Raw genomic sequence first — 62,424 nt, 5'->3', positions numbered from 1 at the left:
TCCCAAAGTGCTGGGATTACAGGCTTGAGCCACCGCGCCCGGCCAACTTTCCTTCTTTTCCTATTTCTCTTCTCTTTATTCCTCAACCTGTTCCCTCGGATCACATTCACAAATAACCTGTCGCCAAAAAGCCCTTGTTCTAGGCTCCATTTGAGGGGGAAGAAGCTAAGCTAAGCTATACTCATTTACAATAGTAACCTCTGTTCAGCACTCCTAGCCTCTCTTAAATGGCTGTTTCTTTTTATCCATATAATCTATTTATTGTGTCTATTGTTTATTATGTTTCTCTCCCACTAAAATGTAAGCTCTGTAAAAACAGGGATATTTGCCTGTTTTGGTCCGCATAGTGTCTCCAGCACCTAGAACACATGATAAAGTTGTGTTGAATGAGTGACTAAGTGATTAGAGTTAATGTATGTACCTTTAGATGCTAAATATTTGGAACATGCTAGAAAATCCTGGGCCTCAGGAAACACAAGGTTTGGCTGAAGCTGGTTTGGAAACTGTGGTCAGGACTGAGAAATTTCAGGATTCAAGAGACTAAGGAGTGGGTTTGGCTTGGCCCAGGAGCAGGGCCGGTCCAAAATTTAGAGTCTGATAGAACCAGAGCCTTTCCTGCCCGTGGTACCATGTTTCAGCCAAAGCCTTTATGTTTGTACCACAATCCACCCCTGTGGTTAAGAGCCCAGGGTCTTCATCCAAACAGACCTGAGTTCAGAGCCTAGCCCTACTACTTCTTAGTTGTGGGATCTTGAGCAAACTACCTCCGTAACTTCAGTGTCATTATCTGCAAGGCTGTGCTAAGGACACAATGTACTTGGCTGAGTTGTAGTGAGAACTGAGGGTTAAGATTCCATGTAAAGTGTCTGGCACAATAGGAAGTGCTCACTAAGTACCCGTCAGCGTTAAACTTTCCCCTGTGCCACATGGTGGGGGTGGCGGCCTTTCAGTTCTAGTTCCTCTCTTCCTTCTGGTGGGAAAGTCGGGCTTCCCTCAATAATGTTGCTTATTCCAATTTGCTGGGCCAAGGTCAGGAGAGAGATACAGTCTGGATGAAAAACTCCTGAGCTCTCCACAGGATGCAGAGCCACTGGGTGTCCCTTGCAAATTGAGTTCACAAGGTCCTGCTCCAAGAGTTCTAAATAAAAATGAGCTCATTGATTTGCACACCCAGCTGGGTGCACTTTTCAGCTTCATTTTTGAAGCTTCAAGTCTGTGAAACATGGGCGGCTTGGGGTGTATCATGTCAATCCAGCCCCAGCAACACCCACATTATGCTGTCTTGCCTCTACTTACCCTGTGCCCTGCCAGGAGCACCCTTCCTTCCACCCTACACCTGAGCTACCTGCCGAAACCTACTAACCCTTCAGTTTATCCTATTCTCCCTTTCGTTTCTTTCTTTTCCTTTCCTGCCCTCTTTGGCTTTATAGCAGGCTTCTCTCCCCAACAGTTTCCATTTTATTGTTCAGCTAGTTTAACATGCATGTTTAATTGAAAAAGCTCAAACGCTAGTCAATATTTTGCCCTCCCACCAAATAATAGACCTTTCCCACTGTGATCACTCCTCACCAATTTGTTATTGTTTTATGGTTCTTTAGTTTTATCTCATTTTTTTCTTTTTTCTTTTTCTCTTTCTTTTTTTTGGGGGGGGCGGGGGGGACAGAGTCTTGCTCTGTCACTCAGACTGGAGTGCAGTGGCACCGTCTCAGCTCGCTGCAACCACCACCTCCCAGATTCAAGCGATTCTCTTGCCTCAGCCTCCTGAGTAGCTGGGACTACAGGCACGAGCCACCATGCTTGGCTAATTTTTGTATTTTTAGTAGAGACAGGGTTTAGCCATGTTGGCCAAGCTGTTCTCAAACTCATGAGCTCAAGTGATCCAACCACTTCAGCCTCCCAAAGTGCTGGGATTACAGGCATGAGCCACCGAGTTCAGCCGATTTAATTTTTTCTCTAACTCCACAAATTGGACATTTTTGTAATTATTTTATGCAATCAGTGCTTATTTAATCCACTTCTGTGTTTACATATTTCTTTGCTCACCATTCTTACTTGAATCCAAGACCTTTTCTTCTGAGATTATTTTTCTTGTTTTTGAAGAACGTCCTTTAGAATTCCCTTAGGTGAGAGTCTGTTAGCTATAAATGTCTCCAGTTTTCATCTGAAAATGTGTCTTTTAAACCTTATACCTGAAAGATAGTCAGGGTTGACAGTTATTTTTTATTAGTACTTTGAGATGTTGTTCCATTGCCTTCTGGCTTTAATTGTTGGTATTGAGATATTAGCTGCCCATCTACTTCATAGTTCATCCATCTTCTGTCTAGTGATCAGCAGTTTTGCTACCAAAAGTGTTTGGTGTAGATTTCTTTTTATTTATCATGCTTGGGTTGGGGGAGCTTCCAGAATCTGAGGACTGTGTCTTTCATCAATTCTAGAAATTTTCCATTTTCTTCTAGATCTCTAATTAGATATTTAAATCCTTGTTCCTTGTCTATATCTCTTAGCCCTTTCATATTTTCCGTCACTTTGTTCTCCTGTGCTTCATCCTGGGTAAATTCTTCAAATCTATTGTTCACCCCAGTAGTTGTCTCTTCAGCCATATTAATCTGCTGTTTATTTTTATGTATGTATTTATTTATTTATTTGAGACAGAGTCTCACTCCCTCACCCAGGCTGGAGTGCAGTCACACATTCTCGGCTCACTGCAATCTCTGCCTTCTAGATTCAAGCAATTCTTGTGCCACAGCCTCCCGAGTAGCTGGGATTACAGGCATGTGCCACCCCGCCTGCCTAATTTTTGTATTTTTAGTAGAGATGGGGTTTCACTGTGTTGGCCAGGCTTGTCTTGAACTCCTGGCCTCAAGTCATCAGCCTGCCTCGGCCTCCCAAAGTGCTGGGCCTTAATTTACTGTTTACTCTGTATACTGGGCTTCTATTTTCAAAAATTATGTTCTCACATAACTGCTTGCTTTTTTTCCCTCAATCTTCCTAGTCACTTTTAATAGTCTCTTGTTCCTTATCTATACTTTCGATTACCAACTTTTAATTCTTGAAGCATATGAAACATCCTGATTCTACATTATATATACCATAATTCCAACATCTAAGATGTGTTTGAAGGTCTGCATTTTTAGTTAATTGCTTGGTGCCCCTATCACCTAAAGCACCTTGTGTACTGTGTTTTACGATTTTTCTGTTTTACAAACATGTGAACTCATGTTCCATGGAAGTTTCTCTGTGGGACTTCTTTGAGTCATGAATATAGGATGAGTTACTCCAGACAGGATTTTCACCATTTGTTTCTGCCAAGTGTCTAAGAAGCTATTGTTTACTTCACTTTAAATTCTTATGTAATCTTTTGTTTACTTTTTCTGTGGTTGTTTTTGCCACACAGGCACCATGAGTTTCACCTCCAGGTCTATCAGTGGGTAGACTTGTGGTGAGGGGCATTCAGGGTTGACATTTTTCTCCCACTCAGAGTCCATGCTGAGTTGGGCAAGCTCTGTGTCAGCTCGCTTTAAGGAATTTTTCTCTCCGAGTTCTTCACTGTGGATGTTGTATTTCAGTGACCTTTGTTTAAGGCAGAGATTTTGGATTTTGTTGTTCACTCGATTTTGTTTTTCAGCTTTAACTTTTGTCCATGTTCATAAGACTGAAGCTCTTGGTCAACTGGATCAACAGCTACTTCTCTGCTGGCTGTGATCTCTTTGGATTTTTGTTGTATTTATTTATTTATTTATTTTAATTTTTTTTTTTTTTTTTGAGATGGAGTCTCGCTCTGTAGCCCAGACTGGAGTGCAGTGGCTCGATCTCAGCTCACTGCAAGCTCCACTTCCCGGGTTCACGCCATTCTCCTGCCTCAGCCTCCCAAGTAGCTGGGACTACAGGAACCTGCCACCATGCCTGGCTAATTTTTGGTATTTTTAGTAGAGATGGGGATTTCACCGTGTTAGCCAGGATGGTCTCAATCTCCTGACCTCGTGATCCGCCTGCCTCAGCCTCCCAATGTACTGGGATTACAGGCGTGAGCCACCGCGACCAACCCTGTTGTCTTTATATATTAACATATACAGGGTTTCACTCTGTTGACCAAGCTGGAGTGCAGCGGCACAATCTTGGCTCATTGCAGCCTTGACCTCCTGGGCTCAAGCGATCCTCCCACCTCAGCCTCCTAAGTAGCTGAGACCACAGGTGTGCGCCACCACACCTGGCTAATGTTTTGCACCTTTTGCAGAGAGAGAGTTTCACCATGTTGCCCAGACTTATTGTCGTTTTTGATCTCTGATGATTTTCTTCATTTCTCACCACCTCAGCTACACATTTTAAAAGATGGTTTACAATATTTTTGTGGTGTTTTGTATTACAGGAATTCTTCAGCATCTGCTGTCTACCATATTGTCAGAAATGGAGTCTAGCCATCCTTCCCGGCCCCATTTCAAACGGGTTTCTCTTAGGACCAGGAGACCTCACATTATGTGTGTCCTACCCTGGCCTGTGGTTTGGTCACGTGTGTGTGAACTCCATGCTCCTTGAGGGCAGGAATATGGTTTCCTCTCTTTCGCTTCCACAGAGTCCTGTCCAGAGTTCTGCACACCAAGTCTCTGTAAATGAATGGAATTGCATCTGGGAGCTTGAGGCACCCATGCAAACCTGTGCTGTCAGTGACTTCCACCAGAGGGCAGTGGCAGCAGGTGCCAGCACTGGGGCAGGACTGGGCGGAGTCTAACTCTGGGGGCACCTGGCTCCCCGTGGCTCCAATACTTGCCGCATCAAATGCATACACCCACCTTTAGGACCGAACCCAATGGAGGAGGACCCCTCCCCATTCCACATGTTGGAGAAATGAAGACAAGCAAGGATGCAGGAAGTGGAGGGCCAGGAGAAGTGGACCTGGGATGCGACCAACTGGGGCAGGGCCAGGATTTGGAACCAAACCTCTTCTGGATTTGACCACTTCCAGGGTCCTGCTTGGACAACCGAATTATCTATTCCTTTTTTCATTCAAGAAACATTTATTCGCCTCCTACCGTATGCTCCACAGGGAGTACCGTGGTGAATTAAACACGCTTGGTCCCTGCCTTCTTCCTATAGCGTCAGTCTGCTGCACTGCAATGGGGCAACTTGGGGTTTCTCAGCAGCCCTGGGCTTCCTTCCTCCAGCCCTTCACTCCTGCTGTTCCTTCTGGCCCAGAGGCCTCCCACCATTGCTGCTTATCAAAAGCCTGCTCAGCCTTGTAGACCCAGCTCCCATGCCTGACTCCCACAGAGGCATGCCCAGTCTGGTACCTGGAGATGGGATAGCTGGCCCCACTGTGCCATCTGAGGGGGCGGCTCCCACAGGGCCTTGGCACCCTTCCCTGTAGAAGGACTTGTGGGATGGTCATCTCTCAGGCCCTTCCCAATTTATGTTTCTCTGAGGGGAGACTTAGGCTCTTATCTCCAGAAGTGCATTAAGACCACACCCTCCTTCCCAACCACCATTGCCTCTAAGGTTAAGATAAAACTCAGGATTTAATCCATGAGAGCCAAATCGCGCAGACCGGGACAGGCAATGACAGGACCCAGAATGACAGGGTCATTCCCTCCCTCTTCCAATAGGTACTGATTGAGCAGCTACTACATTATCAATTTTTTCTTCTGGGCCACCAGAAATGAGGCATGGCCCCTCCACTTGCCTTCTTAGAAGACCCTCGGGGAAGTGTGTCTGCATGGATGCGTGTGCATGCTTGTGACTCTTGGGGTGCAGCCTGGATGGGTGGGCTCCCAGCACCGGCAGCTGGGGCTCTCCCCACCAGCCCCTGTAACAGCAGCCCAGCTTCCTGCAGACCAAAACCACAAGCAGAACAGGGAGGCGTGAGACACTCACAGGTTGGGTTTGATCGCATGCGTGTCGGAGGGGAGAGAGCAGAGAGACACAGGAACAGGAACAGCGAAGGGCAGAGCAGACCTGCACCAGGGGCGCACAACGGCCGTGTCCACCTCCCGGCCCCAAAATGGTGCTTCCCACAGGCAGCCACGTGTAGCAGCCAGAGACAGCTCCAGACATGTGGCTCTTCTTCGGGATCGCTGGATTGCTGACAGCAGCCCTCTCAGGTAGGCCCCCTTCCCTCATCTCCTGCCACTAGTGCTGGAGGAGCCAGATCCAGCCCTCTCAGTCCCCTTTCTGGTTTGTTTGCCTGTGGTCACCTTTCTGGGATCTTTTAGCCAAGACTATACTCAGGTACCAGGGAGCTCCAGCATCTGGGGCTAGGATAGGACACAGGAGCCCCTCAAGGGGATGGGGCTGTGCCTGGGCAAGGCGCCCATCCTGAGAAGCCTCCTGGAGTGACAGAATGTGGGAAGCACGCTTTGTGCCTTACCAACGGGTCCCCAGGGTGTGAGGAGGGAGGTGCCCCTCCCACCCTTAAGCTCAGGAACTCCCCCATTTCCTATGTCTTGCCAACTCTTAAGAAGGAACCATTCACCTTCCAGAGAGGCAGGACCATTGACGGTGGCACTTTCCATGCTGAAGTTGAGGCCTGGGGTCCGGCAGGCTTAGGCCAATCACAGGACAGCAGCCCCCGAAACAGGACTCAGGGAAGCCAGGGAGAGCTCCAGACAGCCAGGCGCTCATGGCTTCGGCACAACCAGTTGGGGTCGTCTAGGGCATAAGTGAGCATGAAGGCCACCCCCACGTCTCAAGCTGTCCCCAAGTGACAAGGCACCTGGCCACCCGGGCCAGGGAATCAGATGACCAGAAGGTTTGGGGCACTGGACTGTGCTCCCCAGATACTTGCTGGCCCCTGTTGAACGCAGGGTCCAAGCTGGCCGGAGCTGGGCAGGGGCCTGGAGATGTAAGAGGTCCTGACCCCATTGAGCTCTCACATTTTGGGGTTTGGGAGACCGGTGTGGAAACAGAATTCTGGGCCAGGGGAATCTGGGTCCACCCTGCAGCCAGGGGGCCAGGTGCTTTCATTTTGTGATGGGGGAGACCCAGGAAGACCCAGTCAGGAGGGGGCATCGAGCTGGCTTGGAGGACTGGGTATATGTTAGGAGACTCTGGGCAGCGGGTGCCCTCCTCTCTGCCTTGATCTCCTCTCCCTTGCCTCGATCTCCTGTGTTCCAAGCCCGTGGCCTCATACTGGTTCAGGCAAAGCCATTCGGCTCTGGGAGCTGGAGTTTGTGTGCCTTCGGCTCTGTGCGCGTAGCTTTGCCCTGCTAACTCTACCAGGACTTTCCAGAGCAGCAGCTCTGGAATTTCGGCTGCCTTCTGCCCCTGAGCGGAAACAGACTGTCCGAAAGCGGCCCCCTTTCCTCTTCCCCATGAAGCCCAGCCACAGGCTCCGGAGTAAAGTCGGGTCCAAAAGATCTTCCTTGACCCAGGGCTTCAGACCAGCTCCTTCTCAGCTTCCCAGTGGGAATGAGGGCCAGGGGCTGAGCTAGGCATTGGTGCCCTTGGCGTCCGAGCCGTGGCAGCTGGCCCAGCAGCCAGCCAGGAGAACTGGCTTTGAATGGTGCCCACAGGAGAGGCGGGAACCCAGAGAGCTGGGCAGAGCTCAGGGAGGTCAAGCAAAGTAGTCCTGGAGCCTCCAAGCTCCTTCGTTCAGTGTGTCCCGCCCTGGCAGCTCTCGCCCGACCTGCTCCTTCCCAGTACTGTCATCCACTTTATGTTTTTGAAACTGTGTTGATATTTACTTGACTCACTTGTTGTTATCAATGCAAGCTCAGTTTTGAAAGGAAACTTTACATCACTGTTATAAGTGGAAAATCAATATCACTTGCCATAGGTGAAAGGTAAAGAGAAACATAAAAACAAATGGTGGCAAAACCCAATTTCTATTACGCTTTGGCAAAAAGTGATAAGATCGTGAAGACCCAGAGCTCGTCCTCTCTGTGAAAGGGGTGACGAGGGAGGGCAGAGGAGATGGCCTCCTGGCTCTAGTAGCTATTTTCTTCTTGACTTTGCAGAAGGACTGAAAACTCCGTGGGCAGGGAATAATTTCCTCACTCTGTGATTTCAGAGCATTAAACGCGGCTTCTGTCAACTCTCCCGAGGGTTGCTAGAGGTGTATGTCCTACTGCTGAAAAATATGGCCTCTCCAGGCAGGAGGAAGACGGCACCTTCAAGCAGCCCCCTTGTCTCTCTCCAGGGCTGATGCAAGGGACACTGAGCTGCTGCACCCCAGGCCTGCCTCAGCTTTTCTTCCTCCGTGTCTGGCTCAGCAGGCCCAAACCCTAGCAGAACCCAACCTCAGAGGGCAAGGTTGACCCACATCTGCTTGTGGGAGTTTGTGTTCGGCCTAACATATTGGGGAAAGGAGACTAGGACCTCCAAGGAGAAAAAGAAGGAGAAAGAAAAATGATGGCAAAGAGGGAGGAAAGGGAGCTGAGAGAATGAAGTGCACATGGAAATTCCAGGCCTTTACCCCAAGAACTATTTTGGGGTGGGGCTCCCTGGCTCTGCCCTGGGACCACAGGCAGGTGGAATCCTGCCCTCCTTTGCACTGGCAGACCTGGCTGAGGACTTGCTGTGCTCGGGCAGACCTCCCCTCTCCTTCTTCTTCTTCTTTTTCTTTTCTTTTCTTTTTTTTTGACAGAGTCTTGCTCTGTTGCCAGGCTGGAGTGCAGTGACCCGATCTCGGCTTACTGCAACCTCCGCCTCCCGAGTTCAAGTGATTCTCCTGCCTCAGCATCCGGAGTAGCTGGGATGGCAGGCACACGCCACCATGCCCAGCTAATTTTTGTATTTTTAGCAGAGGACTTTACCATGCTGGCCAGGATGGTCTCAATCTCCCGACCTCGTGAGCCGCCCACCTCAGCCTCCCAAAGTGCTGGGATTACAGGCGTGAGCCACCGTGCCCAGCCTCCTTCTTCCCTTTCTAACCCTAGCAGGAGGCCCTATCTTCTGGGCCCCTGCCCAGGCGGCCCGGGTTCTGGGCCTGGACTTGGTTTGTGTTGTTGGTTTCTGTTGCTTAGAGATGCAAGCCTCCAGTTCTCTGCCGTTTCCTTATCAGACAACTCAGGATGAAGGAACAGAGAGAATGAATTAGAAGCCCTTGACAGGGGAGGTTGGGGTGGCATCATGAGACCCCAGGTTCTGCCCTGGTCCTGCCTCTAATTCACCATGTGACTGTGCTGCTTTTCTTCGCCAGCCGTGTTTTCTCATCAGTGGAAGGGGGGTGCTTTGTTCAGACAATCTACAAGAAAGCTTTTGGCCAGATCTGACACTATGACGCAGTAACAAAGACCCAGGCCTTTCCCGCCAGGGCAGTGCTGAGTTCCGTGACTCTAACTCCATCTGCGCTCTGGCTGGCGAGGTCCTCGAGGGCTGTTTGTGGCTACTTTTAAAAAAAAATAGTAATTCTTTAATTAACAATTTTTTAAGAACTTTTTTCTTAACTTGTGAGTTCAACATACTAATCATATTTTATTTTATAAGCCCTGTTATTTTGATCGATGATTTTCAATGGGCCTTTAATATTTGAGCAAATGAAGTTGAACAGACCTAACATCCTTAAATAATAAATACCCTCACAAACGTAGCTAATCAAACTCCCTTAGTTCTGTGCTGTTCCATAGGGTAGCCACTACAATCACGCATTTAAAATGTGAGAGTCCAAATTGAGATGTGCGAAGTGTAAAATATACAACAGGTTTTGAAGATGAGTTTCAAGAAGGAATGTAAAATATTTCAACAAATTTTATGTGATTTATATGTCGAAATGATAATATTTTTGATATGATGGGCTAAATGAATTTTATTATCACAATTAAGTTTACATATTCGTTTTTACTTTTTAAAAATGGGATTCCTGGTCTGGTGTGGTAGTTCACGCCTATAATCCTAGCACTTTGGGAGGCCAAGGCAGGAAGATCACTTGAACCCAGGAGCTCAAGACCATCTGGGGAAACATGGTAAAACCCCATATTTCCAAAAAACACAAAAATTACCCTGGGAGTGGTGGTGCAAGCCTGTAGTCCCAGCTACTCGGGAGGCTGAGGTGGGAGGATGGTTTGAGCCCGGGAGTTTGAGGCTACAATGAGCCATTACTGTGCCACTGCACTCCAGTCTGGTCGATGAAGGAGACCCTGTCTCAATAAAAAAAGCAGGAGGAGGGTTGTCCTGGAATATTTAAAATTACATACGTTACTTGCATTATGTTTATATTGGATAGCACTGCCTTTGATATTCTAAACCACATTTACAAATACAATGAATTCCATATTTTATAGAGCAAGAAACAAAATGTTCCCAAGAATTTTAGAAAACGCTTTCAGAACTAAAAAGCTAGCATAAGCGAAGTGAATATTAAGTTATTTTTTAAATTTGTATAGATATGGGGGTAGAAGTGCAGTTTTGTTACATGGCTATATTATGTAGTGGTGAAGTCTGGGACTGGAGTGTACCCAGCACTGGAATATGGTACATTGTACCCAATAAGTAATTTTAATTCCTCACTCCCCTCCCACCCTCCCACCTTTTGGAGACTCTGATGTCTGTCACTCCATTCTGTACGTCCGTGAGTACACGTTGTTTGGCTCCTACTTATAAGTGAGAACGTGGTGTTTGACTTTCTGTTTCTGAGTTATTAAAGCGAACATCAACTTCTCTTAAATATTCTAATGTTTACAGACATTGTCGAATTCTCTTAAATTTTCTGCTTCAAAATTGAACCGAAGTCAATTACCTGCTCACATTCCTGAGGAACTCAATGGCCAAATGTTTTTAAATATCACAAATACAGGATTTTATACAACAACTCACGGAACTTGACCGAACTTACATTTAACACCCATGGATACATACTATGAGTGTTTGTTTATTTAATCATCTCTATTTTCTAAATTCTAATCTTCCTGGGTTTAAAAGCCAGTGACTAAGGAGAAAACAATGTCGCCATTGCAGGTAACTTGGGTTACGCCAAGCAGGTTGAAGTTTTCCATCTCAGTGGACTGAGCTGAGGTCGGCGTTTTTGTTGTTTTCCAAAACATAAGATACGGTTCCCCTGTGTTGCTGATGGATGCGCTTCTGCCCTTTTTGATAGTCCGTGCCCTCCAACTGGGCTGGCTTCTTGACCTATGACCTCTGAATCCAAGTTATACAAACCTAATCCCCTACATCTGCCCTGCATCTGGCCTTATCGCTTGATTGGACTGAATTAAACACACATGTTTACTTTTCTATGCTGACCTCTTTTCACATTCTTCCTGCCTGGCAACACTTCATCTCATAGATACATAAATAATGTATGACAGGCTTCTGCATCTTTCTCCCAGCTTAGCTTGGCTCTCTGGCCACAGGTCAATGACTGATGAGGACAGTTAGCGTGGCCTTCACTGTATTGGGGCCATGGAACGGGGTAGCTCCTAGGGTGCTGAAGCTCGGACTTTACAGAGGGATCTAGAATGAGTGAGAAACACTGCCCACGGCCCTCCTCATTCAGACCACATGAAGGCCTTATTTATTATATTTATAGAACATTCAAGAATTAAATTTGGCCCCCAGCTGTTAGATTCTGAGTTAAGGAATCAGCCTTCTCTCTGGGGCAAAGAGGAATAAACAGGTGGCCCCAACTGTCCTTTGAGACAGGAGCTTGAAGGATAAACCTCCCAGGTGTGTGGCCACCTTCTACTTGCCTGGACCACACATGGGACACCACAAGCTTTAACATCCATGCCATGTGCTCAGGCCTGCCCTGAGCAGACCCTGGTGGGGCTGGGATCCCCAGGCTGCATCTACTGCTTCAGCCACCATGGCCTCCAGGCCCTCCATCCTGTCCTCAGCACTGGCCCCTCTCCAGACTCATGGTAAGTTATCCAGAGTAGCTCTTCCCAGAGCACTTTATTCCAGTCCACCTTCCCAGTGTTGTGTTGGCCAACGCATCATCCACCGGACAATTTGCTTAACGTAATTTCCTTCCTTTTTTTTTTTTTTTTTTTTGAGATAGAGTCTCCCTCTGTTGACCAGGCTGGAGTACAGTGATGCGATCTCAGCTCACTGCAACCTCCACCTCCCAGGTTCAAGTGATTCTACTGCTTCAGCCTCTTGAGTAGCTGGGACTACAGGTGCGTGCCACCACACCCAGCTAATTTTTTGTATTTTTAATAGAGATAGGGTTTCACCATGTTAGCCAGGATGGTCTCGATCTCCTGACCTCATGATCCGCCTGTCTCAGCTTCCCAAAGTGCTGGATTACAGGTGTGAGCCACTGCACCCATTTCTTTTCCCTTTCTTCCTTCTCTTCTATTTTCTTTTCTTTCTCTTTCTTTCTTTCTTTTTGATGGGGTCTCACTCTGTTGCTGAGGGTGGAGTGCAGTGTCAAGACCATAGCTCACTGCAGCTTCAAACTCCTGGGTTCAAGGGATCCTCCCACCTCAGCCTCCCAAATAGCTGGGATTACAGGCGCCTGACACCATGCCTGGCTACTCTTTCTTAATTGATGTTTTAAAATGTAAATACATTTATTTTGAGAAGAAACTTGGTATCACTCCCTTAAATGGAAAGCCATTCATTGTAAATCACCATCATGATGATCATTTTGAAAATAAACATAATGGAAATAAAACCATGTCATTAAATGCTAGCCAGATGCATTTGCTGCTTTCCCAAAAAGGGAGGGTTGTAGATGTCAGAGAGACTTTAGCGACTAACCCCATGGGAGATTTCTTCCTCCAAGTCTGTAATTAGAAAGGCTGACAGGGAAATAAAGAACATGTGTAACTTCCTCATCATGCAGGATAGTGGTAGATAATGCCAAGTCAATCACCACCTAAATCATTTTGCATAGTTTCATGTATGTGCCCTGTGCTTTGGAAACACTGATCCAGAGAAAGGACAAAGAGGGTGGGCACTGTGTCCCCTGATAAGACCGAGCCTGGGGACGCTGACTGCTCAGCAGCCTGGGGGACATGAGACCCCCATATCAGGGGCTCCCCAGCACCCTGGGAAGTCCCTGGATTTTCCCAGTGAGCCTTGAGGTTGGGGGGCACCCAAGCTCATGTCCCTTGATTCAGCTCTGGGAAACTGGGCCCCTGCAGCCTGGGGAGAAGAAGGAACCTTGAGGAGGAGTAAGGTGGGTGTGAACTTTGAGAACTAGCTCTGGTCCTAACTTGCTGGGGAATCTTGGGCAAGTTCCTTCCTTTCTCTGGCCCTAGTTTCCTTCCTGGAAAACTGGGTAAACTGCACACTAAGGACCCAGCCTAAACACGCTTGTACTTTATGTATGTTCCTTGAGGCTTTACAGGTTATGGAGCAGGGCACCTGGCTATATGGAGCAGAGATCCAGCCACTAGACACTTCGCCCTAGGAAGGGCACAGTATCAACCCCAGCCGGCATCCTGTCATATAGAATCATGGACTCTGGAGCCAGGCAGACGTGGGTTCTGAATTCCATCTCTGCATGGCCCCAGGTGGTTTCTTTGCCTGCATGCTAGAGATAAAAATCTCCAGCTCACCAAAGTGTACAAGTTAACGTAGATGATGTATCTGAAAATAGCCGAACAAAATGCAGGGCTCAGAAATGTTAGCTTATAAATGCTCTACAGCAAGACCAAAGATAATCCCTTGCCTATGTGAATACAGGACTTGGCGGTTAACATAGTGCTGTTTGCACAATGAGCTCTGTCACCCACATGGCGACCTCATTTTATAGATGAGGAAACTGAGGTTTAGCGAGGCTAAGAGACTTGTCGGGACTTGAGCTTGGGTCTCCCAGCCAGCAGGCCGGTGCTTTTTCCATTGTGTGGGAGTTGCCTGGCTTGTGTCTAGCCAGCTGCCCTGTGGGCTCTATTCTAGTATAGGGTTTCTTCCTTAGATGCCAACTCCTAGCCTTGCAGCCTCACCACTGAGTCTAGGAACAGCCCTGAAGGACCTCTGAGGTCCTAGGGCCCCCTGGAAGTCTTAGCAACAGATGGGATCAAGTGTGGCTGCCTCCCTCATCATGGCATGCCCTCATGGGGTTTGCCTGGGGGTTGCCATGCACCTCGGGGCCAGGAGGAAGGCAAAATTAAACAGGCACCATGAGCCAGGGGAGAGCTTGCTAGGCAGGAGCCTCCATATTTTGTTTTGTTTTGTTTTCTTTTTTCTTTTTTTTTCTTTTTGAGACAGATTCTTGCTCTGTTACCCAAGCTGGAGTGCAATGGCACGATCTTGGCTAACTGCAACCTCCACCTCCCAGGTTCAAGTGATTCTCCTACCTCAGCCTCCCGAGTAAGGGGACCACAGGCACCCACCACCATGCCCAGCTAATTTTTTGTATTTTTAGTAGATAACAGGGTTTCACCATATTGGCCAGGCTGGTCTCGAACTCCTAACCTCAGGTGATCCACCCACCCGCCTTAGCCTTCCAAAGTGTTTGGATTACAGGCGTGAGCCACTGAGCCTGGCCCAGGCTCCATATTTTCTTATTCACTCAGTATCTGCTGAGTACCAGGCCCTGTGCTGGCACTGCCATGAGACATGAAGGTTTGCCCTTGAACAGTCTATAGTGTCGTGGTAAGACACACCAGCACCAACCTGGGATAGGTGTGGCAACAGGTGCAATCCAGTGACAGCTGCAACCACCACCCATTACCGGGGACTTAATGTTCTCCAAGCACCAGCTATGCGTATGCTGTTCCACCCTGACAACATGAGGACAATCACCCCTTTTTTATGGGTGGGGAAACTGAGGCTCGGAAAGTTATGTATTTTGTCCCAGGCTGGTGGCTAATGTTGAATTGAAATCCATGTCATGATATGTAACCACTGGGGGAAGCTGGCTGATGGGTACCCAGGATTTCTCTTTGCTATTTTGGCAACGTCTTGTGAGTCCATAGTTTGAAAATAAGAAGTTAAGGGGGAATAAAGGATTTCAACTCTTTTTGGTGGCTCACACCTGTAATCCCAGCATGTTGGGAGGCCAAAGTGGGAGGATCACTTGAGTCCAAGAGTTCCAGACCAGCCTAGGCGACATAGTGTGACCCCCATGTTTACAAAAAATTAAAAAGTTAGCCGGGTGTGAGATTCATGCCTGTAGTCCCAGCTACTCGGGAGGCTGAGGCAGAGAATCACTTGAGCCCAGGAGGTTGAGGCTGCAGTGAATCATGATCTCACCACTGCACTCCAGCCTGGACAACAGAGTAAGACCTTGTCTCAAAAAAAAAAAAAAAAAAAGTATTTCAGAAAAAAGCCATTTGAAGGCCGGGCGCAGTGGCTCAAGCCTGGAATCCCAACACTTTGGGAGGTCAAGGAGGGAGGATCATTTGAGGTCAGGAGTCCGAGACCAGCCTGGCCAACATGGTGAAACCCCGTCTCTAGTTAAGAAATACAAAATTTACCCAGGTGTGGTTGGGGGGATGCGGGGCACCTGTAATCCCAGCTAATTGGAAGGCTGAGGGAAGAGAATTGCTTGAACCTGGGAGGCAGAGGTTACAGTGAACCAAGATTGCACCACTGCACTTTAGCCTGGGCAACAGAGACTGTTTCAAATAATTAATTAACTTAATTAAAAGAAAGAGAGACCCATTTGAGCAGAAACCTGGAGGTGGGACAGCCTGTGAGGGGCTGGCTGAGGGGAGGTGCTGACGAGCCAGCCCTGCTGGTCCTGTTGGTCACGTTGGGTGGGCAGGACCGAAATTCCCAAAGGAGCTGAGGTCCACGCTGTTTTCTGCCTCCTGACCCAGACTGGTGTGCCATGAGGATTCCATGAGCGCCAAGCACGGGGACCGGCCCATGGAAGGTGAGCCACAAAATGTACATTTACAAGTGTTAGGCAGGCAGTACGAGGATCACGTCCTCCCGTGTAGCACTCTGCAAATATGTAAACCTGCCTTCCCCTCGTCACAGCCCTAGGAGGTATGCGCTACTGTTTAATACTTCCATTTTACTGAGTAAGCGGCAGGCTCAGAGAGAGAGACTGACTCTTCCTAGATCGCACCACTAATAGATGACAGATACTTGCTTTGACCTCATGACTCCAAACTCAGTGCTTTTTCCCAGCCCGGGAATTGGGTAGGGTTTGGGCCGGGGACCCCTCCCCACCTCAAGACCCCTGCAGGAAAGGTCCGCCCTTCCCCCAGGGACTTTTCACCTCCCCCACCAAGAGCTGGGCTGTCCTGGAACTATGTGGAGCCTGAGCTCTCCTCCTTCGGGCTGAGTGGCCATGCCCAGCCTTCGTTTCCCGGCTGTAAAGCACGGCTAATGGGAGCTCAGGGCTGTGTGGGGTTCTCTAGATGCTGGCGGTGACATGCTTGGAGAAATGCCAGGCTCCTTAGGGTGTTAGGAGAGCGCTGTGGCCGCCGCTGCTACTCCAACTGGGGCCGGGGAGGCGCTCTCAGGGACAACAGAGGGAGGCAGAGGGAAGCCCAGCTTCCCACCCTCCATTTTGTAGGCTCCTGCAGCCCGACCGCCTTCTGCCTGAAAATGGCAGCTGAGAGAGGCCAGGAGGCAGGAGGCAGGAGGCAGGGCTGAGGAGGAAGCTCCGGGGCTGGGTCTCTGGTCCCAGGGAGATGCTGAGAGATAGGGAGATGGCCCTATCATAGGAATGTGGTCCCGTTTTCGCTTGTATGGGAGGGTCTCCCATGTGGGTCTTCACCGTGTGCTGGGGGTGGGGGCACACTCAAAAGTCCGTCCAATACGCGTCCAGGCCACCCCCAGTCTCCATGAAGACCCTGAGCTGGGCTGAGGTCTCCAGGAGGTGCCAGCAGATGCCTGGGTGGGGGGGTGGGGGGCGTCTGTGCCTGGGGCCGGGGACTAGGGTCTTGTGGGGACACGGGCTGTAAGAATGACGAGGGGTGTCAGGGCTAGGGGCTTCTTGGGGTGTCTCGGGAGTCCCATCTGAGGCCCCACTTCTGACTTGGAGTCATGTACTGAGCGCTGTGGCAGAGAGAACGCAGAGATGAAGTCACTGTGTCCTCAGAGTCAGATGCAAAGCCAAGCATGACTTTGTTCATTCTACAGAAGGGCAGACGGACGCCCAGAGAGCTTAAGTAATGCCGCCAGTTGCTGACAGAGCTGGGAGCAGAGCCACTTCCGGTCACTGGGGTTTGTAGGGAGGATCAGTACCCTTTTTGCTAGGGTGTTCACCTCTTTCAGGAGGGGTGCCTGGGAGCAGCCGGGGGCGGAGACAGCTGAGGAAGCCCCCCAGGCCTGGAGGAGGCCCGTTCCCCACTCCGCCTGGTGTGCTCTCATTTTCCCTGCCTCCCTCCTTCAGCCAAACTAAAAGATGCACAGTTGCCAAGTGGATTCAGCTCCTTGAAGAAATGTGTTGCTTTGCCAGGATGGGATTCTAGAAATATCATGACAGTGTCTGAGCTGGAAGAAACCCCAGCGAGCTGCCAGCCATCTCTTATTTGTCAGAGGAGGAAAGCGAGGTGCGAAGTGGGGAACGACATGCCCCAGGGTCTTGGAGCAGGGCTGAGAAGCCCAGGCCACAGGCCTTCTTCCCAGGGCCTCTTCCCACACTGCCCTCCCAGCAGGGCCTGGCGGGGCCTGCGTGAACCAGGCATAGGCTTAACTCCCCACCCCCACCCCTAGAGAGATTGCAGGGGACTGCTATGGCCCAGTGTGGCCTGACGTGGTCTGACAGGAACACAGGTGACCCTGGGCAGTGAGGAGCTGGCTTCATGCAGCTACTCTGCCCAGCCCCTCCAGTGGCTCCTCCAGTCCTCAGGCTCTGCCTTCTCTTTGTTTTTTTACTTAACTTTTTTTTTTTTTTTTTGAGACAGAGTCTCACTCTTGTTGCCCAGGCTGGAGTGCAGTGGTGTGATCTCGGCTCACTGCAACCTCCACCTCCCGGGTTCAAGTGGTTCTCGTGCCTCAGCCTCCCGAGTAGCTGGGATTACAGTCCTGCGCCACCACACCCAGCTAGTTTTTGTACTTTTAGTGGAGACGGGGTTTCACCATGTTGGTCAGGCTGGTCTTGAATTCCTGACCTCAAGTGATCCTCCCACCTCAGCCTCCCAAAGTGCTGGGATTACAGACGTGAGCCACTGCACCTGGCCTGTTTTTTCACTTAATGTTTAATTTCAGCCTAATTTCAGGCTTACTGAGAAGCTGCAAGAACAATACAAAGAATTTCCACATGCTCTTTCCCCAGACTCTCCAACTGCTAACAATTTTCCACATTTGCTTTATTATTTCCTTTCAATGTGTCTGTTTTTCTATTGCTTTCCCCGCAAACTGTTTGAGAGAAATTGTAATGTCCCCTTCTCCTAGATACCCCCATGTGTGTTTTTTTTTTCTTTTTTGCATACAGACATTTTCTTACATAACCACAGTACATTTATCAAAACTAGGCAATTACTATTGATACAATTCTATTGGATAATCGACAGAATTTATTCAGATTTTGCCAGTGGTTCCAACAATATCTTCTAAGACAAAAGAAAATTTTGTTCAATATGCTGCGTTTAATTCTCATCTCTTTATTCTCCTTGAATCTGGAATGATTTCTCAGATTTTCTTTCTCTTTCATGACATTGATTTTTTGAAGCATAGAAGCAGTTATGCTGTAAAACGGCCCTTATCTGGATCGTCTGATGGTTCTTCGTGGTTCGATTTAAGTCGTGCCTCTTTGGCAGGAATATCACAGAAGCAAGTTTTGTCCTTCCCAGTGAATCATATCAGGAGGCACGTGGGCTTGCCCTGTCCCCTCTCTGGTGGTCTAACTTGCTTGGCTAACGTGTTGTCTGCTAGATTTCTCTGCTGTAAAGATAATTTCCCCCTTTGTATTCAACATGCATCTTGTGGGTAGATTCTTTGAGAATATGTAAGTATCTTGATCTTCCTCAAACCTTGGCCCGCTAGTTGTAACATTATTATTGATTTTTGCCGGAATCAGTTATTATAAGGATAGTCACCGGTGGTGATGTTATAATTCCACTATTCCTTCTGCATTAATAGTTGCTGACTTGGTTCTCTTTGCTGCCTCAGTGGGAGGGAGGCAGGTGGCTCAGTGCATGGCAGGCTAGTGCTAATGAGGCCAAGGTTTGAGCTCCCCTTCCACTGAGCCTCTGGTGGCTGCTGTCTTGCCCCACCTCGGATATTGGAGTCTGGGTCAGCACCTCTCCACCTTAGAGCCAGTTCTCCCTCCATCTTTACAATTTTGCCATTCATTTGTTGAACTACATTATGTTTTAGGCACCTTTTTTCAACCACTGAGGATATGGGACAAAGTCCTAGTGTTCAAGAAGTTTCTATTCCAATGGGAAAAATAGACCAGTAAAGTAAACACATTTTAAAAATAGTGTCATTTCAGAGAGGGCTATGTGCACCAAGGGCAATCAGGCAAAGTAAGGGGACTGAGAGCGGTTGCAGTGGAGACTCAGGCAGAGCCTCGAAGGGGATATAGACCTGAGTGATGAGATGAGCTGGGAATGCTGAGATCAGGGAGAGGACATTCCCGGCAGGGAGAGGAGCAGGGGCCGAGGCCCTGAGGCAGGAATGAGATTGATTTCAGACAGATGGAGGAGTGAAGGAGATGGAGTTGGAGAGGCTAGCAGGGCTTGAGGGCATAGATCATAGAGTTTGGAATTAATCCAAGGGCAATGGGAGCTCATCAGAGTTTTAGGTGTAGAAGGATGTGATTTAATTTGCCCTTTATGCATATACCATTACTTAACAATTCTTTGCATCAACTCCTTTTTTTAGTCTTTTTTTAAACAAAGATATGCAATGCTTCATGAATTCGCGTGTCATACCTGTACAGGGATCACGCCAATCTTTTCTGTACCATTCCAGTTTCAGTAAATGTACTGCCGAAGCTTACACCCACTCCTTTTTTTCCTTTTTCTTTTTCTTTTTTTTTTGAGACTGAGTTTCACTCTTGTTGCTCGGGCTGGAGTGCAATGGTGCCATGTTGGCTCACTGCAACCTCTGCCTCCTGGGTTCAAGTGATTCTCCTGTCTCAGCCTCCCAAGTAGCTGGGACTATAGGCAGGCTTGTACTACCTGTAGGCAGGCATGACTCCCACCATGCTTGGCGAGTTATTGTATTTTTAGTAGAGACAGGGTTTTACCATGTTAGCCAGGCTGGTCTCAAACTCCTGACCTCAAGTGATCCGTCCGCCTCAGCCTCCCCAAGTGCTGGGATTACAGGTGTGGGCCACTACACCCGGCCACCCACTCCTTTTTTAAACCTAAGTTTATCTGAACTTAGAAATCTTCTATCACTACCACGTATCTCAAACCAGTACTACTTAAGTAAATAGAATATATCTATATAAACAAAACTCTGAAAACAAAAGTGTCATTAAATAGCCTGCCGTCCAAGCCTGAGCTGTCTCTCCATTCGTTACAAAGTGTCAGATGGCCAGGCGCAGTGGCTGATGCCTGTCCTGTCAGCACTTTGGGAGGCCAAGGCAGGCAGGTTGCTTGAGCCCAGGAGTTCAAGAACATCCTGGGCAACACCGCAAGTCCCCATTTCTGCAAAAATAAAATTTAAAAAAAAGTGTTAGGTATTAAAGACTGAGTAGCGCCACAATGAGACTTTCTCCTTGAGGCAGACAGGGCAGAACAATTGGAAAAGGAATAATTTGTTTACTGTGTGATTCAATTCCATTTAATCTTATATCTTAAATTGTCTTTCTGACTCAGACCTGATTTGAGAAGCATTTTGCTAACCGGTGGAAGGATTTGATAGGCCCAGCCCACCCATTTAACCATGGAGAAACTGAGGCCTTGGAACAGTCCTTAGGCAAGGACTTACCCAAGGTCCTGATAAGGGCTGCCCTCCATTCTACTCACCCTCAGTATCACTCCCACCCAATGCTAGCTGAAAATTCAGATGTGATGTAAACATTAGTCATCCCTATTGTAAAAACGGTGTAACAACCACATTAGAAGGAATGCAAAGAGAGAGAAGTCTCAGCCAGCACCTTCACACAACACGGCTGTTCGTTCTTGAAGGAGGAAGTTTTTGAGTCTGTGGAGCGTCACGGGCCTTCAGTCTCACCAGCAGGAAGGTGGGCGTGCTGATGGGCGCCGGGCTGGTGTTGATCCACACTTGGCAGGTGGCTCTGAGACCAGCCTCGACTCCAGGCTCCACCACTTCCGCCATGACCTTGGGCAAGTTCCCAAACCTCTCTGAGGTAAAATGGGTGTGGCCATGTCACTCTTCAGCTTTTGCGCTCTAGGTAGATGCTAAAGCCTTCCCTGAAGATCTCTATGGAACTTTTCATCACCCGCGTCTGTGGGGGCTGCCTCAGCCCTAACCATGTCAACATAACGTTGAAATTCAGTTCCGAGAAACCCTTGTGGGTTTGTAGACTCTACGGCATCTGGAAGTGAAAGAGGGACACATCTCTCCCTCTTACGGGTTCCTTACCCCGCTCTCAACACCCCTAATCCAGAATGCCCTAGAAGCTCTTCTCAGCTCCCAGCTCCTGCCCTGGAGGCAGCTTTTGTTGCAGGTTCACCTGTGGTTTAGTTTCCTAGAATTGCTGCAACAAACTGAGTGGCCAGAGCAACAGAAATGTATTGTCTCTGCCAGGCGCGGTGGCGCACACCTGTAATCCCTGCACTTTGGGAGGCTGAGGCGGGCAGATCACCTGAGGTCAGGAGTTCAAGACTAGCCTGGCCAACATGGTGAAACCCTGTCTCTACTAAAAATACAAAAATTAGTCAGGTGAAGTGGCAAGTGCCTGTAATCCCTACTCAGGAGCCTCAGGCAGGAGAATCGCTTGAACCTGGGAGGCAGAGGTTGCAGTGAGCCGAGATGGTGCCACTGCGCTCCAGCCTGGGCAACAGAGCGAGACTCTGTCTCAAAAACAGACAAACAAACAAAAAACAGAAATGTATTGTCTCACAGTTCTGGAGGCTCAAAGTCCAAGATCAAGGAGTCAGTGGGACTGGTTCCGTCTGAGGGCTGGGAGAGGGGAGCTGTTCTCTTCTGAGCTTCCGGTGGCTTGCTGGCAATCCTGAGCATTTCTTGACTTGTAGAAACATCATCCCAGTCTCCGCCTTATCTTAAAATGGCATTCCCCTTTTGCGCATGTGCCTGTGTCCAAATGGCCCCCCTCTGTGAGGACAACAGTCATATTGAATTGGGGCCTGCCCTGATGGCCTCATGCTAACTTGATCACCTCTATAAAGACCCTATTTCCAAATAAGGTCACATTCTGGGGTACTGGAAATTAGGACTGTTTTAAGAAGAGGGGAACAATTCAGCTACTCATAGCAATGTATGTAGTGTGTGTATGGCGTGTGTGTGTACACGTATGCATGTGTGTGGTGTGTGTGTGTGGTGGGGGGTAATGGAGGAAGAGGTGGGTCACTACCCTGCTTAATCTCTGCTCCTAGCCCACTCATCCTCTGGAGAGACGCAAGCTACATCTCTCAGGTCATTTGGCAAAGGCCTGGAAAGAGGTATCTTTCCATTGATTTCTTACCCCGAAGAACTCCTACTCATCCTTTAAAACCTTTCCCAATTGTCCCCTGTTCTTTGGAGTGAGTTATCCTAACTTTGTTTTTTCCAGAGTACTTTGTTCCAAGCCCGAGGATAGCACTTACAACTGCTCATAATCAACTAGGGGTGCATCTGTATCTTCTACCAGGGCATGGGGCCTGGCCCAGAGCCTAGCTGAGACAATGGAGTGAATGAGTGGCATCTCCCTGACTAAGGGTTAAGATAGATGGGAACTCGAAAGGACTTTGAGCCACCTCAGAAGCATCCTATACAACTTGTGGAGAGGAGTAGGGGACAGTCATCTGGGCTGATAGCTGAGAGTATGAGATCAGATGTAGAGAGACCGGAAGTCTCGCTCCACCTCTTAGTAACTGTGGCCTTAGGCAAGTCATTTCATGCTGCGGAGCCTCAGTTTTCTCATCCGGAAAACTGAGCCTTCACAGGCTCCTCGTAGAGATGAATAAAAGAGTGTGTGCTGTTTACGTAAAGCTGGGGCACATGGTGGGCATTCAGATGTTACCTTCCTTCCGGGGAACCCATATTTTTTTCCTGAATGTGAATCCCTGAATCCAGTGGGACTCTGAGCCACATGGATCCATGTGGCCTTTGGCCACTGTCAGCCCCCAGCTGTTAAGGACACAAGGTGGCCACGAAGCATGAGTCCGAACATCCCCGGTGCCTCCCCCAGCTTCTCTTTGAATCTGGATTTATTTAAAGAGAGGAGGTGAGTGGTAGGTGAGGAGGGGGCTGTTCTTAGGATATGGATGGGCACAGGACATGTGTCTGGTGAGCCTGGCCTGTCCCTGATGCCCCAAGCAGACTTTCTGGTCCCAGCCCAGCCCACACTGCCACCCGCTCGGGAGAGGCTGTGTTTCCTTCCAAGGATGGACGCTGCTGATGTCTGACGGCTTCTGGATGTCTGATCTCAAGGGGGCTTTCTCTTTGGGGGCTTTAGGCCACCCCGGAAAGGTCTCAGCATCACTCCCTCGAACGGGCAGGATTTTCACCCCTTGCCCACACACAAGCTTTATTCACCCTAAAACTGCTGCTGCTGCAGCTCTGGGAGGCCTCGAACCAGGGCCCCTCCTGAGAGCCAGTGGGTGGGGGCAGGCCCCCTGGAAAATCGCTGAGAGCTCAGCAGTTTCAGCCTTCACTCCTCCTCCTCCCAGCCTGCAGAAACCTAGCCCAGCCTTTGCACAGAGGGCCATGCTCTGGGGAATTCTGTTCTTGAATTTCATACCTTGAGTGTCTAAGCCTGGCCCACCAGCTTCTGTCCCACCTCCAGGTGTTTGCTCGAGCTGTGCTCTCTCCCTAGAATGCCTTGTTAACTCTTTACACTTGTTGAGGGCGCCTGAAGAGTAGAAAGAGTGAATCTGGGGAACAAATTCAAATTTGGATTTGAATTCTGGCTCTGTCAATGCCAGGCTATGTGACCGTGGGCTAGGAACTTAATTTCTCTGAGCCTCTTTGTCTGTAAAATGGGTTTCATAATAGCACCTCCTCACAAGGTAGCCATGAGGCAATGTCTGCAAAGCACTCGGCACAGAGGGAGTCCTCGGGAAATATGGATCTGCTCCCCTTGCCTCAGCGAAATGCTCCTTGACCTTCAAGTCCTGGCCCAAAGGGCACCTCCCCTGCAGTAGCTTCCTGGACTCACTTACCAGCCTCACAACTTGCAGAGCAGCCCTGTCCCTCCTCCAAGTTCCTCAAGCATGTCTCTTGCCTCTGCACCTACCTCAGAGAAACGGGATTTGAGTCAGCTCTTAAGGCCTGACCTCCAGGCTGGACCACGGGCTCTATTATCTTTACTTTCCACGGCAGAGCCCAGCGTGGGCCTGGCCCTGGGCATGGCTCAAGAAATGCTGGGGGAGGTAAAGTGAGCTCTAGGGGCTTCCATTAATAATAAGAGTAACTAGAATTTGTTGAGCATTCACAGCACATGCTGAGGTGTTTATCAGAGCCCAGGAGACCCTCTTTCTGGGTTCAAATCCCTGCTCTGCCTCTTAGGGGCTCTGTTGTCCAGGAAAGTTCCTTGTCTCTTGAATCCTACATTTCCCCACCTGCACGGTGGTCATAACAACCGTGCCTGCTTCTGAGCATTGTTAAGGAGATTCAAGAATTGAAAACTATAAAAATCCATGGCTTTCTTACTTAGAGAAGAGCACAAGAATCATTGGCAGGGTGCATTGATATGACTCGGACAATTTACAAAGGTTTTTCATATATGCTTTTATTTAAAAATGTTTCTGTTTTTATTTTGTTTTATTTTACTAAAATTGGATTTAGTGAAAATAGTACAGAATTTAGAAAATACAAAAAAAAAAAACTTTAAACATTTACCAATAGCTACCTTCAAAGATAACTGTTGTTACTAGCCTCCAGTAGAATCTTCCAGACATTTTGTTAGAGAGGAATATTGCAAACACACAGAAATGCACTAGAATGGGGTTTGTTTATTTGTTTGTTTGTTTTTGAGATGGAGTCTCACTCTGTCACCCAGGCTGGAGTGCAGTTGTGCGATCTCGGCTTATTGCAACCTCCACCTCCTGGATTCAAGTGATTCTCCTGCCTCCTCCCGAGTAGCTGGGACTACAGGCACACACCACCACACCCGGCTAATTTTTGTATTTTCAGTAGAGATGGGGTTTCACCATGTTGGTCACGCTGGTCTTGAATTCCTGACCTCAAGTGATCCACTTGCCTCGGCCTTCCAAAGTGCTGGGATTACAGGCGTGAGCCGCTGCACCTGGCCTGAGAATGTTTTAATGAACCCAATGCATCCTCACCACCCCGATTTAGAAAATGTTTACACTTTTGCCATATTTGCTCAGATCTGTATTAATAAGAAAGAAAACTATACAGATACTGTTACTGTTGAAATAATTCTTATCCTTTCCTCCCTAGAACACACAGTCCAAAGTGTGGTGTGTGTACCCTTTTCTCTCACATTTTTATACTCCTATTACACAAAAAACGTCTCCATACACAATGGATGGTGTTGAGACATGTGCTATATTTTATATAAATTGTACCCTACTGGTCATATTGTTCTGCAACTTATTATACTTTTCTCATTGTTTTCAAAATCTAACCAAGTGGGTAGATATGCATCTAGTTCATTCCTTCATCGGAATAATCCAGCCTATGATACAATACAGTCTGTTTATTTCCAGCTGATGGATGGTTAGATTACTTCTACTTTTCTTCTGTTACAAACAGTTCTGCAGAAAATATCCNTTCCTTCCTTCCTTCCTTCCTTCCTTCCTTCCTTCCTTCCTTCCTTTCTTTTTATTTGAGATGAAGTTTGCTCTTGTTGCCCAGGCTGGAGTGCAATGGCTCAATCTTGGCTCACTGCAACCTCCACCTCCTGGGTTCAAGTGATTCTCCTGCTCAGCCTCTCGAGTAGCTGGGATTACAGGCATGCGCCACCACGCCTGGCTAATTGTTTTGTATTCTTAGTAGAGACAGGGTTTCTCCATGTTGGTCAGGCTGGTCTTGAACTCCCGATTTCAGGTGATGCGCCCTCCTCGGCCTCCGAAAGTGCTGGGATTACAGGCGTGAGCCCCGCGTTTGGCCTCATCAGCCTTTTTTCTATACATTATATCTAGAAGGCTATGATCATCTGAATATGTTGTTTTTAATCTGTTTTTTCCATCTACGATGCATATATGCACACATATTCATCTTTCACATATTTGCAGCTATAGTCATTGATTCCACAGGATCTTGGGCATTTGCCGTGGGCCAGGTATTGGGGTTGTGTTTGGTAATCTTACCTTAGCCCTGTGAGGTTTTTGTTTCGTTTTGTTTTCGGTTTAGAGGTGGAATCTCACCCTGTTGCCCAGGCTGGAGTGCAGTGACGATCATAGCTCACTGCAACCTCGAACTCCTGGGCTAAATTGATCCTCCTGCCTCAGCCTCCTCAGTAGCTAGAACTACAAATATGTATCCGGCTTATTTATTTATTTATTTATTCATGTATATTCATATATATAGAGAGAGAGAGAGAAAGAGAGAGACAGAGTCTCACTCTGTCGCCAAGGAGTGCAGTGGCACGATCTTGGCTCACTGCAGCCTCAAATTCCTCGGCCCAAGTGATCCTCCAACCTCAGCCTCTCGAGTAGCTGGGACCACAGGTGTGCACCACCATGCCCAGCTAATTTTTTGCATTTTTGGTAGAGACGGGGTTTTGCCATGTTGCCCAAGCTGGTCTCGAATTCCTGTGCTCAAGCAATCCACCCACCTTGGCTTCCCAAAGTGCTGGGATTACAGCATGAGTCACAGCACCCAGCCTCATTTTTTTATTTTTAAATTTGTTTTGTAGAGATAGGGTCTCTCTATGTTGTCCAGGCTGTCCTCAAACTCCTGGCCTCAAGCGATCCTCCTGCCTCAGCCACTGAAAGTGCTGGGATTACAAGCGTGAACCACTATGCCCAGCTTGTGAGGCTTTTTTAAATATATGTAACTGTGAGGTGAGGAAGGCAAGTTGGGCATATGGAGAGATTTGCCTAAGGTCACACTATAGTAAGGAAGAAGCTGGGTTTCTAACCCAGGCATGTTTAATTTCAACCCAGTGTTCTTTCTGATGCCTATGATATGGTAGACGGTTTTTTCCCAACCAAGACCTACTGAACGGGAATTCTAAAAGAGGGACCTGAGGGCCAGGCACCGTGGCTCACACCTGTAATCCCAGCACTTTGGGAGGCCAAGGCGAGCAGACCACCTGAGGTCAGGAGTTCAACACCAGCCTGGCCAACATGGTGAAACCCCATCTCTACTAAAAATATAAAAATTAGCCGGGCATGGTGGCATGCACCTGTAATCCTAGCTATTAGGGGGACCGAGGCAGGAGAATCACTGGAACTTGGGAGTCAGAGGTTGCAGTGAACCAAGATCACGCCACTACACTCCAGCCTCGGCGACAGAGTGAAACTCCGTCTCCAAAAATAAAAAAATTTTAAAAAATTAAAATATAAATAAATAAATAAATAAAAGAGGCACCTGGACATTCTTCTCCTCCTCTCAGTGGTCTAAAGTCTGGCGGGGGATCAAGAAGATGGGGCTGGTGACATGCCAGTGTTTCTGGCCTGCTGTGCTCTCTTGGAGCCAAATCCCTACCCTTATCACTTGGGATTTTATTGAGTTGCTTGCAACCCTCCATGAGACCTTCTCATTTTACCGCCTGGTAGCTGGAAAGAAGGCACGGTCTGGCACGGGAACCTGAGCCAGCCTTGAAGCCAGGACCCCAGGAGCCTTTTCTTTTAGAGGAACTCCTGTTACCACAGCAACTATAGCCCACATCTCCTCTCTAGGAACATTGGGTATTTGCAGAGCTGGGGAAGGATGCAGCCAAGTTGTGAGCCTGCAGCAGCTCTGATAAGGTTCACAAGAAAGGTGAGGAGTGAGGAGGAGAGAGAATGCAGCCTTCAGAGAACCAGAGTCACCCCCTTGCAGAAAAGAAGGCTAAGGAGCTGTCAGCATCATCTTTCTGCCTGGGATGGAATGTAGAATCAGTAGCCAGCTGCCATCCCATGGCCACCAAGGACCAAATGAGGGAAAAAAGATAAAAGCCTCAGGTTGGAGGAAAATAACAACAGCTGCCATATACCGCGTCCTAAGCTTTTTACATAGATCACCCACCCATGCACTCTTCTTCAGTTCACTTCATTTATCATGCCCAGTGCCAGGTTAAAGATGAAACCTAGCTGGGCTCAGTGGCTTTCCCTAGGTCACACAGCCAGTGATCAGCAGAGATGGGTTTAGATCACTGTTCTATCTGTCCCCAGAGTCCCTGTCTAAATCATGAAAGATGAATTTCCTGAGAATGGAGGCTGTTACACAGATGAATTGGTGCCGGGGATCTCCTGCTCCCTCGATCATCCTGCTCACACTCATCTCCCTCATATCATACCTGCCCCAGTTCCCAGCATACTCAACAAGTTCAGCAGATGTTCATGGAACTGAATGCAGGCCGGCAACAGACTCATTTCTCAGCTTTCAGGAGAAGGTGGCTCACGCCCTCTCACTTTCTTGGGAGAGAAGGAGGGGGAGTCCCAGCAATTGAACATACCTCAAAGCCTACTAAGTCGTGTTGATCTTATCTTTAAGTTTTTTAGTTTTTTACAGAGGAGAGTAGGAAACATTATCTTTTACTTCCCCTTGGATTTGGTGACAGAGAGGAGGGGAGATGAAACCTGGGCATGCATGGAAGACACCACGCAGGTGAACATCGTCTGTCCTGTGACATGGGGGCCAAAGAGAGTTAAAAAGGCTGAATTTCTGGCCAGGTGCAGTGGCTCATGCCTGTAATCCCAGCACTTTGGGAGGCCGAGGAAGGTGAATTGCTTGAGCTCAGGAGTTTGCAACCAGCCTGGGCAACATGGTGAAACTCCATCTCTAGTAAAATATAAAAAATTAGCCAGGTATGGTGGCACAGACCTGTAGTCCCAGCTACTCAGGAGGCTGAGGCAAGAGAATTGCTTGAACCCAGGAGGCAGAGGTTGCAGTAAGCCGAGATCGTGCCACTGCAGTCCAGCCTGGGCAACAGAGTGAAACTCCGTCCCCCTCCCCTACCGACCTCCCCCCTCCCAAAAAAAGGCTGAATTTCTTTGACCTGAGTGACTGCAGTCCTCTGGGGCTGGGGCTCTTTGAGCCTTTACTGCCATCTCTCTCTGTCAATTGAGCAAATTGTTTTGTTTGAGTCCCCAAGCCCTGCTTTGGTATAACCGGGGAGTGTGAAAACAAACCAAAATCCTGTAACATAACACCAAATAATACCCTCTTTCTCTTTCTCTCCCAAGAAAGTGAGAGCACATGAGCCATGTTCTCCTGAATGCTGAGAAATGAGTTTATTACTGATCGATGTTCCATTTCATTAACATTTGCCAAACTTGTTCCACGTGCTAGGAACTGGGACAGGTATTTGGGAGATAAGTGCACGTGTAAAATACCAAAGCACCGAACTGTTGACTTTCCTTTGGGCGCCGGGGAGAGAAGTCACCCTAGCCTTCCTGGCCTCGGAGAGCCAAGTGGGTAGAAGCTGGTCTAGTCACTGCAGTCAATCACCTCTGCAGGCTAGGACAGCACTGTATGACTGAGCCCTCGACAGCTGCAGTTTCTTGACAAAGTAAACTCAGCCCAACTGGGCGTCACAGCCTCTCCAAGTCCCCTCAAAGGTTGAACACAGGTATCCCCTCCCAATTGAATTGTGTTACTTGCATGAGCCAGCACATGCGTCTTTTTTTTTTTTTTTTTTTTTGAGATGGAGTCTTCCTCTGTCACCCAGGCTAGAATGCAGTGCTGCAATCTCGGCACAGTGCAACCTCCTCCTCCCAGGTTCAAGCGATTCTCCTACCTCAGCCTCCCGAGTAGCTGGGACTACAGGCATGCACCACTACACCCAGCTAATTTTTCTATTTTTAGTAGAGATTGGATTTCACCATCTTGGCGAGGCTGATCTCGAACTCCCGAACTCAGCTAGTCCGCCTACCTCAGCCTCCCAAAGTGCTGGGATTACAGGCGTGAGCCACCACGCCCAGCCAGCATCTTTCTAATTTTAATGGAATTACAGGCATTCCTTTCTTTCTAGTTGTTTTGTTGATTGCTCACCATTAACAACACCAAGGGCGTTTCTAAAAAGAAAGTAGTTACGACAGTTCCAGCACCCTCTCACTCAGAGCTTCCTCCCCTAAATTCACTGGCCCTCCTCTCCCAGTTGGCCTGTGCATCCTCAAGCGCTGCACAGTGCTGGAGCCAGCCCCATATTCGACAGCAAGTAGGGAACGGGTGGGGGCAGTGCGAGGTGAGACTATTAAGTCTCATCTTTTCCCTGCTGTGGGGGCTGTGGGATGACACAAGCCACCCAGGACCCCCTGCCCCGGAGAAGGAAGGTCTCCTGGCTGTTGCTTATCCTTGGAGTCTGGGGTCTTTTGGGAAATTAGTCCCAGGATCTTGGGTTCTGAGTTGTGTCACGGTTGCGGGGAAGGGTGGGTTATTGTTTCTAAGCTCAGTGCTGGTTGACCCTTGCAGAGGAGAAAGGAGTTTGGAAAGCCTCCGGGGTTGTCAAAACTTCCTGCCTCTTGCCCTTGGCATGATCACCAAAGCAGAAATCAGGATGCTGGATTCCAACCCCGGGGAGTGGCGTGGTTAAGAATGTGGTCTCTGCAAGCAGACAGCCTGGGTTCAATTCCCAGCTTGGCCATTTTCTAGCTGTGTAATCTTAGGCTTACAAAACAAACAAACTCCGTGCCTCAGTTTCCCCATCTCGTGATCTTACTTTGATAATTAAGTCATACTGAATGAATGTCAGCCATTACTGCTGAGCTGTGCCAGATTTGTGATGGGTGCTCGAAGTGCCTTGGGGCCTCCCCTTTTCCTATCAGAGCAAAAAGCATCACAACGTCCTTCCCTTATCCCTCTGCACTCTGGACCCCAGATGCCCTAGATAGGTAGCTGTTCCCATCATTGTGGGTTGGGAGTAGAAAACTAGGAGTCCATCTGGCTGCTTCTCAAATATCCCCCTACAAACCAGGAACACCAGTTCAGCTGCCCGGCCACTGGGCCAGGGGCAGGTGAGTGTTTCTGGACAGCTCCCTGAACCAGTCCTGCTCCACTTGAATACCTGGAGCCCGAACCAGGGTCTAAGGAGGCAGGCCAACCAGGGTTCATGTAGCATGTGTCATCACTGCTCAGGACACAAAGGCCAGTCTTCTTATACAAGACCAATGGTGGTCTGCAGGTCAGCAGGATGCATGCCTCTCCCAAGGTTCGGGGACACTAGTGGCAAGGGCCTGGTACCAGTCTTGCAGAGGGGCAGACCCTGCCCTGTCCTGGCAGTGCTCCAGAGCAGCAGCTGGGCTATCTGGGAGATCACCGCACTGCACTGGGAGCCTGACCTCCCCGTGGGCCTTGGCGATACTCTTCCTTTGGGCCTCAGATTTTGCAATAATTCTGCCAAAATACTTGCTGACAAAAAACCTTCTGAGAGAAGCATTATTAACTCCAGTTTATGGATGAGAATCTAAGGCTCAGACTGGCAAAGTGACTGGCCGAAGGTCACTCTGCTAATAAGGAACAGAGCTGGACTCCAGCCCAAGTCTTTGGATGCAAGGCCTGTGTACCTTCCCCCCATACAGCACGGTCTGATGCCAATATGTGAGCCACATTTATAATTTTAAATTTTTGGCCTGGCATGGTGGCTCATGCCTGTACTCCCAACACTTTGGGAGGCCAAGACAGGTGGATCACCTGAGGTCAGGAGTTCAAGACCAGCCTGGCCAACATGGTGAAACCCCATCTCTACTAAAAATATTTTAAAAGTAGCCAGGCGTGGTGGTGCATGCCTATAGTCCCAGCTACTCAGGGGGCTGAGGCAGAAGAATCGCTTGAACCTGGGAAGCGGAGGTTGCAGTGAGCCCAAGATTGTGCCACTGCCCTCCAGTCTTGGGTGATAGAGCGAGACTCTGTCTCAAAATAAATAAATAAATAAATAAAATAAAAATAATTAATAAATAAATTTTTAGCAGCTGCGTTTTTTCAAAAAAGTAAAAAGAAACAGATGAAATTACTTTAATAATATATGTAATGTAACCGAATATATCCAAAATATCATTTCTACATGACATCAATAAAAAAATTATTAACGAGATACTTCACGTTCTTTCTTCTTACTAAACCTTTGAGACACAACCTGTACTTCACGCTTAAAGCACGTCTCAATTTGGACACTCAAGTTTCATCGAAAATATTCAATCCGTATTTAGATTTCATACTAGCTACAATTGAAAAAGGAGAATCACGTATCTAACTTACTCCAGCTGTTTGAAAAAGTTTTCCAACGATTGGATTGATTATGCCTTTAAAATTCAATGGAAAACGTTTTGTAAATTAAGTAGGAATGAATTGAATTAAACAAAATGAAAATTTGAGTTTCTTATTGGCACGAGCCCTATTTCAAGTACTCAGCAGCCTCACGTGGCTGGTGGCTGTTGTATTGGACAGCCCAGCAATACACGATTCTCTCTCCCAGCTGGACTGAGTGATCTCTAGGCCTTTCCACTGTAGGCTCCTCTCCTGCGTTTATACAGATGAGTACTTCGTGTACTATGGACCCACTTCTGTGATGATGAATGGACTATGTAGGACAGATTTCCCATTTATATTGACAGCATACTGAAAATAGCACGCTGTAGTGGTTAAAAGGGTGATTTCTAGAGCCAGACTGTCCAGGTTCAAATCTTGCTTTGATTGCTGACTGGCTGGGTGGCCTTGGGTGATTTACTTAAGCTCTCTATGTCTCAGTTTTCTCAGTGATGACACTGGGATGATGATATTAGTAGTATGCACCTCATTAGGGTAGTTGTAAGGATTTGCTAGTTCATGTAATGCACACAGATAACAGCTATCACCTATGGGGCATACAGTAAGTGCTCAATAGATGTTGTCTTTCATTACGTATCTTATCTCATTATAATCAAAGAATGTAAGGACTGGACGAGATCAAAATCTCATCAATCTGTCATTATGCAAGTGAGAAAATGGGGCCAGAAAGTGAAAGAACTCGTCCAAGGTCATGTAGCAAGTTAATGATAGAAGTTAACCCTCATCTCCTGATGTCCAGCCCAGTGACCCCCTGCACTGTGCTCCCAAAAATGCTGACATTTTCTGAGAAAAAACACTGTGACCTGCCGGCCACATGAGCTCTTCATTTCTTCCCGGGGAATGAGTATGGCTTTGGCTGACATGGCCACACTGTCTGCCCAGGTGCTCTCTGCAGGCTCAGTGGAACAGGGTGACTGGGTAGTCAGTGTTAAAGCTCATTGTTTTCGTACTTCAAGCTAGCCCACATGTCCCCCCAGGAAAAAAGTTCTGTGTATTTATTTGGAGACCTTTAATTTTTATTTGATATAGAACATTTGAAAAAAGTAGAACACAAGGCAGAAAGAAAACAGGAAAACAGGCCAGGCGCAGTGGCTCACGCCTGTCATCCCAGCACTTTGGGAGGCCAAGGCGGGCAGACCACCTGAGGTCAGGAGTTCAAGACCAGCCTGGCCAACATGGTGAAACCCAGTCTCTACTAATATATATAAATTAGGCAGGCATGGTGGCACATGTCTGTAGTCCCAGCTACTTGGGAGGCTGAGGCAGGAGAATTGCTTGAACTCAGGAGGCAGAGGTTGCAGTGAGCTGAGATCGTACCACTGCACTCCAGCCTGGGTGACAGAGCAAGACAGAAAGAAAGGAAAGAAAGAGAAGGAAGGAGGGAAGGAAGGAGGAGGGGGAGGGAGGGAGGGAGGGGAGGAAGGAAGGAAGGAAGGAAGGAAGGAAGGAAGGAAGGAAGGAAGGAAGGAAGGAAGGAAGGAAGGAAGGAAGGAAGGAAGGAAAACTTATTAATACCATGTGGGCATGTATTTTCTTTCCCTGTAGTAGAGATTAAATTTTATTTATTGATGTTCTTTTAGCATTTCTCCAGGGCAAGGCACTGTGCAAGATGCCGGGTATATGGGGGTGATGCTTAGAATCTAGTGAGCCAATGGTTGTCAAACAGTTCATGACCAGGATAGCTATGTAATTAAATGTCACTGGGCCCACAAGAAAAAAAAATCTCAGAATACAGTGAGAGGACAGAATGGGGGATAGAACTCGGGCTCTCTCTGGGTCCTGGAAAACCTTCAGAAGCTTGAAACCTGGCTGGGGGTGAGGACGGGGACTGGAGGGGAGAGCACAGCCATATTTATAACACAACCCTGTATTCTGCTTCTGCTACTTAACATTGTGGCATAAACTTACCCCCGCATCATTAACTACTCCCTGTAAATTTTTTTTTTTTTTTGGCAAGTATTTTTAATGTGCTATGTTTTTCTAACCAACTCCCCAATCACTTTTAGACAATCTGGTTGTCTCCAGTTCGGATTTTTTTTTTTTTTTTGGTGGGTTTTTGTTTGTTTGTTTGTTTGTTTTTATTATACTATCAGAAACAGCACAGGGTCGGGCGCTCATGCCTTGTAATTCCAGCACTTTGGGAGGCTGAGGTGGGCGGATCCCTTGAAGCCAGGCGTTCGAGATCAACCTGGCCAACATAGTGAAACCCCATCTCTACTAAAAATACAAAGAAAAAAAATTAGCCAGGCATAGTGGTGGGCGCCTGTAACCCCAGCTACTCAGCAGCTGAGGCATGAGAATCGCTTGAACCAGGAAGGTGGAGGTGGTAGTGAACCGAGATCGTGCCACTGTACTCCAGCCTAGGCAACAGAGCGAGAACAAGACTCTATCGCAAAACAGAAAAACTAAAAACTAAAAACCAGCACATTCTGGGGCTCCAATGGATGGAAAAGGGAATCTAGAACCATCTAGTTCCAAAGCATGGACTTTAGTCTCCAGGCAGTGTGGTACTTGAGATAGTTTTCTTTAGGATAGGTCTCCAGATGTGGAATTACTGGATCGAAAGGGCCTGGTTTGCTGCTGTTGTTAAGGCTGTTGGCATCTGTGTTTGCAAACACTTTCTGCTTTTTTTTTTTTTTTTTTTAAACTGTACTTCTAGCAGGTGACACATGCACCTGGCTACACTGCTTGTAGATTTCACCTCCGTGTTTCCATCGTCCCTTCCCACCCTGCCTCTGGCTCTGTACGGCATCTCTTCATCCATCATCCACTCAACTAGCATTCAGGATGCAACCGCGTTTTCCTCAGCACCTTTGACAAAGCCGGAGGACAGAGAATAACCTCAGCTGTAGCTGGTGTTGACCTGACACTGGTCACTGGGCATGGCCAGGGCGGCAGTCTGGGGAGTGAAAGTTTTCCCACCAGGCTTGCTCTGACACTGGGATGGCCAGCGGGAGGCTCAGCTTTCCCTCGATGTCTATGCCTCCTTTCTCCACAAGTCCCTCACCTCTCAGATGCCCGTGGGACATCTCAGGGGCCTGGGTGACACAACAGGAGTATCAGTGTCCCGTTTTCTCAGATTCCAGACAAGGCAGGTCTTTTGTGCTTTCATTCTTCCTGTGCTTACAGTCTCCTTCGCAGCCCGTTCCACCGGAGTCTTCTTCAGACTACCCCATCGGAGGTCCTCTCCCACTCGGGGGCATCTGCTTGGGGCTGGCCTGAAAAAGCCGCTTCCTTCCTGGGCTGGAGTCGGGGCTCCCAACCTTTTTTCTTCTCCTATTCTGAAACCAACCGCTCCCCTCCATCCCTTCCCTGTCTTGTTCCATCACTTTCCAGAATATGGGGCACAATTAGAGAAGACTTTCAGGGGCACACAGTATAACTTCAGGTGGTGAATGAAGTTAGCATTAAATAACACTGAATCACATGGCAATAAAAGTTTAAATTATTATTATTTTTCCAATGTTCTGTCATTCCTTCTGATTCTATCAGATAGTCTGATGAGGATGTGGTGTTTTGCTTTTTTTTCTTTTTTGAGATGGAGTCTCGCTCTGTCACCCCACCTGGAGTGCAGTAGTGGCTTGATCTCAGCTCATGGCAACCTCCGCCTCCCAGGTTCAAGCGATTCTCCTGCCTCAGCCTCCCGAGTAGCTGGGACTACAGTGCCTGCCACCATGCCTGGCTAACTTTTGCATTTTTAGTAGAGACAGGGTTTCACCATATTGGCCAGGCTGGTCTCAAACTCCTGACCTTGTGATCCACCCACCTCAGCCTCCTAAAGTGCTGGGATTACAGGTGTGAGCCACTGCACCCTGCTGATGATGTGTCTTTTAACATCTCTAACATGGCTTTGTTTTTAGTTGCTTAGTTTTACAATTACCTTCTATTTTAGGCAAGTCATATAAATAGTCCCTTTAGGTTTAATATCTTCTAATTTTTTTCAAATCAACATACACACCTAATTTTACATACATAGAATCATATCATACATGATTTTTAAACTACAGCCTTTTACCTTCATTGCTTGCTTTTCCTCCCCCAATCTTCCATGGCTGTGACTGTGTCCCAGGACCAGCTGCGTAATTTGCAGGGCCCGGTGCAAAATGGAGATGCAGGGTCTTTGGTTCAAGAAATTATGAGGAATTTCAAGATGGCAACAGCAGAGCATTCAAGCGAGGGCCGGGTCCTTCTAAGCACGAGGCCCTGCACACAGTCCACCAGCCCGTGGAGCTAGTCCTTCTCGGCCTCTTCCCCTGAAGCCCACCCTTTTAATTTTTCCATTTTGATCATCTGCTGTGTGTTCTCCCACACTTGTCTTCATGTTCCTGTAATCATACCAGTTCGCAGAGGCGGTGTTTGGCCTTGTTTTACAAAAATTGTATCATATTCTATTCTATTCTTTGCGTCTTGCTTTTCCTACTCGACACAGCTTGGAAATCCTGCCAACCCATCTGGGTCTATTTCATTCTTTATAAAGGCTGCATAAGATGCCACGCTGTAAATGGACCATAATTGATTCAATAATTTCCCCTGTGAATGGGCATTCACGCTGTTTCTAACTTTTTGCCATTCAAAAATCTGCAGTGGACTGGGTGCGGTGGCTCACACCTGCAATCCCAGCAGTTTGGGAGTCCGAGGCAGGCAGATCACTTGAGGTCAGGTGTTCAAGACCCAACCTGGCCAACATGGAGAAACCCCATCTGTGCCCAAAATACAAAAAAATTAGCAGGGTGTGGTGGTGGGCACCTGTAATCCCAGCAACTTGGGAGGCTGAGGCAGGAGAATTGCTTGAATCTGGGAGGTGGAGGTTGCAGTGAGCCGAGATCACACTGCTGCACTCCAGCCTGGGGGACAGAGCGAGACACTGTCTCAAAAAAAAAAAAAAAAAAAAAAAAATCTGCAGTGAATATTTTTATGTTCAGGTGTCTTTAATGATGTAAAAAAGCAAATTCACAGGAAAGGGTAAAGGTTTGCTCTTACTCTGTTTTGTGTCGCTATAACAAAGTGCCACAGAATGAGTAATTTAAAACAAAAAGAAATTTGTTTCTCATAGTTCTGCAGGCTGGGAAGCCCAAGATTTAAGGGCCACATCTGATGAGGGCCTTCTCCCTGCATCAGAACACAATGGAAGGCATCACATGGCCGGAGAGTGCACAAGAGACAGAGCGAGAGAGGGCCAAATTCACTTTTACAACAAAGCCACTTCTGCAATAACCAACACACCCCCGTGATAACAGCATTAATCCGTTCATGAAGGCAGAATCCTCATGACTAATCAGCTCTTTTCTTTTTTCTTTTGTTTTGTTTTCTTTTTTTTTTTTTGAGACAGAGTCTTGCTCTGTTGGCCAGGTTGGACTGCAGTGGCATGATCTCGGCTCACTGTAACCTCCGCCTCTCAGACTCAAGCAATTCTCCTGCCTCAGCTTCCTGAGTAGCTGGAATTACAGGCGTGTGCCACCACACCCGACTAATTTTTGTATTTGTAGTAGAGATGGGGTTTCACCATGTTGACCAGGCTGGTCTTGAACTCCTGACCTCAGGTAATCCGCCCACCTCGGCCTTGCAAAGTGCTAGGCTTACAGGTGTGAGCCGCCATGCCCAGCCCTAATCAACTGTTAAATATCCAACTTCTCAACACAGGTCATTGGGGGATGAAGTTTCCAGCACATGAACTTTGGAACACATTCAAACCATAGCAGGCAGCTTTTCAAATACATTTATTGTAGAAAAAAAGTGAACCAATTTAAAGAAAAGTGTGAGGCACAGGGCCAGGCAAAAGTGGTAATAACGGGCCGGGTGCGGTGGCTCATGCCTGTAATCCCAGCAATTTGGGAGGCTGAGGCGGGCAGATCGCTTGAGCTCAGGAATTCGAGACCAGCCTGGACAACATGGGGAAACCCCGTCTCTACAAAAAAAATACAAAAATTAGCCGACATTGTGGTGAGCGTCTGTAGTCCCAGCTACTCGGGAGACTGAGGCACGAGAATCGCTTGAACGCAGGAGGCAGAGGTTGCAGTAAGTCGAGATTGCGCCACTGCACTCCAGCCTGGGCAACAGAGCGAGACTCTGTCTCAGAACGAAAAAGGTGATCATGATGTCTGAGAAACGCTGATCTTGCATTCGGCTCTCTGTGAAATGAGGCCTGGATGGAAAGATGGTTCCAGGTAATTTCTGTTTTTCTCCCTGTAGCACAGAAGTCAGAGAACAGAGAAGCCAGGTTCCCTTCCTGGGATAGGGGATGGGAGAATGCTTGTCGCAAAAATAAAGCCCTCGAGGTTATCTGCTTTCAACTGCCTTGGAGCTGGCAGCTGCTGCTCACTCTTTCATTTGGTCAGGCAATCAACAAACACTGCCTTGGACACTGTGGGGGACAGTGGGGGACACAGGGCGGACCCAGCCGTGGGCCCTGCCCTCTAGGGTTTTCTGATCTAGGAGAACACGTTTGTGTCTTTATGCATGAGAGAGTGGTTTTCCAGACCCAGAGAGAGAAATGATTCTAAGCTGAGTTAAAGCCCCCCCACCCCAACACACATCACATTCACACACACAGTCGTAATCACATATGCACAGTCACTCACACACACTCACATGCACACACCTCACAGTCATACACACTGCAGCCATCGTTCAATCCCCCTCCCCCACCGCATGTCGTAACATTGAAAACTATGCTGAAGCACTGGGACCGTTGCTGTGGGAACCGAGATTCTGAAATCCCAACTTGTGGGCATCTGAATTCTCGCGCTGATTATTATAATACATCAGCCACAGAGTTTGTGCTCTGAATTTGGAGTCATTTCTCCTCCAGGAGGTCAGGCTGGGCAGATAGCCAGGGAGTTAGCGAGGACGGCAATTAGAGGGCTGATGACTTTCTGCCTGATGATGGAGAGGCCCACACGGTTTCCTGGAGAGGGCTGTCTGCCAGGGTGTGTACACGCACACACACATGCTCAGGCTCAGGGGGCGTGTCCGTGGAATCTGCTCAGGTGAAACTCCAGGAATGTGTAGCGGTCATTCCAAGTCTTCAGCCTCTGTATCGGTCAGGCCAGGCTAGGCAAGGCTGTAGTAACAAGGACACCCCCAAATCTTCATGGTTTAACATGATAATGGTTTACTCCTCCTTACTCACACAAAATTCAAGTCGGCTCAACATCCCCTTCCCTCTTGCAGTTCCTCGGCAACCCAGGGCCTCTAATATGCTTCAACAGGGAAGACGTAAGTGGAAAAGGCTCACTGCCTCTTTCCTGCTTTGGCTCAAAAGTGGGCACACGTCTTCTGCCTAGGCTTCAACCAGCCCACCCTAAGTGCAAGAGAAACCAGGAAATGCAGAGGAGTTCATATGCAACCACAAAAGTCCCTGCCCCAGAGCCTCCCTTTGTGCTTTGCAAGCCCAAACATCCCAGCCCAGAGGGGAGGCAAGTCCTTGGAGACAGTTTAAATCCAGGCTCTGCAGCTTGCTCACCGGGTGGCCTCAGGCCACGCATCAGTCAGGGTCCCAGCAGGAACCAGGTGGCACACCTAGAATAGGAATTTAAAGGGGACTCATTTACAGAAGAACTATTTACCAAGGTAATGCAGTAAGTAGAATCTAAGAGCAACTTCTGGCCAAAGGAGACACAACCAAGGAGCGGTCAGTGAGTCCGAGTAGGAGACAGTCAAGGAGAGGTCACCTTGAATAAACAATGTCCTTCACATGAGGGACACAGCCTACCCGAGGGACCTCATAGGTGGGGCCAGAGGAATAAGTGTCACATCTTCGCTCTCCTCACTTCTTCCTATCTCTGCTAAGGCTCCCCATTGGCTGAATCTGGCAGAAGCCATAAGGCCCAGGAAGACAGGGGTTAATTCAAACAGGTCGGCCTCCCAGGGCAGAATGGATAGTAGCTCTGGTGGAATAAATGGACCCTATCTGGCAGGGACAACTGATTTTTGCTTTTGGAGCCACCTTTTCCTAATCTGTAAAATAAGAATGCTAATACCTGCCTCATTGTGTTGTTGAAAGTAAATAGAATAGGCTGGATGCGGTGGCTCACACCTGTAATCCCAGCACTTTGGGAGGCTGAGGCAGGCAGATCACCTGAGGTCAGGAGTTCGAGACCAGCCTGACCCACATGGAGAAACCCCATCTCTACTAAAAATACAAAATTAGCCAGGCATGGTGGCCCATGGCTGTAATCCCAGCTACTCGGGAGGCTGAGGCAGGAGAATCGCTTGAACCCGGAGGCAGAGGTGGTGGTGAGCCGAGATCGAGCCATTACACTCCAGCCTGGGTGACAAGAGCGAAACTGTGTCTCAAAAAAAAAGAAAAGAAAAGAAAGTAAATAGAATAATATATGTAAATACCTGTCCTTAGCGAATGTTAGTTTCTTAGTGTCTGAAAACACTTTGCAATCCAGTGGTTCCCAGTTCAGGATGTGCCAATTATTCTAAAGTCTGGTATGAAATTCTCAAACAAATTCTACAAACAGAATTTTTTTTTTTTCTAAATCACTCCCATTTTCGAGCTTTTTCTATATGTCAAGTATTTCATGGGCTGTCTCATTTCAGTCTCACGATATTTTCCTAAGTATCATTGTTGAAAAATTGGGACTGGCACAGAAAGATTAAGTCACTCATTCATGGTCACGAAGCCAGTTTGTGTGTCTGGCCCCAATGCCCACTGCCATTCCTACCTGTTCTACTCCGATTTCTGAAGTGTGTGCAATGAATAGATAAAGTGGAGGATCTTGAAACGCCAATGTTTGAGAATTTTCCCTACCCTGAAGGGAGGCAAATGCAAATGCACCCAAAGTTGAGGACCATGTCTTTTCCAAAGGCCTCATGTAGCCCCCACAGGCTCCAGGAAGTGCCCCCTGCTCATCAGGGTGCCTCTGTGGCCTCCAGGCCTGAGCTCACTCACCCACCACGCTCCTGCTGGTTCATTTCAGGTCATCTGTCTCCAGCCCCATCTGACCAGCTCAACGCCAGCAGTGCAGAGAGCGAGGTCTGGCAGCCAGGTGAGCAAACATTGTCTCTGGGGGTCCATGGTCAGCTTTCTGTAGGTGGTCCCCCATGGTAATAAAGAAGGGAAGGACATTTAGGATGCCAGGAGGCTCCCTGACTTCAGACAACACTTCTTCCTGACCCATCACCCGAAGTTCCGCTATCAATTCACTTTGAGATCGTAGAACTACCATTTTTTGAGAGGCCACTGATAAGTCACATACAGGTGGGCAGGTATGCCTGGAGTATTTTAAGGGGATTTGTGGAGAACAAGCTAGAGTTCTTGGTGGGGGTGGCAGGGTTCCACCAGATGGGTCCTTGATTTACTCAACAAACATTTATTAAGGACCTACTCTATGCAAAGCTGCATGCTGGCACTGGGGGTACATTCCTGGGCTAAAAGGGGCAGGTGGTTCCCAAAGAAGGGGTTCTGGGGAAGTGAGGACCGCCATCAGCTGAAGCAGCCCATCATCAACCCCATGGCCAGCCCTTTGGCAATCCTCCAGGGTTCCCTGGTTACTGTGGCAGCCTCTAGGACAGTACCCTCAGAGGAGCAGAGGGGCCTCCAGGGGAAGCATGTACCCATTGGGCCAGGGCCCCTGAACTCACAACTCTGCCTTTCTTTCACAAACGGGTGCCCCTGGAGACAGGAGCAAGTGAGGAGGGTTTGTGGGGGCTGGATCCCTGGTTGTCTGTCACCCATCTTAACCTCTAGAGTCACTCCTGAGCCCCACCTTCGCCTGACTCTAAGGAGAATCACAGGGTCAGGCCTCAAGGGGGGATCAGGGATGAGCCGGCCCGGCTCCATTTTGCAGATTGGAAAGCTGAGACCCAGAGCCAAGCAGGGCGTTGTCAAAGGTCACGCAGAGTCAGTGGCAGAGCCTGGGCAACCGCCTGCCCCGGCCCACCGGTCTCAGCTCACTGGTCTGACACTTCCAGGGGAGCGGCTTCCGGTCCGTCTGACGAACGGGAGCAGCAGCTGCAGCGGGACGGTGGAGGTCCGGCTCAAAGCGTCCTGGGAGCCCGCGTGCTGGGCGCTCTGGGACAGCCGCGCCGCAGAGGCCGTGTGCCGAGCACTGGACTGCGGTGGGGCGGAGGCAGCCACCCTGCTCCCCCGGCCGACCCCCGAGCTGCCGCCCCCGCCGGAGGCCGGGAACACAAGCGCTGCCGCTAACGCCACTCTGGCCGGAGCACCCGCCCTCCTGTGCAGCGGCACCGAGTGGCAGCTCTGCGAGGTGGTGGAGCACGCGTGCCGCAGGGACGGGAGGCGGGCCCGCGTCATCTGTGCAGGTACGAGCACACCCCCTACACAGGCCCCCACCTGCCCCACTCCCCAGGCCTTCAGCCACTGCCCCTGGCTCCAGCCCCTGGACCCAAGCCTCGCCCTCCAGACCTCCACCCTCACCGCCTACCAGTGCAAACGCACCGGGTTCCCACACCGGAGTACGACCTCGAGTCATTTCCAGATCTGAGCATTTCCTCGGATCTGGCCCCCAGACTCCCCTACACTTGGTCCCTAGTCCCACTCCTGGGTTCCCAAAGTTAACCGGGTCTCTAACCCCACTTACTGGGCCCACCGCTTCCCTGTCCCCGCCCGCTCTGGGTCTCTATCTCCTCCCCTTTCCCCATATACATAAACATGCCAGGTTCACAGGATTCCCCTTAGCGCTGTGGCTCCCAGGATACCAAACCTGCCCTCCAGGCCCCGCCCACCAGGTCTCTGGTCCTTCCCACCAGCCTGCTGCTCTACCTACCCCATCTGCAGTCCTGGGGGGATTCCCAGTCTTGCCTACCGAGCTACAGCCTTCTCACCGGGTCCACAACACGCTCACAACTCTCCTGCCAGTCCAACCATCACCCCAACCCTTTCTTCCTCGCCGGGTGCCCCAGTGTCCACAACCCCTCCCACCCCTAGAGAACCGCGCGCTGCGCCTGGTGGACGGTGGCAGCGCCTGCGCCGGCCGCGTGGAGATGCTGGAGCATGGCGAGTGGGGATCGGTGTGCGATGACACTTGGGACCTGGAGGATGCCCACGTGGTGTGCAGGCAACTGGGCTGCGGCTGGGCAGTCCAGGCCGTGCCCGGCTTGCACTTCACGCCGGGCCACGGACCTATCCACCGGGACCAGGTGAACTGCTCCGGGGCCGAAGCTTACCTGTGGGACTGCCCGGGGCTGCCAGGACAGCACTACTGTGGCCACAAAGAGGACGCGGGCGTGGTGTGCTCAGGTCAGTGGGCGGAGTCACTGAAGCGCGGTCACCACCGACACTCAGCATAGGCCCACTGGGCGCCAAGCCTGGAGTTAGTGCCGGAGAGGTGGTCCCTGTCCTTGAGAGGTCACAGTTCAGGAAGTGAGATGAGACTGAGACAAACGTAATTCAGGAGGGAAAGTGGTAAATGCCCCCAAGAAAGGCAGTCAGGTGGAGCCTAGAGGCAGCAGGCAATGTGGAGCTGGAGGCTAAGGCTGACCACCTCCTGGAAGAGATGACATTAAAAGTGACACTCTTCCCGAGCGGGAGTTGGTCACCTGCATTCAAGCAGCAAGGAGAGACTGAAGGCAGGGAGGCCTCTGAGGAGGCTGTTGGTCTGTCCAGGTGAGGCCAGAAGCTTCTGGACCAGCCAGTGCCTCTCTTTGATATGCAGGAGATGGGGGAGGTGGGAGTGTTAAAATGTGGATTCTGATTCAGTAGGTCTGAGGCAGAGCTCCAGAGTCTGTGTTTCTAACAAGATCCCAGGCAATGCCGATGCTGCTGCTCCACAGACCACACTTATCACAGCAGGGCTGGCCAAAGCAGATGGGGCAGGTGACAGGGGGACACAGACACAGAAGGGAGAAGACACAAGATCTGGAGACCAAATGGCTTCATTGGTGCCTGCCCTGGTGGGTCTGGGCTAACGGGAATATCTGCCCAAAGGATCCTAACCTGACTCTGTCCCCTGCCCCTTTCCTGCAGAGCACCAGTCCTGGCGCCTGACCGGGGGCGCCGACGCCTGCGAGGGGCAGGTGGAGGTACACTTCCGAGGGGTCTGGAACACAGTGTGTGACAGTGAGTGGTACGCATCAGAGGCCAAGGTGCTCTGCCAGTCCTTGGGCTGCGGAACCGTGATCGAGAGGCCCAAGGGGCTGCCCCACTCCTTGTCCGGCAGGATGTACTACTCATGCAACGGGGAGGAGCTCACCCTCTCCAACTGCTCCTGGCGGTTCAACAACTCCAACCTCTGCAGCCAGTCGCTGGCAGCCAGGGTCCTCTGCTCAGGTACCCCATCCCACTCCACCCCCCAATATGAGCCAGAATACTACCTGAATCCATGTCCTAAAAACTTACAGCCCAAGGACCACAATAGGCACCAGATCGGCAATGGCACATATGGCATAAGAAGGACCGTTGTCCTTATGGTGCCCAGGCAGACAGTGCTAATTCATCGAGGCATTTTCAGATGCTCCACTCAGCCCCAGAATGATGAATCGTATATGAAGACATTATATGCTAAGCAACGGTTCCTCTTGACTGGGATTGACTCAAGAGTTGAAACCAATTTGCCATCCCAGGCCTGGTGGTGACAGTAAAAATAATATTAGCAGGCCCTAGTAATAATATCGGTGACAGCTTCTGGAGCCTTGATCATATGCTAGGCATTGTTGAGCACTAAGTAGCTCTTATTTCAGCTAAGCCTCATAGCCACTCTATGAGTTGGGTTCTACCATATTTCACCAAATCTAAGATGGCATTGTTTATAAGTCGCACCATTATTATTTTATGTACCGTAAAGAAGAACAAACGCTGCCAAAATAAACCACCAAACGTAATGATTGAGGCCATGATCCCAGTTTCAGACGTGTTAAAGTTTGAAAAAATGTGAGTGTTCGATAGATCTGAAGAAACATGATATTTGCGTTCTTACGGCGTTCAGACACCTGGTTACAAATTCCAGCTCTGCCATTTACTGGCAAGGAGGCTTCCAACAGTCCCTTAACCTACAAGTGTGGATGCTGATACTAGGCACTTCGCAGGATAGCTGGGAAACCTGATGGTAACTGCTGAGGGACTTTTAAGCTCCTTTCTTTGTGAGCATACCTGCCCAACGGGAATGCCGATGATGATAATGAAGATAATGTCAGCTCATCATCTCCCTAGGCCGATTAAGAACAAACTGAAACTGAATGGAACAGGGATTTGTGGTCTGTAGCAGCTTACACAGGGAGAAGGGATAATTCTATTAGCCCTTTATTCTAATCAAAGAGCCTTCCCAGCATTTAATCCATGAGTTCCTCCTTACTATAGGGGGAGGAGGGGAGGGATGTAAGTTTCCTTAGCCACGTGCCCCTGATAGGAGCACAACCCTAGTTCTGGGTTCCTTGTCTGTCCCATTCAGTTTCTAACCCAAGGCCTGGCACATAGTAGGTGCTCAGTAACATGCATTGAGTGACTGGGCGGTGCTTTCTGACAGCTTCCCGGAGTTTGCACAATCTGTCCACTCCCGAAGTCCCTGCAAGTGTTCAGACAGTCACCACAGGTAAGTGTTGCTGGGTACTACATGGTTTCTCAGAAGCTTGGACATGTGTGTGTGTGTGTGTGTGTGTGTTTCTGTGCACACCTGTGTTGGGGTTGCGGATGGTTTGGTCCCCATCCTCCACTTCCAGCCAATGGACTTGCCTCCCCGGGGACTCTCTGGGCGTCACTTTCTACTCTTTCTACATCCCCTCCTTGCCAAGTCAGCCCGTAGATTACTGAGTCCTGAGACTTCCTGGACAGGAGTCCATTCCCCCACTTTCCTGTGAGCTCCTGGAGGGAAGAAGGAAAGAGCTGGAGAGAGCTGATACCACCTCGAGCAGGGGTCAGGGTCAGGGGGCGGCAGGGGTAGGGCGATCTTGGCCCAGCTGGGTAGCGGGAATATTGGTACACAGCCCTGTGTTCGTAACAGGCCAAACACTGGGCCTAGTGCTTTGTAGCTATTATTTCCCAACCCTTTAATCCTCCCTGTAGCCAAATGGGAGAGGTCTTAGTATAATCCTTACATCAAGAAAGGAGCTGAGGCTCTGAGGCTGAAGTCACAGCTAGTGATTGCTGGCCAGAATTGACAACCAAGGCTCTGAATTCCAGATCCATTCTTGGTCTACCCACCAGCTGTGTGTAGCTTGGCTGGCATCAGAGCAGACTCCCAGGACTCAAATCCCAGCTGTGCCTCTTGCTAGCTGTGTCCTGTTGGGCAACTCTTAACCTCTCTGAGCCTCAGATGCCTCGATTATAAAATGGGGGTGATACGCATATAGCACCTTTCTCCTAGCATTGCTGTGAGGCTCCAGTGAATTAATTTTTGTAAAGCACTTAGAACAGAGCCTCGAAGACTGTAAGAACTGTCTGAAGGTCCGCTGTTGCTATGAGTATTGAGTTCAGGCATAGAGCCCCTTTGCAGTCCTGGGATACCCACAGGGGCTGGCCCAGACTCCCTTGCTGTGCCTCCTAGCTCTCTGTCATCTTCTCTCAGACACCCCAGAAGCAGTGAACAGGGGTTTGGGGAGAGGGCACAGAGGCCTTAGCCATAGATGACAGCACACAGAGGAAATGAAACACACAACTGCACAGGCTGCCGGGCGAGCTCCTGCCAGGCCCTGCAGACAACCTTCACACACTTTCTCTTCCTGAAGTTGGGGTGGGGATCCACGCCATCCCAGAAGGGCAAAGAGTGAAGCACCAAGAGAGATCCAGGGACCACGCCCCGGTCCTTGGTTCATCAGCCCCTCCCTCGGCCACGGCCCTCTCGGCCCACATTCACGGGTCTCCCCATGGCCGCAACACCCAGCCTCACTCTCACATCTACTTCTTGCTGCCAGATCCAGCTCCCATCCTGGCCCAAACTTCCCCATTTGCAGACAGAAAGGGGAGAAGAGAAAATGAAGACAGGGAGAAGGTTCTCTCCTGGGGGAGCAGACACTGCCTCCAGCAAGGAGGTCTGGATGATCTCATCTCCCTCCCCGTCGCTGTCACTACTAGTCATCTAGCCCTGTGGTCTGCTCACTCCAGGCACCCTCCTCACTGCCCCCTGTATCCATTCTTGTGCTTTGCATTCTTTCAAGCAGAGGGGAGGCTGAGGGAGGGGGAAGGGAAGAAGTCACCCCAGAGTGGGGCTGCAGAGGCGGGAGACCCTGAATCCCAGACCCCACTCCTGTCCTCGTGGAGGGGATGTCTGGTGGGAAGGAGGGGGTCTCAGGCACAGCTCTCCTGATGGTCTGTTCACTGCCAGAGGTGGCTCAGAGTGGCCATCTCTGGGAAGTCAGCCTTGGGCTTCCCTCACAGAGAATGGGGTGCCTTTTACACGGCCTCATGCCCCCAGTGTCGCTGTTCAAACCTCCATCACAGCAGGTACCTCACCATATTGGATTGGGTTACTTATTGATCTCTCCACTAGACAGAGCCCCGCAAGGCCTGTGATACTGTTGTCATATGTGTAGCCCCAGGGTCTAGTGCCAGGCACACAGGGTACTCAATAATTGTCTATTGAACAAAGACTAAATACTGAAGAGCTAGCAGACAGATAGATATCTGCAGCCTGGTGGCCACAGTTGTATTTCAGGCAGTAATTCATTTAATCAATTAATCATGCATGCAATATGCATTTATTGAGCCCCTAATGTATACCACACACTTAAAAGCAGATGGGAAAAAAATGGAAAAAGGAAGCAAGGAGGAAGATAACATAAAAAGGGAAGCAGGTCAGCTTTATAGAGAATGGAAAGGCAAAAAGAAGGTTGAGTGCCCATTCCTCTTTCTTCCTGAATTGGAATTCTTGTTTCCAGAATCTTCTGTGACAGTGAAACTAGAGAACAAGGAATCTCGGGAGCTAATGCTCTTCATCTCCTCCATCGTTCTGGGAATTCTCCTCCTTGGCTCCCTCATCTTCATAGCCTTCATCCTCTTGAGAATTAAAGGAAAATATGGTAAGTGCAAGGTTCTGGGAGCCACTGCCATCCCAGGGGGGTGTGAGCCTCAGCAGAACCCCAGCAGCAATGGTGTGGTCCAGCAATGGCCACCCGACCCTGGCCCTGGGGAACTCCCCATGGTGGAAAGGATTTTCCCAGCATGCCCAGCAGTCATGTACCCACCAGCGGGGAGGACCAGGCTCTGTGCATGTGTGTGCGTGTGTGTGTGTGTGTGCGTGCGTGTGCCTGCAAGTGTTGGGGGAATGAGGAGGGTGGTGTCTCGATGAGAACAGAATGGAACCAGGTAGACTGGGAGAGGGCAAAAAAATGACTTGTAGAATTTCTGCCTCCCCTCCCTCAGCCCTCCCCGTAATGGTGAACCACCAGCACCTACCCACCACCATCCCAGCAGGGAGCAACAGCTATCAACCGGTCCCCATCACCATCCCCAAAGAAGGTAGGATGTCCCCCATCCTGGGTGTGGGAGGGCTGGGGAGGACAAGAAGGGTGCACTTTCTGGAAGGTCAGCACTGCTTAGGTCCAAGACGTACATATGGCTGGAGATGAGATCTGGGCCAGCCCATTCACAGCCCTGGGACCTTGAGCAGGCTCAAGTCATCCCTAGACGTTGAAGGGCAGATGACTTCCAATTCAGTCACACTAGGACTCTAGAGTTTTGAATTCTGGACAAATACAGGCTAAGCACGGTCTAGATCTTTGTTCTCAGAGGAAAATCTGTTCTGCTTTGCTCTGCTAGTTGGCTGGTAGGCTTGTGATATCATCATCCCTGTCAGCGTCCTGCCCAATTGGCCTTTCGAAGCCCCATCAAGATTCTCCTAGAATGTGGTTTTATTTCATATTTCATGTTTTCTAAGCAAAAAAAAAATTGGGGCCAGGCACAGTGGCTCACACCTGTAATCCCAGCACTTTGGGAGCCTGAGGTGGGCAGATCACTTGAGGTCAGGAGTTGGAGACCAACCTGGCCAACATGGTGAAACCTCGTTTCTACTAAAAATGCAGAAATTAGTGGGGTGTGGTGGTGTGCACCTGTAATCCCAGCTACTTGGGAAGCTGAGGCAGGAGAATCGCTTGAACCTGGGAGGTAGAGGTTGCAGTGAGCCAAGATCGTGCCACTGCACTCCAGCCTGGGAGACACAGCAAGACTCTGTCTCAAAAAACAAAAAATAGGTCAATCATTCATCCTTTATGATATGTGGACTTATGCCTCTTGAAAGTCTTGCAGAGGAATTTGAGCTTAATCACCTTGCATTATGAATATATTCAATCACCTTTATGGGAAAGAGTTCAATGATGTAAAAACCAATACAAAACTCAGCCAAATATTGTAAATATCCTTTGCACAGAGTGTCCATATATTTGAGAAGAGAATGTGAATACAGCATCTAGCACAAGGCTTAGCACAGGGCAGTTGCTCACCGAATAGCACAGTCTAGAGGTTTAGAGCCAGACTGCCGGCTCTGGGCCGGGTAAGAACCTGTCTGTGCCTCAGTTCCCTCCAAGGTAAAATGGGGATGGTAATGTACCTACTTCACAGAGTTATCATGAGGGTTAAATGAGGTAATACTTGTAAGTGTTAGAATAGTGCCTCACATATAGCAGGTACTGTGTTAAGCGTTTGCTAAATAAATGTTTAGTTCTCCATATTGGAAATGAATGAAGGCAGCCTAGAAACTTCAGACTGGGTGGTTTGTACAAGATGGGCTACCCAGGCCTGGCACGGTGGTGGATGCCTGTAGTCCCGGCACTTTGGGAGGCCGAGGGGGATGGATCGCTTGAGCCCAGGAGTTTGAGACCAGCCTGGGCAACATTGTGAAAACCTTTCTCAATTCAAACATTAGCTGGGTGTGATGGTGCATGCCTGTGGTCCCAGCTACTAGGGAGACTGAGGTGGGAGGATCACCTGAGCCCAGGAGGTCAATGCTGCAGTGAGCTGTGATGGCACCACTGTACTCCAGCCTGGACAGCAGAGTGAGACCCTGTCCCAGAAAAGAAAAAAAAAAAAGGGCTACTTGGTGCTCTCCTGCCACTCTGCCTCTCACCTCTGCTGTTCATACTCTCTACCATCTCTCCCTATACCTTTCTGCCCACCGCTTTGCCATGCCCCCGACTCTGTTCTCTCCCCAGTTTTCATGCTGCCCATCGAGGTCCAGGCCCCGCCCCCTGAGGACTCAGACTCTGGCTCGGACTCAGACTATGAGCACTATGACTTCAGCGCCCAACCTCCTGTGGCCCTGACCACCTTCTACAGTGAGTGCCTGGCTGGGCTCCCGAGGGCCCACCTGCCTGAATCAGGTAGTCCCACCTAGTAACCCCTGCATGATGCGGACAGAATCCCCCTGGTTACCCACTGGATTGACTGTAAATGGTCCCACATTGACGTTTTCACAGTGCTTTGTGACCCTGGGGTCATCTCGATGTCTCAGGACATCTCCGCTCTGACCTCTGTCTCTCCCATGTTTGTCTCCAGCCATGTAGGGTCTTAAGACCAGGCCTTTGACACTCACCTAAAGATGGCTGTCTGTGTGAGAGATGGGGGAGTGCAGATGAGACACACAGTTGGCAGGGGTTCTTGCCCGCCCATATCCCTCCGTGTCCCATCCTGCCCTGTCTGACCCCATCAGCCCCACCCACTTCCTTACCTCCACTCTCATGCCAGCTTGCGCCTCATAGCCGGCTCTTTTCTTTGCCTTCTGGGGATAGGAAGAGGAAAGATAACGCTGAAGGCAGGGCCCGGGCAATGCTGGGAGGTTGGAATAGACCAGCGTGTCCCACACCCTATTGTGGAATCACTTGGGAGCTTGTCAACAATTCCTGAGCCCCTCCCCACACCTAATGTATCAGTCAGGATGAGTTTGGCTGTGTGTGACCGAAGGCTCCAAATGACAGGGTCCTGAGAGGTTGGCAGGGGTCCAGCCCCTTCTTTCTTGTTGCTGTGCAGTCCCTAAGATGTTGCCTTCATCTGCATGGTCCAGAATGGCTCACCTCCATGTCCACATTCCAGGCAAGGGCAAGGGAAAGACAGGACGCTGGAGATGGCCACAGCATTCCCGCTCACAACCCAGCACCCAGCACACAAACCCACTAGCTGCAACAGAGGCAGGGAAACGAAATCTCTGTCCTGGGCAGCTGTGTCCAGATAAAAGCCAGAATGGATATTGGGCAACAGACAGCTGTCCCGGCCCCGCCTGCTAACCCAGGGCTTCTGGGGCTGGGACACAGATGATTCCACTTCTTCTGGCCTGAGGACCAATGTTTGGGAGCCACAGGGATGAAGTGTCTGTCAAACCTGAGGTTCTGAGCCCAGGCATATAAGATGCAAGACTAAGAGTCCACAATGTTATAACATTGAAATTAAAAGTCAGTGGTACCAGAGTCAAAAGAGCTGACTCCAAGATCCCAGACAATCATATTCTCCAGACTCTACAAATCTGTTTCTGAAACTTGAAGATGCCACAGAGCCTGTGATGCAGTGATTCCAGACCATCTGGGTTTCACTCTAGGAAGGCTTCTTGAAGGAGCAAACATCTGTCCTTCTCCTGCCTAGAGCTGCCAGGTCACAAGGACAGAACCCAGACTCTTGATACCTCTCTAAGTAGTAGGAGGGACAGCTGGGGCTGGGGGCTGGGAGATTGCAGGGCACTGAGTTTCTGGCCCCAGGCTAGTTAAACACGTTGGCCCTAGATTGAGGCGAAGGGTCTGTTGGATTGGGATATGAACCTGGAATTTGATGGGACATGCTAAGCCCTCTCTGTCTCTAGAGTTATCCTCCCCCCCTGTTCAGCCACCCCAGGCCCAGGGAAATCCAGTCCCTTCTCCAGGCTCCTAAATGATGAGGTTGAGCCTTCACCCCTCTCCACCACTGCCTCTGCTTGCAGATTCCCAGCGGCATCGGGTCACAGATGAGGAGGTCCAGCAGAGCAGGTTCCAGATGCCACCCTTGGAGGAAGGTGAGTCAGGTTGGGGAGGGGGGTGAATGGCAGCCCCACCTCCAGACAGTAGCTCAGCTCACCTTGAGACCTTCCAGCAGGAACCTCCCTCAGTGAGTCTTTCTGGACTTTAACCAATCCTATAGGCAGTAAGTGCTTTCTGAAGTCTGACTTAAAGTCTTCTTGCTGCACTGCTTCTTTCGTCACCATTCTCCGTTTCCTGGCTTAGGACTTGAAGAGCTGCATGCCTCCCACATCCCAGCTGCCAACCCTGGACACTGCATTACAGACCCACCAGCCCTGGGTCCTCAGTATCATCCGAGGAGCAACAGTGAGTCGAGCACCTCTTCGGGGGAGGATTACTGCAATAGTCCCAGAAGCAAGCCGCCTCCATGGAACCCCCAGGTGTTTTCTTCAGAGAGGAGTTCCTTCCCGGAGCAGCCCCCAAACTTGGAGCTGGCAGGCACCCAGCCAGCCTTTTCAGGTAAGCTGTGCCTCCCCCGAACCCCATCCCATAGCCAGCCTGGCTGGAGGGGGCGTGAAGCTGGGAGCCCTGAGCCAGGCCCAGGTCAGGATTCTACCCAGTCCCACAGCCATTCGCTGTGTGCCCTTGGAGAAGTCTCCTCCCATCTCTGGGCCTTCGCTTTGTCATTTGTCAAGCTAGGGACTTGGCTCTTGTGAGTCACGTGGGCCCCCCAGCTCTGGCAACTTGAGAAGTGGCTGTGTGCTGGCAGCGGGTGACTGGTTCTGGGGGTTTCCAGCAGGGCCCTCGGCTGATGACAGCTCCAGCACCTCGTCCGGGGAGTGGTACCAGAACTTCCAGCCACCACCCCAGCCCCCTTCGGAGGAGCAGTTTGGCTGTCCAGGTGCCAATATCTGGGGAAGGGATTTTGGGAGGGGGACAGAGAGGCACTGGGGAGTAGATGAGTGGGGAACTATTGGATGCATTAACTCAAGGGGAAAAGGAGAAAGGAAGGGTGAAAGAAGAGAGGGAAAATAACTTTTTAAAAAACAAAGCAAGGCCAGGCATGGTAGCTCAAGGCTGTAATCCCAGCACAAGGCAGGAAAATTGCTTGAGGCCAGGAGTTTAAGACTAGCCCCAGGAACATAGCAAGACCCAGTCTCTACAAAACTAAAAACTAATTATTAGCTGAGCGTAGTAGCATGTGCCTGTAGTCCTAGCTCCTCAGGAGGCTGAGGTGGGAGGTGTGAGCCCAGGAGATCCAGGCTGCAGTGAGCCATGATCATATCACTATGGATCATGCCACTGCAGGGTCAGAGCGAGACTCTTTCTCTGCAAAAGAACAAACACAAACACAAGAATACAAAGAGGTGGGGAAAATGGATGTGGACGGGATGAAGAAATAGTCAAACAGGTTGCTTTGATAAGAAGTGAGCTCCCTGTTAGTGGAGGCATTCAAGCAGAAGCAGCTGGTTGGCCCCTTGGGGGAGACTGTGGTAGCAGAGGGGCTCCTAGCATTCAGCCGTCCACCATGTCGTGCAGTGTGCTATCATGGAGACCACAGCCCTGAACCAGACAGACGAGGCTCTTCCCTTAGTGCTGATGTCCCAGCCAGGGACATGGCCGGAAGCAAGATGATCAGATAGCTTCATGTAGCATCCCACGGAGATAGTGATGTGGAGCCAGACCCACTCAGCTCTGTCCCGCGGGGCAGCAGGGGCAATGACTGGGTCTCCCACTAACCTGGGCCTCTCTGCCCACAGGGTCCCCCAGCCCTCAGCCTGACTCCACCGACAATGATGACTACGATGACATCGGCGCAGCCTAGGCCGGGCTAGCCGAGGCTCCTGGGGTGGCTCCGACCCTCTGGCCTCCTGCTCTACCTTCTCCCTTTCCCCTTCCCCACCCTCCCAGCTCACCTCCCCATGGGACTGAGAGTCCTCTCTTGGAGAGATGGAAGGAAACGTTGCACCTTGTACCCCTCAGTCTCCATCCATCGAGCCAAACTTGCTGGCACCGCCCTCCCCCAGCCCCAGAGAGGATGCTGCCTCCAACAGGTGTGAGCCCTCTGTCTCCGGGATGAACAAGCAGAGTCTGGGCTAACTCTCGGCAGCTGGTGGAGGGGAGTTGGGGAGCTGGACTGGATGATTCTGGAGGCCCCTTCCAAACCTCAAGTGTCGGACGCTTTGATTCCCTGAGTTTCTGACACTTCAGGGTCCAGAAGTCCTGGGAGGGGCAGAACTGGGCCCCCATGCCAGTGCTGCTGCAGGAGGACCCACGCACTAGGGGCTGCTGGGCTGTTGTCACTGATAAGTGATAACACCTATCAGTGTTGGGACGGGATAGCACACCAGCTGTCCCAGGCTTTGCTCCAGGTGGTAACTGCACCTGGGCAGGGAATACAGCCTTCCTGGACACAACCAGCTGACAATGACAGGTTGACTGTGTACCCCCAACCAAGGAACTGGCAGGCCAGTCCTGCCCCAGAGACACTCCAAGTCCGCCAGGGGCACAGACCAGTTCTACAGTGACTGTCCCTGGACAATGGGTGTTTATTCTGAGTTTCCTATGGTTTACAAAGAAGGTCCCAGCCCAGCCCCACCACAGACCCCAGAGATAGGGGCCCAGTCCCCACGGGGGCAGGAGCATAGAGATGTCTTCCAGTAAGGGGCTCAGAAGCTGCACTAAGCCCCGAGTCCCCATGTGTCTCCTCGAATTGATGAGGATGCTCCTGGGAGGGATGCATGAATACGCAGTGTTGTACTCAGGGCTGCGAATGTCTCCATGCAGCCCCCAGAGAGAGGTCCACGGGCTCAGACCAGGCTTTGTTGTCCTGCTCTGAGTATCCTGAGATTAAACTGAATTGCTGAATTAAACCAGGGCGTGGAATGACAATTTCTTAAACGTCATAGAACCCAGGCTGCGTGTGTGTGCATGTGTGTGGCATGTATGTGCATGCATGTGTGCGTGTGCGTGGCCTATGTTGGATACCAATGAGACAAAGAGTTGAGCTCAAATCTTTTATTTGGGAAGTAATCCCAGGGAGCAGCAGTAAGAAAATGAGGAAGAAAAAGGGGGAAGGAAGGAAGACAATGTTCATGAACAGGTTGCTATTATGGGCAGCCAGGGCTCAGTGGTGCTGGGGACCTCTGGGAGACACACCTCAGAATTGTCCCACCAAGGGGGCAGGGAGCTGAGATACTGACCCACCGTCTCTGCCTGTCATGGGTTGAGGAGCATTAACCCCCAGCCCCAGCACTACCGAGCTGCCTGTGAGTGACCTGAGCGCATGCTGTGTCCGGAGAAGCCACAGGCAGAGGGTCAGAGGCACGTGCTATAAGAAGCCATCTTCCATGGCAATGGTCCAAGAAGAGCACCAACAGCAACTGCTCCATGTGCAGAGTGTGTGTGTGTGTGTGTGTGCATGCGTGTGTGTGCGCACGGGGGAGAAGTCAGGTCGGGGCAATGGTGGGGGCAACTCTATCTGTTTAGGTGGAAATGCTGGGGAATTGGAAAACCCACTGTGGCTCAGTGCCATAAAAATCACTGGGCAGGCCGGGCACAGTGGTTCACGCCTGTAATTCTCAGCAGAGGCCACGTCAGGAGGATCACTTTAACCCAGAAGTTCGAGACCAGCCTGGGCAACATAGTGAGAGCCCATCTCTACCAAAAAATAAAAATAAATATTGAAAATCATCCAGGTGTGGTGGTACATACCTGTAGTCCCAGCTACTTGGGAGGCTGAAGCAGGGAGGGAAATTGAACCCAGGAATTTGAGGTTGCAGTGAGCCATGATCGCATCACTGCACTCCAGCCTGGGGGAGAGTGAGACTCTATCGCAAAGACATTTTTTTAAAACTGGGGATAGGAAAACAGAATCTGACAGACTCAGCGGCAGAGTCTATGAGAACTCAACCTCATTGCCTCCCTGGGCTGCTCCACAGCAGCCCTGGGCTCAGTGGCAGGGGTTACTGCGCTGAATGAGTTCCCGCCTGAGCCCCCAACAGCTTCAAAGGTAGGCTAATTCCAGGGAGTTGTATGCTTGGAGTTGCCCAGCAAAGGGCTGCACCACCCCAGAAGGAGGTGGGGATGAGGCCGGTGGAGCTGGAGGGGACTGGAGCGGATCCGCACAGAGGAATCGGCATTTCCTCCAGTCCTCTGCCCACTCAGGGCTGTGACTTTCGCCCTGCTGCCGTGGCCAGTGCCCAGCTCTGCCTGCAGGGTGAGGGTTGGGGCTCAGGTTTTCTCAGAGCCCTCCCAGGAGGGGCGGGTGATGAAGGAGGTGGGACTGTGGGGCTAGGCGGGGCCTGCTTTCCATTCACCTGTCCCAGAGGTAGAGAGAAAGCCGCACTCCCCAGGGCAACCGTCACAGGATGTGGCTGGCAGCGATGGGCCCCCTCCTCGGGCCTTCTGAACCCTCCCCAGGGTGGCGGGGGATTCCTAGGGGAGGAGCCACTGCTGGGGTAGGTGGGGCAGACTCAGGGGCAGGGGGCTTGTGAATGCCTGGGTTCAGCTCCCCACTCCACCCATCCTGGTTGTGTGGCCTCAGGCAAACCACTCAACATCTCTGAGCCTTTGTTTGCTGTAAGTTGGTCTGTAGAATGTGTGGGCAGTCGTGGGTGGCTCGCAGGTGGTGGTGAGGGTTAGAGGGTTGGCAGTAAATGGCCCCGTCATTGGTAGATTAATCACTGCAGGTAAGAGCACTCTTTAAAAGGAGAAAGGGGAAGCGAGGAGACACTCGGCAGCGCCTGGGTCTCCAGTGCGTTAGTGCTGGGGGTGGGGCAGGGCGGGGGCTGGGGGAACATGGAGAACGGCTTGTCCCACTCTCATTTTACAGGTGAGGACAGTGAGACCTAGGGTGGGAAAGGACCTGTCCAAGGCCACTGAGAGTTAGTAACAGAGTCACAATTCCATCTTTCCCTACCCCATGCCCACCCCGGCTCACACAGGGAGATGGCAATGCCTTCTGAGTCACCCCCATTTCTCCAGCCTCCCCGGAGCTGCCTCTCTCACCCCAGCACTCCCACCCAGGCCCCCACCCCCACAGTCTCAGAGAAATTGGGATGCTCTGCCCCAGCCCTGGGCAGTCTGGAGACACAGCGTCGCACACAGTAGGAGGCTGATCCCAGCTGGCCCCTTCTCTGTGCCTCCAAGGAACTTAGACCTGGGACCTGCTCCTTACTGAGCCGACATGGGCCAGGCCTGTGCTGGGACTGGGAAAGCTGAGATGAATGACAGCCAGGTTCTGACCTGAAGGAGCACCAGCCTGCCAGGGAAGTCGCAAACATAAGCAGGTGGCTTCCCCGCCACTCCTGGGAGACCTCGTTATAATACGCCTCAAGGATCTGGGAGAGGAAACACAAAGAGGCCCAATGGACTTGGCAACAGAACCCAGTGGTTTCAGAAACATTGGCATGGGGGGAAGGGCTGTCCCAGAATGGAAGCATGCAGCAATTTGACTGACAGCTCTGCAAGCTCAGGCAGAGAGTGATGCACAGGGAATTCCCAGGAAGCTGACGCCTGATCTGGGCTGTGGAGGATGAATAGGAGTGAACCATGGACGTGGACAGGGAAGAGCATTCCAGGCCGAGGGAATGACACGAGCAAAGACAGAGCAAGAAACTGCACAGCTCGCGAGGTCAAGGGAGGTCCAGCTTGAGAGGAGATGAGGCTGGGGATGGTCGAGTCTCACAACCCCATTTCATGGGTGAGAAAATTGAGGCCCAGAGAGGTTAAGTAAAATACCAAGGTCACACAGCTAAATAATGACAGTGCTGGGACTTAAATACAGCCTAGCTTCAGAGTCTGAGTGTTAATCATGACTCTTCCAGTGTCCCTGTGCCACCACAGCCACACGGCTGGGCATTACCAGAGCCCCAGCCTAGAATCTGGAGACACTGGCCTGTCTGCCCACCAACCGCACAGGCACTGGCTGCATTCTGGGATGTGGGGTTCGGGAATGTAAAATCAACACTATCAGGGCACCCTTATAGAGCCAGCTCTGTGCTGAGCTCTGGGAGGCACAGAAAGGACTGGAGCCTGGCCCTTGCCCTTGGGGAGTTTACAGGACCTGGGGCAGAGAGAGACCAGTAACTGCCATTCATCACCATGGTGATGATGATGGTGGGTAGCATTCACTATGTGCCACGCATGTGTTGTTTCATGCAATCCTCATAAGGGCACTCTGAGAAGGTATTATTCTCCCTAATTTGTAAATAGGGCAACCGAAGCCCAGAGAGGTTAGGTGACTAGCCAGAAGCCACACAGCTTGGCAGGTAGCACAACTTTTCCACCTAATGCCAAAGCCCCAATGTGAAAACACCATGCTGCACAGCGAGGGCTCATCATGAGCATGTTTAACCCCCATGAGCTTAAGTGTGTGCTCAGCAGCAAAGAGAAAGACAAGGGGCAACCCAGCCCACTATTTCCCTTGGTTGAACAAACACCCAGGAGGAGACAGACAGGAGCTGTGGACCCTCCGTTCCCTCAGATCCTGGAAACTGTTCATCCTGTGGGTACCTTGCCACACGGGGTGAGATTTTAGCTGCTGGGGATTCGTTTTTCATACATGGTGGGCCTGAAACAAAGCCCACCATTTCAACGAGCTGCTCTAACGCTGCCGGAAGAACATCTGGTTTGGAGCCAGAGCAGGGCAGACTCATATACAGGCGTCTTCCTAAGCGACTGCTCTTTCCTTTCCCCCACTCTCTCCCTCCCTGTCTGCCCTCCTCCCTACCTTTCTCCCTCCTTCCCTCTTTATCTCCCTCCCTCCCTCCCTCTACACCCTCCCTCCCTCCATCCCTTCCTTCCTTCTTCTTTCCTTCCTTCCTCCCTTCCTTCTCTTTCTCTCTCTTTTCTTTTTTTCTTTTCTTTTCTTTTTCTTTTTTGAGATGGAATCTTGCTCTGTTACTCAGGCTGGAGTGCAGTGGCACAGTCTCATCTCACTGCGACCTCTGCATCCCAGGTTCAAGCAATTCTCCTGCCTCAGCCTCCCGAGTAGCTGGGATTACAGGCATGTGTCACGATGCCCAGCTAAGTTTTGTATTTTTAGTGGAGATGGGGTTTCATCATGTTGGCCAGACTGGTCTTGAACTCCTGACCTCAAGTGATCATCCTGCTTAGGCCTCCCAAAGTGCTGGGATTACAGGCGTGAGCCACTGTGCTGGGCCCTTTCTGTTTTTAAAATGGGAAATACCTTAACATCATTAAAACTCCAACAACATGAATTCATACCATTAAAATCTTGCCCCCTCCACCCTGCCCCTTCCTCCCCACCCGGCCCACCCCAGGTAAACACAACTGTGTCTCTGATGTAGAAACAAGCAGATGTGAAGCCCTCTTGCTGCCTACCCCTTCGTATACAGAAATGACATCCAGGCACCCTCTTGGGCTCCTTGCTTCTTTTTACTTCTCTAGTATCCCACAGAACGTTCCCAAGGGTAGAGTGATGCTACCCGTATTTGAGTTTTCTCCCACATGCTGTCCAAGCAGATACCTTTTGCCTCACGTAGGACTCCACCACACCGCTACAGAGGCTGTGTGGACAGAGAGGAAGGAGCCACTAACTCTGCCAGGGTTTATTGGGAAAAGCATGACAAAAGAGGGAACAATCAAGTCGGCTATTGAAGGATGCGTAGGAGTTTGCTGGATGGAAGAGTGAAGGATGTTCTCAGTAGCAACATGTGCAAGTATGGTGCGTGCTGCCTGAAGCCCAGGGGAAAAGGGGGTGCGCAGGTGGGAAAGAGCATAGGGAGCATCTCCAAGGGTCTTGTGTAACTTGACCCTTGTCATTGTCTTAAAAGTGTTGGGAGTCGGGAGCAGTTTCTAAGGCAGGGAAGTGATCCGATGAGATGGATGCTCTAGAAGGGTTGCCGCTATGAAGTGGAGGGAAGTTTGACGGAGCTGGGGCCTGAAGGAAGGGAGGCCAGTCAGGGGGTGGGGGGTGGTTAGCATTGGGAGATGGAGAAGAGCGAACGAGTTGGAGAAGGATTCAGGACTTGGAGAGTGATGAGAAACATGGGAGATGATTCTCCAACGCAACAGCCTCCAGCCGTGATGACAATATGACAGTGACATTAACAATAGCTTCGATTCCTGAGTGCACACTCAGAACCTGGGCATCAGGCACTGTTCTGAGCACAGGTACTGACTCATTTATGCTCTCAACAGCCCCACGAGGAACCAGCACCATCCCCATCTTATGACTGAGGAAACTGAGGCTCAAGAAGGTTCAGTTTTTCCCAGGGCTATCAGCCGGTCATGGTGTGGCCGCTGCCCATGCCCTCCTCCTTCCCATGTGAAGGTACAATCCATGCCAAAGTCTCACTTCTGTGCCTCTCAATGCCCAACTGGAGCCACACACAGTTCTTCAGGCCCACAATTAACTGGCATCCTCCAGATATCTGAGAGAGCCCGAGGGGACCAGGTCAGGAGCACGCTCTGGCAGGATTATGCCACCAGGACCCACATGGCTGTGGCTCCGAGGCTCTGAGGCCCCTCCCAGGGAGCACAGGTACGGGCTTTCCTTCCTTGGCAGGGCATCACCTGCTCGTCCCTAACCTTGTCCCCTGGAAACCTCACCTCCGACGTACACCTGTCCATCCCCCACCCCTCGCTATCGCCCCATCTGCGGTTTCCACTTCCGCCCTCTCAAAGACCCTCTTGACGGTTCTGGTGAACGGACAGAGCGGCTGGAGCCCGTGTGGCCGCCTGGCGTGGACCTCTCTTGGCCGCCGTCCCAGGCCCCTGTCCTCGCTTCGTTAGGATGGGATGGAGTCTCCAGAGCAGGGAGGCGCAGGGGAGCCCCAGGGAAGGGATGGGTTGAAAGAAGCCTCAGTGGAAAGTTCATCTCCCACCACATCCTTCAGCTGTTTACCAGTTTGACGGAGTTCGGGCATCCTGACATGAAAAGAGGCTCACCTCTTACCAACATCATCGAGGAAGGACCGAAATAGCAACAAAGGGAGATAAAGGAGCGGGGCGGGGGGTGGGGGATGGGGGGAGAGAGTCATGAGACAGAGAGGAAAAGAGGAAGACAGAGGGAGAGAGCGGCCTGTCTGCACAGACAGTGGAAGGCAGGAGCAGCCAGACAAAGCCTTTTTCTTCCCTGGCCCCGAACCCTGCACTTGCTGGACCCCTTACACTGTGGCCTCAGTTAATAATTCTCAAAACCTCCCAGAGCCTTAAAGTCTCCTAATGTCTGTTACCTTCCCCACAAGAAAAGTGAAGAAGCCCAGAGAAGTCATGGGACTAGTTCAAGGTCACCCAGCTAGGACCAGGGGAGCCAGGTTCACAGCCAGTTGGTGCAGCTACCACGGGCGAGCAGGAGGGAGGAGAGGAGAGAAGATGGAAAGGTGATAGGCTGGAGGGGCAGAGGGTGAGCGGGCGACCATGACACATTCTTTCCTGAGGAAGGATCCCGCACCCCCTCCACAGAGGACCCCAGCCCTATCCTGGCTGAGGGCAGGTGCCCCCTCCCTGGCTCCCTCCCCCCAGCCCCTCCCACCTGCCCAGTCACCCACCAAGTGCAGGAGGAGGGGGAGGGGAGGGAGTGGGCCCCAGGGCCATGGGCTCTGGCTGAGATTCATTTTCCTTCAAGCCCCCTGCTCACAAACAGCCCCTCTGCCTGTGGGGTCTCCTGCCTCCCCTCCCCGTGCTGAGCCCGACCAGGCCCACACTCACTGCCTCCTCTCCATCCTTCCACACAGTGGGGAGATAAAATGATCCTCGTCCAGACACTCACAAACACATTCTCCTCCATGGCCTCCAGGCCACACACACAGCTCTCCCTAGAAACACCAGCATTGGGCCCAGGGCACTCCGCTTCCCTCCCATGGCCTCCCCTCTGGGGTGACTATCCCTCCCTCCAGGCCTGCCTCTCTCCCCTGGTTTTAAGGCAGGTGAAGGCTGTTTCTTATCTGAGGATGAGATACTAAAATAACTGGGGTCAGTAGCCCCCCTCAACTTTTCTGCATAGCCAAGCAATACCCTTCATCACATCACTCTGACAGTCACCCTCTTTTCCCCCTTCTGTGGCCGGTGCCGTGACTTCCTGCAGTCTGCTCCGCATTTGCTGCCCTCGCCTGCATCCCTCCCACCTTCTTGGCAACCTGAAGAGTAGGTGGGTGCATCCTGTGTGTGGCAGGAGAGACTCGGCACACGCTAGAGATGCACAGCCCCAGACGCACGTCTGTCCCTGCAGGACCCCCTCAGCTCATGCCCACGCTCACGCTCTGACAAGAACAACCCATCCTGTGAAAGAGCTCTTCTGTGGTCCAGGGCCAGGCAAGACCACCCACTGCGGCCTTTTGTCCCCAGGCCACCTCCCCTGGGGATAATTAGTGCAGGGCTGGAAGTAGCCAAGTCCTCCTGGTA

General features: G+C 50.4%; 1 protein-coding gene and 1 non-coding gene across 4 annotated transcripts; one reads left to right on the top strand and one right to left on the bottom strand.

Annotated features, from left to right (window-relative positions):
* Positions 1-5,820: 5,820 nt before the first annotated feature.
* CD6 (CD6 molecule) lies at positions 5,821-54,922 on the top strand. 3 transcript variants are annotated; one of them, XM_025356164.1, is made up of 13 exons: positions 5,821-6,092; positions 41,169-41,237; positions 42,163-42,513; positions 43,139-43,450; positions 44,177-44,479; positions 45,672-45,737; positions 48,019-48,159; positions 48,503-48,598; positions 50,287-50,409; positions 52,038-52,109; positions 52,318-52,572; positions 52,850-52,954; positions 53,814-54,922. In XM_025356164.1, exons 1-13 carry the CDS (start codon positions 6,044-6,046, stop codon positions 53,876-53,878), a joined length of 2,007 nt encoding a protein of 668 aa, XP_025211949.1. In that variant the 5' UTR covers positions 5,821-6,043; the 3' UTR covers positions 53,879-54,922. The 3 variants fall into 3 exon arrangements, with proteins under 3 accessions (XP_025211949.1, XP_025211950.1, XP_025211952.1); XM_025356165.1 differs by lacking the exons at positions 48,503-48,598; positions 52,850-52,954; XM_025356167.1 differs by lacking the exons at positions 50,287-50,409; positions 52,850-52,954.
* On the bottom strand, positions 19,622-19,726 carry LOC112607439. The gene has a single exon (XR_003115790.1). It is a non-coding gene; the product is annotated as a U6 spliceosomal RNA (small nuclear RNA).
* Positions 54,923-62,424: the final 7,502 nt, after the last annotated feature.

This window comes from Theropithecus gelada, chromosome 14 (assembly GCF_003255815.1).
Source record: "Theropithecus gelada isolate Dixy chromosome 14, Tgel_1.0, whole genome shotgun sequence".
Classification (NCBI taxonomy): domain Eukaryota; kingdom Metazoa; phylum Chordata; class Mammalia; order Primates; family Cercopithecidae; genus Theropithecus; species Theropithecus gelada.
The sequence above is the reverse complement of the archived record's forward strand: the minus strand, read 5'-3'. Positions and strand labels throughout refer to the sequence as shown.

What these genes read in the sequence shown, in the direction of transcription:
- CD6 (XM_025356164.1), top strand. Translation starts at nt 6,044, where the DNA reads ATGTGGCTCTTCTTCGGGATCGCTGGATTGCTGACAGCAGCCCTCTCA. An exon ending in AGCCAGGGTCCTCTGCTCAG is followed by an intron (nt 44,480 to 45,671) that starts GTACCCCATCCC and finishes GCTTTCTGACAG; the next exon opens with CTTCCCGGAGTTTGCACAAT. An exon ending in GAGAATTAAAGGAAAATATG is followed by an intron (nt 48,160 to 48,502) that starts GTAAGTGCAAGG and finishes CCCCTCCCTCAG; the next exon opens with CCCTCCCCGTAATGGTGAAC.